The sequence below is a fragment of the Macaca nemestrina genome, chromosome 4, assembly GCF_043159975.1.
Source record: "Macaca nemestrina isolate mMacNem1 chromosome 4, mMacNem.hap1, whole genome shotgun sequence".
Lineage (NCBI taxonomy): Eukaryota > Metazoa > Chordata > Mammalia > Primates > Cercopithecidae > Macaca > Macaca nemestrina.
In genome coordinates, this window is record NC_092128.1 from 91,925,080 (window position 1) to 91,997,168 (window position 72,089).

The following is a 72,089-nucleotide window of genomic DNA, read 5'->3' on the forward strand; positions in this document are numbered from 1 at the left end:
GAAGCTAAGCTGCCTGAGCAAGTTGTTTAACTTGCTGAGCCTCAGTTTCTGCACTTGTAAAATTAGAATAATAGGCCAGGCATGATGGCTCAGGCCTGTAATCCCAGCACTTTGGGAGGCCAAGGGAGGCGGATCACCTGAAGTCAGGAGTTCAAGACCAGCCTGCCCAACATGGTGAAACCCCATCTCTACTAAAAGTACAAAAAATTAGCCAGGCGTGGTGCCATGGGCTTATAGTCCAAGCTACTCGGGAGGCTGAGGGAGAAAAATCACTTGAACCCGGGAGGCGGAGGTTGCAGTGAGCCGAGATCGCGCCACTGCACTCCAGCCTGGGTGACGAGTGAAACTGCATCTCAAAAAAAAAAAAAAAAAGAGAATATGAATATACAGGGTTGTGGCAGGGATTGAAATAATACATGTAAAGCGCTTAAAACAATGCCTGGCCCATAGCTCAAATAATAAGAGCTCAAAATGTTGGCTGTTATTCTACTAGAATGTAAGCTCCATAAGAGTAAAGATTTGGTTTTGTTCACGGCTGTATTTCCAACACCTGGAATTTAGCAGGTGCCAATAAATACTTGCTGAAGGAATTCCTCACCAGGTTAACCAAAGAACTTGTTTCTTAAAGGAACCAGAAAGAAGAATGTTTCCATATCAAGCACAAGGAAGCCACGCGTCTCCATGGGTGTCTGGTTGCTATGAAGCACCCCATCTATGGAGGATTTAGTTGAAAGAACGTTGGAGGTGTTTCACCTCCCAATATTGGTCCTAGATCAACTCACAAGCCCGTCTGAGAAACAACACAGGTGATTCCCAAACTTACAAAAGTCCACTTCTCCTTTCTGCCAGCCTCCACCTCAACACATCTTCTACTTGTTAAATTCTAATTCACTCTCAGGGGTCATTTCTCGTGGCTGCTTGCCTGCTATGAGGCTCACGAAGGCTTTTGGCATAGAAGCCTATAATTAATTAAGATTCCCTTGTTTCCAATGCACTGTAGCCAATCTGAACATAAAACCGTTGTGGGTTTTTTTGTTGTTGTTGTTTTCTGAAAGAAATTTGTGTATCACAGACGTTGGCTTTGAATGCTGGAGTTTGTAAAGACCTTTTTATACCCAGTTGCTCCTTGTTGTATAAATGTAGCAACATATTAATATGGTTCTGTTTCAGAATCAGGTTCAGCTGAAGCCCTGAAGGGACACAGCAGTAGGTAGCAGGGTGTGTGTTGTTTTATTAACCTGTAGTTTCATTCCCTTAGTGGTCTGTCCTTAGCTTCATGGTTACGTTAGACAACTTGATGAGCTAACCAAAAACTTGCCTTCTTGGGTTCTTCTGGGTAGTGTGCCCACCGTATGGAGCCCATGGGGGAACCATAAGTGGCTTTGCTGATGATCAAGTGGGACAGAGTGCTTCAGTGTTGACTTAGCCTACCTCAAAACTTGCTTTAATGTTGACTTAGCCTACCTCAGGGCTTGCTCTGTTACCTGGTGCCTTCAGGAACTCCCTCAGATATATGTTGAGCAGGATCAGACACAATGGGTTATTTGGGCTCAGCATTATAGAAAAGGCCACTCACCACAAAGGCCAGCTCTGAAGAAAGTAGGCATTATTGCAGAGATCAAGGCCTTACTGGAATGTTTAACCACCCTGGGGAATCTAGAAGGTCATGGACTGTTTCAGCCCAGGCCAGGGTATGTACAGGAAAACTTCCTGCTTCTGTAAGTGCTGCAAAGGAAGAAGTTGGGTCACTTCAAGTGTGTTCCTGGTGGTCACTGGGGGAAGGGCATGCTTTTCGAGCACAAGCAAAGGGAGTATCAGTTACCTCTGGCTGATGCTGTCCTCACGTTCTCAGGGACTGTGCTGTCAGGTAGTAACTACGGAATGTGTGTGCTTCTGAGTCCCAACTAAGCTTTTGGGAGATTGAAAAAAAATGCAGGTTTTAAAAAAAATACTCATATGACATATAGTTGAGAATGAATTTAAAAAACTTAAGTACATTCTCCAAATAACAGAGAAGCACATGTTTTAAAAGCAAGATACAAAGATTAAGTATGTGGGATCTTTGTGTCAGGAAATCTAAAGTATAAAGGATTGGAGCTGGGCAGAAGATAGAGGATAGCAAGCTAGAAGATTTGTGTGACTGGAGCGTCCAAGAACACCCTCATGAAGTCAGGAGAAAAGAAAAGTGGAGTTTCCCCAAATGCCATTAGGGATAGTGTCATAAGTGCCAATAGAAAACACTCCCTGGGACAGCCCCATCCCTTTTCAGGGTCCATCAAATGACCTGGCACAATGGACATTTGTTCAAGCTGTAATGATAGAGCTAGAGAAGCAAAGGCAATAAAAATGCAACTTACCTCTCTCTTCTATTACAAGAGAGAGAAATAAGATCAAGCTTCCTGCAAGCCTTATAGTGGTTTCTTTCTCCACCATGTAAGCCTGAAAGGCAAACTTACACTCACTCCACTGAAATAGCTCCATTTTAACTGAGTCAAAATGAAGAAAGTTTAATAAAACTTTGGTGAAATAGTGAAATGTAAATTCCAAATATTAGGATCTATATAGTTATGTAGTAATCTAATGCAGACTAACAAGGGTTGGGGTAGGCATCTGCCATCTCAGATTTGTCCTTAATTAAAAAAAAAAAAAAAAAGGATACCCCTCGCCTAATATGAAGAATAATATAATAGAGTGAACTAACCTTTCCAGGAACAACTCACCAGCCCATAGATACCGTGACATTTTTTAAGTGCAGATAGCGTGTATGAAGCACTACTGATTCTCCTATGGGCAGTAGATCACATGACTTATCATTGCAGTGTCTACAATACAGATGTCAAATTATCCAATTTTACAGCATTCTTTTCTTTCCGTTTATTGAAAGATGTTTGAGAGGTACCATATACATGACAAGCATGCCACATGTGTGGGGACAGATTTCAGAGTGATGAAATCCATTCTAACAACAACTTTCTCTCGTCAAACTTGATCCCATCTATGCAAAGGCCATCTTTCCCTTCTTTCTGACAAGTTGATTGTATTTGTTATGATCACATCAAATGACTTCTCTCACTTAGGTATTATCTGCCTTTCATCTCACTACAAGTACAATGAGTAACAGAATATTATAAAAAGCTTCTTTGCCTTTAGTCTTTCAAAATGAAGTATGTTATTCAGAAAATAATATTACTTTTGTATAGCATTAATTTGTTCTCACTAAGCTACAATTTCAAGAATAGGTATCCAATAAAAATTTCTAGAAGGTCAAATCTTTAAACAAAGAGATAATATTTATGTCATTGGTTTCTATAACATAGGAAAGTAAATATTACCTTCAAGTCCAATGGCTTAGTGTCCTAGAGAAACATAAACATTGGTTATGTGGGTCTATTTGAGGTATAGTGCTGACACTCTGACAGCAGTGTCTTCATCCATCTATGCATTGACCTATCCAACTATTCAATAAATACTGAGTGCCTTCCACTTACTTGCAAGTATTGTACTTGCACTATATAGGATACAGTTTCTATAATTAGCTGGAAAAGTTTTGCTCGTGACAAATTACATCGATTTATGATTGTGTCAGAACAAACGAATAAATTATAATTGTGTTTCATCCATTCAACATATATGTGAAACACCTGTATGTGGTAAAAATTACACAAAGTACTAAGGACACTAAGACTTGATTTAAGTAAATATTCCTTATCTGAGTAAGATAGGCATAAAAGCTTTTTCTGGACTAGATAAAAGAGTTGTGAGGAAAAATGAGGGATGACACTCAGCCTTCTGCTGAGTTTTCTTATATTATGAGCAGCTGAGAAGCTAAAACAAACGAACAAACAAACAAACAAACCCCTTATTTCCCAGAATCCCTTGTGGCTAGATTTCTGAATGCCAGTCAGTTGCATTCACAGGAAGTAAAGTGGAAGCCATCTTCCTGCTGCTTCACCAGTTTTCTGCTGGCAAGAGGTCATCATGAACATACTGGTTTCCTGTAGCAGCTTCTCAGTGGGAACTGAGAGACAGATGTAGTATTGGTGGCAAGCAACAGCTTCCTGACCCCAGGGATCAAAGTTCCAGTGAAATTCAGTGGATTTCACACCTTCCTGATTGTGGCAGAGCAGGCCCGTGATCCCAATGGGCCAATAGAGAGGTATCATTCCTAGAGGCCCAGTTAAAAGCCTGTGTCTCTAACCTTTCCAGTGATTTCATAAATGGCTAGTTCTCTGTATCCCATTCCTTCTCATATTTTTATCTTTTATTTTTGAAATGGGGTCTCACTATGTGGCCCAGGCTGGTCTCTAACTCTGAGCTCAAGTGAGCTCCTGCCTCCGCCTCCCCAGTAGTAGCTGGGATTAAAGGCATGAGCCACTGCATCTGGTCCATTTTATTTTATTTTATTTTTATTATTTTGTTGAGATGGAGTCTTGCTCTGTCACCCAGGCTGGAGTGCAGTGGTGTGATCTTGGCTCACTGCAAGCTCTGCCTCCTGGGTTCACGCCATTCTCCTGCCTCATCTGAGTAGCTGAGACTACAGGCGCCTGCCACCACACCTAGCTAATTTTTAAATTATGTTTTTTTGTTTTTGTTTAATTTTTAGTAGAGACGGGGGGGTCTCACCGTGTTAGCCAGGATAGTCTCGATCTCCTGACCTTGTGGTGCTCCCACCTATCCTTCCCAAAGTGCTGGGATTACAGGCATGAGCCACCGCGCCTGGCCCCATTCTATTTTAAATAGACAGTTTTTGCTCTCTACAACAAAACATTAGCTGACAAATGAAGGCACAAGAAATATAGACATAAACCCTCTGCGATGAAGGTTATGAAGAGACCAGCGAGGCTCATGTGTTAAGCACTTATGAATGTGAGTAGCACGAGAGACTGAAATTAGTGGTGCCTACTTTGCTGGACTGAATAGTTTTCCATGCCCTTCAAGCAATGGAGGAGACTTTGAAAGTTTTTACTGGGGTGACAGAGTGATGAGACCCTAAAAAACAAACTGTATTTATTTTTGTATCCTTGGTATCTAACAGAGTCCTTGGGATATATTAGCCCTCATTAAGGATTAGATGCAAAATTATGAGAGTATTGCTCTAGGAGCATGAATCTGGTTTTGATGGCAGAGTAAGGAGCAAGAGGAGGCAGAGAGCTCTGGGTGTTATCTAGGCATAAAGTGAAAGAAGGCAGGAGGAGTATGTGAAATATTTGAAGCAAGATTCAACACTCATTAATGACCAGGTCAGTCAGGGTTCAAGAGAAGCAGGACCAATGGGAAATGTATATTAAAAGACTGATTGCAAGGAACTGGCTTACACAATTGTGGGGGTTGGCTAGGCAAGTCTGAAATCCACAGTGCGGGTGGTCAGTAAGAACAGGCGGGACCTCTTGGGCACGGGTGGATGCTGCTATCCACAGGTGGAACTTTTTCTTCTTCAGGGAAGGCTCCGCTCTTAAGGCCTTCCAGCTGACTGAGTCCGGCCCACCCAAGTTACCTAGGATCATCATCTCAATTTAAAGTCAACTGATTTTTACTTTTAATCACATCTACAAAAATAATAATACCTTCACCGCAACACTTAGATGAGAGTTTGATTTGAAAACTAGGGGGTGTAGCCTAGCCAAGTTTACACATCACAAAGACCATCTCAGTGACCAAATGAAAAGAATGAAGTGGCTCATGCCTGTAATCCCAGCACTCTGGGAGGCAGGTGGATCGCCTGAGGTCAGGAGTTCGAGACCAGGCTGGCCAACATGGTGAAACCCTGTCTCTAATTAAAAAAAAAAAAAATATTAGCTGGGCATGGTGGCGGGTGCCAGTAATCCTAGCTACTCAGCAGGCTGAGGCAGGAGAATCGCTCGAACCCGGAAGGCAGAGTTGCAGTGAGCCAAGATCATGCCATTGCACTCTAGCCTGGACAACAAGAGCGAAAATCCATCTCAGAAAACAAACAAACAAAAATGAATAGAAAAGGATAAGCAAGGTGTCAGGCATTGCAGGCCCATCCGCCTTTGAAATATTTACAGCTCTCTCAAGTATTTGAGTTGTTCAACTCTGTGAGATTCTCAGAGGTGATTTCCAGCTGAGATTGCTACTCAGCAGACTAACTTCTCCCTTAAGGTTAAGGCAACCCTACAATATATTATCCACACTGGGACAATATTGAGAATAAAAGCATGTTCTTTAATTATGCCAGGACAGTTCGAGACACATCAGAACATGAGATCCCCTGATTCAGCCCGAGATGCTGTTGGACCATCTTTTAACTCATATATCAATTGTTTTTTTTTAAATACATATGGATACACAATGTACCTCCTGACCACTTTTAATGTCTTAAGGTCGGGGGGCTGTGGTGAGGGGAATGTGGTTAAATCCAGAGCTATATTTGTTTGTTAAAATTTACATGGAGCAATTTTATTGATACTGAAGGATTTTTTTTTAAAAACAAGTGATGTTCTTCTTTAACTGAGCCAATTTGTTACATATGGAAGGATGTTTTGTAAAGAAGGATTTAACGTTTTCATAAACATAAAGAGAATAAAAATGGTGAACAATAACCCTCATACCATCCATTAAAGAGACAGCAGGGTATCATAGTTAGGAGTTTGACGTTGGAGTGAGACTGCCTGGGTTCATATGCCAACTCCTTTGTTATTAATTATGTGAATTTGGATAAGTTGCTTAGTCTCTCTAGGCCTCAGTTTTCCAACCTGTAAGATGAGAATAAAAATCAAGCCCAACTATAATAGGAGCGTTTTGAGGATTCAATGAAACAATGCATGATGAAAATGCTTGGCACCATTCCTGGCACATGATACATTTTCAGTAACTATGAGGCATTATGTTGTAATATAGCTATGCAATCTTTGAGCCAAAATTTCAAATAAGATTTTTTCAGGCAACACAATAAAATGCTATCCATGTGTATTTACTTTATGACCATTACTATTTGGTAGTGTTTTACTTCTGTTTAATGGCATGTCCCTTCAAATTATATTATCCTGATGGCAACGCCATACTGTACATGGAAGTATCTTTCCATATAGCAGACTAACCTCTCCCAGAGCAATGTTAAGCATTATCCACATATTCAAAACCTTTTTCATAAATGTGGCTTTTATCCATGAAGTATAATTATTGAATATAGCTACACCATTTGCAAGCATGATTGTAAAGCAATAAAAATAACGGTGTTGGAATAATTATGTTTTTGAGATTTCTGCTGAGAGCAAAACCAGCAAAGTGATAGCCTTGCTCAACCTTACTAGAAATGATGGGGAATAAAATAGCTTTCCCACTATGCTAGGTAGTTTATGAGACCATCTCTAGATGATTCATTAGTTCTAAAGTGACATAAAAATCAATTAATTTTAATGGTGGATAACAGATTATGGTATTTAATAGTTCATCTAATTTCATGAGGCAAAGTGAATTAGACAATGCAATGTAAATCTAATAAGAATTGTGAGGGCTCATTTGACTATTTGTCAAATGCAAAAATGAATGGGCACATCAGGAATTAGATATAAACTAAAGCATTCTATATAAATTGTGTTTAGTTTTTATACAGAATTAAGCTATAAGCCTTAAGGAACATGAAACATATGGACTCTATTCCCGTTTAACTTGCTCTTAAAACTTATTCATTAAGTGCTTACTATCTAAACTGTGGTATGTCTATTAAGGAAGACAATACAAAATGATACAAGCATTGTCCTCTCACTGTTCTTTTCTTTCTAAAAATAAGTAGAATGATTTGGAAATATTTGTGTTAAAAAGTTCTTCATGAAGGATTATTTATGAACAATTGAATACATAGAGAACAAGGTTCTCACATTCCATTCATCTGTGTGATAAGAATAACCTATTTTCCCTAATAAGTAATTTTTATCATTCTTAAGCCCATTTTAACTCAGACAAGAGGCCACTTCATAGGATTTCGCACCCTTGAGACTTTGGGCAAATAGTCTGCTCCCTCCCCCAAATAACACAATTTACAGCCCAATTTCTATTCCCCAGTAGAACAAAATGTACAGCGGCAACTTCACTAGAAAGTTTGTTTTTAAAATGCTGTTAAACGGTTTCTTTGCAATAGTTTCAGCACTGCAGTAAAGGAATCACCGGGTCACAGATGCCTGGTTTCTATTGATTCTCCTAGTTAATAAAGAGTTAAACAGTAAAGTGTGGTCTTTTATTTTTATTTTATTTTATTTTTTAAAAAGGCATTTTGAAGGTGCTGGAGAGGGAAGGCCTGGTCCTAAGTGGTCATGTGGCTCCCGCCATTCATCTTGGTAGTGACTATCTGTCAAAAGTGGCAAGAGTCCCTGTTAACAGCCCTGACCTGAGCGGTAATGAAGGGAGAGTGCACGGCAAAGTGTCCATTATCAGCAGGTCGGGAGCAGTAAATTGGAGCAGTTTGCTTCAATCTTGCTGCAAGTTGAAATGTAAGATAGGTGGGGATCAGCAAGAGGCAATTTTATCCTATGATCATTTTTGTCAGATCGCATCAGAGTGGCAACTTAGTTCGATGCATGATTTCAATTAACCAAGTCTGGCCGTAATGCTTCCACTGCTGGGGGAAGCTCTTTTCTGAGCCTGGGTTCTTCATTATTTATTATTTAAACCCACCGAAGCACATGCAGGTGAGAAAACCTTCGATGTAAGGAAAAGGGAGAACACATGTAAATAGCAACAGATGCAAACAGACCTCACATCTGCACAGCAAGGATCACAGCGTCCGGGGTGGGCCGGCAGGGGGTTGGGGGGGCGGTTAAAGGCCACCTGGCTTATCTGCAAATTTCTACACTCATAAATCTGTTTTTAATGACCTTCAACTTTGAATTTTTAATGGATTGACTTTCTTGCTGTCTACTCTTTGACAAAAATATTAGCCTTTAGGGTGGCAGTTTTAGGGAGGATCAGGTCACAAAATTCTGTCCTTGTGCTTAGTCAGGTGAAGTTACTCACAAGCACAAGAAAAATCAGGGTGAAGCTGACGCCTGAAGCTTTCACTTTTTTTTTTTTAATTTCTTTTTTGTAAGGCAGAGTCTCACTCTCTCACCCAGGCTGGAGTGCAGTGGCACAATCTTGGATCACTGCAACCTCTGTCCCCAGGTTCAAGCGATTCTCATGAGTCAGCCTCCTGTGTAGCTGGGACTGCAGGTGCGCACCACCACACCCGGCTAATTTTTGTATTTTTAGTAGAGATTTGGTTTCACCATGTTGTCCAGGCTGGTCTCAAACTCCTGGGCTGAAGTGGTCCACCTGCCTTGGCCTCCCAAAGTGCTGAGATTACATGCATGAGCCACTGTGCCTGGTCTGAAGCTTTAACTCTTTAATGCTTGAGAAATGTTCACTTGCTGAATACTTGGTTCAATGTGAATTATGAAAACACCATGAATACTTGGTTCAATGATTCTATAAAAGTGAATGCTTGGTTGAATGGTTCTATAAAATGTATGCATGTGTACATATGCAAGGCCATCTCTGCTTCCGAGGAACTTACAATTCAGGAGGAGAAAGAAGACAAACATGATAACTACAATAAAAGTAGGGAATGCCATCAGAAAGAAACAAAGTTCTGTGGACATTTAGAAAAAGACCACTTTTGGTTGGAGACATCAGGGCAAATATGAATGAGATAAACATATAAGTTGGGTCTTGATAGATGGTTAGGATATTTCCAGGTGAAATTAGAAAGTGACCGTATTCATTTTCTTTGCAGCCTAACAAATTAATGCAAAGTTAGCTATTTACAACACCACCAATGTATTTTCTCACAGCGTCTGTGGATCGGAAATTAGGTTTCCATATCCTCTGCTCAGGATCTCACTAGGCTGAAATGAAGGAGTCAGCTGGGGCCGCAGTCTCATCTGAGGCTTGAGCTCCTCATCTAAACTCACAGGCTGGCTGCAGAATTCAGTTCTTACAGTTATAAGACTCCATCCACACTCATTGATGCCAACTGGGAATTGTTCTCAGCTCCTAGAGGGCACTTGCTGTTCCCTGCCATGTAGTTCACTCCACAACATGGCAGCTTGCTCCTTCAAGTCCAGCAGGAGTAATATCTGACTTTAGGAGGGGCCCCGTCCCTTTTTAGCATTTACCTGATTAGGTCATTCTCACTCAGATGGTCTCCCTTTTGCTTAACTCAGTTGACTGTTAGTAATGGAACCATAGGAGTGACATCTCATCATCTTCACAGGTTCTGCTCACACTCAGGAGTCTATACCAGAAGGTGGGAACTCTGGGGCCCATCTGAGAATTCTGCCTACCATGATGGCATTGCACTGTAGAAAGAACAGCTTTGAGAATAAGGGGTTGGAAGAAGTAGAGGTAAAGTTTGGGAACTGGAAATGTGTCAGAGTTTTCTCAACCAAATGAAAAAAAATGGAGGTGGTTGGAAAATATTGGCTTAGAAATGGATTTTAGATCAAGTCCACGGAGCATCTAGAATTTCAGGGAGAAAAGTCATCAGAGGTTTTTAAATGGTGATAAAAATCACTATCATAATTTTTAGGAAAATGATTCTGGTGTATAGGATAGACTGAAAGAGAAGAAATGTGTTTAGTCGTCTCTCCATTCAAAGATGGATTCTTTGAGGACAGCGTCTTTGCTGCTGCCCACTTATGTAGCCCCAAGTGGAACATAGTAAGCACTCATTACATGTTTATTGAGTAAGTGAATAAAGGTGGGCAGAGCAGATAGGAAAATACTGTCATAGTCTGGGTGAGCAATATCAGGGAGGAACTGGAGAGGCAGCTATGCAGATGGAAAGAGGAAACGTATTGAAAAGGTATTACAGAACTGTAAGCAATAGGCTTTACAGATGCGGAATAGGAAGAAAAGAGAAATCAAAGGTAATGTCAAGATTTATAATGTGGGTTCCTGGGAAATTGAAAAACAATAAAAACAATTATTATTTAGCCATGCGCAGACAAAACCACCAATTATAGTGCTAAACTTTATTTTTGAGGCAGATTTTTTGGTGTTTTGTGGACAGACACAAATTATATTCACTAATAGTATGTATTTTGCAACTGGCCTGTAGTCATTTTATTTTAAAATTAAGCAAAATAATGTCTATGATCTTAATGGCAGATTAACCACATGCATATTCAGCTCCTCTTTTCCCCTAAACCCTGCCAATATAAGAGAAAATACATTTTTAAAGATATTAACTCATATATATAAAAGAATAGGAGCAAAGACAACAGCAGACAAGAGTTTTCAATGTACCTTAGAATGAGTGAAGTCAATGAATGTGTAGCAACCCATTCAGCAGTGATTACCTATGATAAGGTAGCCAATTCCCTGCGGGCCCCGAAAGGGTTAGGCTAAGAAACCCGAGGATCCAGAGAAGATGGGAGTTGGGGGCTAGGTGGGAACCGATGGGTTTAACTGAAAGTCTGTGACATCAATTGGTGCCCAGGGCATCTCTTCCACCCTACCCAAGTCCTCCCAACTGCTGCCTCTCAAGCCTCACGCCTGTCGGGAGAAAGGAGCTGCATGCTTTTAGAAGATAATTTCATCTCTCTGCATTATCTTTTAATTTTTTTTTTTTTTTTTTTTTTGAGACGGAGTCTTGCTCTGTCGCCCGGGCTGGAGTGCAGTGGCCAGATCTCAGCTCACTGCAAGCTCCACCTCCCAGGTTTACGCCATTCTCCTGCCTCAGCCTCCCGTGTAGCTGGGACTACAGGCGCCCGCCACCTCACCCGGCTAGTTTTTTGTATTTTTTAGTAGAGACGGGGTTTCATCGTGTTAGCCAGGATGGTCTCGATCTCCTGACCTCGTGATCCGCCCGTCTCGGCCTCCCAAAGTGCTGGGATTACAGGCTTGAGCCACCGCGCCCGGCCCTGCATTATCTTTTTAAAATCCTGGTCACCTCATTCATTCTCTCTCTCTCTCTCTTTCAACACACACAAACACATACACAGAGTCCTCAATTAACATCACTTTATTCAACATTGTTTTGTTATAACGTTGATAGATTCCTAGCCTGGGCCACAGTGTGTGTGGAGTTTGCACCTGCTCCCCATGTGTGTGTGAGATTTTTCTGGTTCCTCTGGTTTTCTCCCACATCCCAAAGATGTGCGTGTTGGGTGAACTGGCATGTCTACATGGTTCCCATGTGAGTGCATGTGGGCGTATGTGTGAGTGCACCCTGCCATGGGATGGCATCCTGTCCAGGGTTGGTTCCTGCCTTGCGCCCTGAGCTGGAATAACTGGATAAATGTTTATCTTGTGTTTACTAATCTTTCTTACATGTATATCTCACATTTATTTTATTGTTTAATATTAGAAGCATTTTGGTCTTTATTGAGAAGTTTGGTGATTTTTTTGTGACAACAAATACGCCATAGGAACTTAACTCCTGTTTCTATAAATTAGCCTATAGTAAAATTTGTTTCATTATACATCATTTCACTTAAAGTTGTGGTTTCTAAGAATCTATTGACATTAAATGAGGACTATTGTACACACATATATATAAATATATATGCACACACAATTACATATTCACATGCTTGTATAGGTGTGTGTGTGTCTGTCTGTGAAGAATCATCAGAGAGTTAAAAGAAGTATTTGTTCCCACAAAGCAAGAAGAGAATACTATGAAAAAGTAAAAAAGAAAAAGAAAATTTATAATTTAAATCTTGATAATTTAAAATATAAAAATTTTAATTTCAACTGGGAGATAACATGAAAACAGAACCTGCCTGAAATTAGACCAAATAGAAAAAGAAATGGAAGTTTTATAGGAAACTAGAGAAACAATCCAGGAAATCCATATTTAAGTAAGTTTCGGTTCAGAAAAATAAAACAGAGAATTGGAGGAGAGGAAGTTATCAAAAAAAATACAAGAAAAGTTCTCAGAACTGGCAGACAGGTATCTCCAGATTAAAAGGGAACCCTGAGTGTCCAAGAAAAAAAAAATTAAGATCTTTATCTTTACAAAATTTCAGAACATCAGAAACAAGGAAAAGGTTCTAAGAGTTTTCTGGAGAGAAAAACAGGTCAAGTTTGAAAGATTTAAGTTCAGAATAATAGCAGACTTCTAAAGAACAACAAAATCCTGGAAAACAATGGAACACCAACTTCAAGCTTCTGAATAAAATAATTTTTAACCTAGCATTTTTACTTAACCATGATATCAACCAAGTGCAAAAATAAAGTCTCTACAGAAAGGGAAGAAACCAGAGTACATACTTCTCAATCTTTCTTTCATAAGAAGCTTCTTGAGGTTGTGCTTTTATGAAATAAGAAGTTAACCAAATGAGAGAGACATTGTATCAGAAAAGGTAGGATAGGATAATGGGGAAAGATGAAGTGAAGTTTCATTGTGAACCCAGACAGCAGGTGCTCCAGATTGAGCAGAGGCCCAAGGGCTCCTACAGGGTCTCAGGCAGAAGGTAGAAGGGAAATTGAATTGCTGGGTTTTAATAATGCAAAACATCAATAAACATGCAACAACAGTTCTGGAACATTTGAAGAAAATACAACAGATATCTGAAAAGCAAGGCAAAAAAAAAAAAAAATCAAACCCAAGGCTATGATTGTTTTTGTGAAAAAAGAATAACCATGCAAGAAATATTCCATAGAGTGGAATGTTAGATAATTCTTACCTAGCTCAACAGTCTGAGATATTCCATGGTCTTGAAAAATAGAAACAAAAAATTGCTTGTTTACTATGTGCCAGGCACTGTTTTAATCATTTTACATGTATTAATTTAGAATCTATGGTTACCCTATAATATAGATATGTAGTTTTTATTATTAAATTTTACCGATTGGAGAACTGATGCACTATGAGTGAAGCATAGTAAATGAGGGAGTCAAGGGTTAGATCCCAGCAGTTTGGCTCCAGAGCCTACCTTTTTTATATTCTGTACATCTTCTGTATTTCCATAATCACGGTATGGAAGGGATGATGGATTAAAAGTTGGTAAGTAAATCTGTATTTATTTCTGATCTTAGCATTCAATTATTGTGTGACATGGGGCAAATCACGTCACCCCCTCTGACCACAATTTCTGTATTCTCAACCTGAAAAGATCTTGAGCCATTTCTTCTGCTTCTCAGGGATTAAAATCTGTGGGACATGCTTATTGCTCTCTTCATTAAGCTGTAGTCTGGGATTTGCAAGTTTCCCTAGCTGAAGACACTTTGCCACTAACATATCATTCTGGAAAAATATTTTGATGTCAGAAAAGACTGTGATTTTGAACCAACTTAGGATGGAACACGGTATTGGGAGTGCTCAATACTTTGTGAAAAGCAGTTAGCAGTTCACTTTTCTTCTCTGGTGGAGAATGCATACACAATGAAAAAGCAAGGCCAGCATAATTGTGTCTTATTTGATTCTGTCGTTCAAAATCAGAGTTTGATTTAGAACATGCTGTTCCTGGGAGTATGTACGATTGTCCCTATTCTGAGCACAAACCCTGCATGATACTTCTTTAAAAAAACTAATAGGGCCGGGCGCGGTAGCTCACGCCTGTAATCTCAGCACTTTGGGAGGCCGAGGTGGGCGGATCACGAGGTCAGGAAATCGAGACCATCCTGGCTAACACGGTGAAATCCCGTCTCTAGTAAAAATACAAAAAATTAGCCGGGCGCGGTGGTCGGCGCCTGTAGTCCCAGCTACTCCAAAGGCTGAGACAGGAGAATGGCGTGAAGCCGGGAGGCGGAGCTTGCAGTGAGCCGGAGCTTGCAGTGAGCCGAAGCTTGCAGTGAGCCGAGATCGCGCCACTGCACTGCAGCCTGGGCGACAGAGCAAGAGAGTCCGTCTCAAACAACAACAACAACAACAACAACAAAACAAAACAAACAAAAGAAAACTAATATTTGTGCTACATTTGAGCTTTCTCAGGCTTCTGCTTAAATATTAGGAGTAATTTAAACATCTGATTTAAAATATGTATTGTTATGTTCAGAGATAAATAGCTAAATGTTATATGTACATGTATATATTAAAAATAGATATTGTGTAAATATTTGGAAAACGTTAATAAATGACAACCAAGATTATTTTTTAGATAGAAGATTGATAGCTCGCACCAGGAAAGATTAATATAATTAAGCCATTTGGTCATAAAACCTTAGAGTGGAAAACACCTTAAAGTGCTATCCCACCCAGCTTTTTTTTTTTTTTTTTTTTTTTTTTACCAGTGAGTACCCTCACAAAAGCCTTGTGGATGATTATTTTGTCCTTGCTTGAATAATTCCAGAGATTGAGAATTCGCTGGATTTTTAGACAGCCTATTTTATTTTCGGACAGCTTTAATTATTGATAAGTCTTTCGTCTTATATCAAAATATCCCTTCTCATGATATATGTCCACTACTCTTTGCCTGGCCTCTGGAGCAATGCCCAAGAAATCTAATCTTCCTCCACCTGACAGCACTTTGGACAGAGGAAAGTTCCATTTTATGTGACAAAAGCATTCCTGAGACCCCACATATTCAAAACTCATGGAAAATGAGACTAATTCTGATAAAATGGTAGTCGGTCTTGTTTACTGGCTAATGTGGTGCTTCCATGTATCAATAAGGTGAGTACAATTCACTGGCCTACTAGATTTTAACCTATATAATTCTTGATTAATTTTTAATTGTGGAGATTTGCCTTTAGAGAATGAGGAGAATCATTTCAAACTCACTTAGAAAGGAAAGCCCTGTATATGAAGAGAAATGTTATATCATCACAGCTTCTCTTCCCAAAAAACAAACCCACTCAGCATATAAGAACAGTTACAGGCATCATATTAGTCTACCAAAAAGTCCATGGCACCTCCATTTCTAGAGATCTGCAAGAACAAGAAAAATAGCTCTTTGGAGAGATTATTTGATTTGCATATCCAGAAGCTAAGAAATAGACCAGGTGACCCACTGAGATTCCTTAGTGTTGAAGGCATTCTGACTCCTGCTCTCCGAGCCCAGGTTTCTTAGATGTGACCACACTTAACTGTTTCCAGTGGTAGATATAAGACACACCTAACAACATACAGATTTAAAATATCTATGGTGGGCCGAACATGGTAGCTCATGCCTGTAATCCCAGCAGTTTGGGAGGCTGAGGCGGGCAGATCACCTGAGGTCAGGAGTTCAAGACCAGCCTGGTCAACATGGCGAAACCCATCTCTGCTAAGAAAACAAAAATTAGTCGGGCATGGTGGCACACACCTGTAATCCCAGCTACTCAGGAGGCTGAGGCAGGAGAATTGCTTGAACCTGGAAGGCAGAGGTTGCAGTGAGCCGAGATCATGCCACTGCACTTCAGCCTGGGAGATAGATCTAGACTCTGTCTCAAAAACAAAACAAAACAAAAAAGTATGGTGTAGTGGGAGTACCATAGCATATTTTGATATATGTATCTGTGTTCATAATATATAATATCAAATATCCCAAAACTGTCCTAACCTTTCAGCTTTGCATTGGAGCCAATCATTACTTCTGTTGAAAATACATATTTTAATCTACATATTGTTGTAACATATATCATCAAAAATGTTCTCTCACTCATTATCATGAGAACAGCATGGAAGAAACCGCTCCCATGATCCAATTACTTCCACCTAATCCTGCCCTGTACACATGAGGATTATTACAATTCAAGGTGAGATTTGGGTGGGGACACAGAGCAAAATCATATCAGTCAACAATTGTTAAACCTGGGTGATGGATACTTTTGTGTTGGTTATGTTATACTATGTTTATATATATATTTGAAATACCTTAACAATAAGTTATTTAAAAGAAAAAAATAAATGTTTTTAACGTAGGAAATATTTCAAATATATTATTAAGACTCCACTCAAGAAGCAAGTTATAAAACATTATGTGTGCATATAATACCATTTTTAAATTTTTAATATTTGCAGTTGCACATAACTAAAGTTTATAACCATAGTTTTCAATGTTAAACATAGATAATCACAGTTATTGTGAATAGTCCAAAGATTGTTTTAACTCTTTTTTTCTTATCAGCATTTCTGATTTTTTTGTACAATGAACTTGTAGTAGAAATAATCTTTTTCTTTCTTTTTTTTTTTTTGAGAGGATTTTTGCTCTTGTTGCCCAGGCTGGAGTACAATGGCGCCATCTCAACTCACTGCAACCTCCTCCCCCAACCCCGAGTTCAAGTGATTCTCCCGCCTCAGCCTCCCGAGCAGCTGGGACTACAGGCATGTGCCACCATGCTTGGTTAATTTTGCATTTTTAGTAGAGATGGGGTTTCTCCATGTTGGTCAGGCTGGTCTTGAACTCCCGACCTCAGGTGATCCACCTGCCTCAGCCTCCCAAAGTGCTGAGATTACAGGCGTGAGCCACTGTGCCCAGCCTGAAATAATCATTTTTTAATTGACAGGTTTTGGCATCAATATTTATTTTATATCAGTAGTAATGTTTATTGATTTTTTAACCCAAAATGAAATTTACATTCCAAAGTTTCCTTAGAAACTTTCAGAAAACCCCCACCTTATCCTTAAAATGGTTACAAAATGAATGGTCGTCTAATAAGGAGAAAACTTTAAGTTTGCGAACTCCTTGTTGCTTCTGCCACTTTGACATATGCTACTCTAGTTTGGCAGAGCCCAAATTAAGTAGTGCCTTATAAATCAAGATTTCTAAGAGTAGTCTTAGGTAGAATAGAAGTTTTCAAACTCAAGAGACCTTTGCCACTGACCCTTTCAGTGATCATGAGGACACTCTGCGTGGGATGAGCCACCATTTTCTCACCTGGAATAAAACCACGAGATTGGCTCCTTATCTTCTTCAGGTTGACGTTTAGAAGATGTGTCAAATGTGTGTGTGTCGTGAAGTTCAAAATTCTTCAAAAATCAATGGTAAATATTTAATAAATCTTATATATAATCATCTAAAATGAAAATATAGTTTTGAGGGTGGTTTGGGATGATGAAAATGTATGAGAAGGAAGATTATAAAATGTATGACACTCTTTTCAAGATGGACTTGGGTTATCTTATTTCTTCATTAATTCATTTTTGTATGCATTCATTTATCCACGTATCCATTCTTTCACCAATGAATTCCTCATCTATTTAGCAGATATTTATCGAGATATTACTATGTACCAGGCTTCAGCATGGGGATCAAGAGGGGGCATTAAGGCCAGGGAAATTGGCAGAGCCTGAATTAAGTAGTGCCTTTTAAACCATGTTAGAGATTTTATTCTTATCCTAAAAGCAATGGGCAGTCATTTAAGAGTTTTAAACAAGGATATTTTATTATCAGAATTAAATTGCTATATAGAGGATTGGAATCAGATAAGAGTGGATGCAGGAAAAACTAGAGGCATTGTAGTAGTCCAATTGAGAAATGATGATTGTTTGGACTAAAATAGTGACTATTGAGATGGAGAGAAGTAGATAGACTTGAATGCTATTTAGAACTCAGACATTTATTAAGCGAGTTGGATAAGTAAGAAGGAATATAGAGGGATGGATCGTTAAGTCCTCAGCAGAGCAACTGGGAAGCTGTATGCTTTTTACTAGGATGAGGAGGGATAAGAGGAGTTTGAAGAGAAAACCCTGAGCTGTGTTTTAGACTCGATGTGCTTGAGATGCTTGTGAGACATCCAGAAAAGAATGTCAGGTACAAAGTTTGCCCTATGGCTCAGAAAAAGACTGGACTAGAGGTAAAACTTAGGACATCACGGACATACAGGTCCCATGTGAAAACACAAAATTAGATAAGCTCACCTAATGTGTGGGAGTGAAGGATAAGAAGCTACGTGATGTAAATCCAGGACAGAGGCCTGAGTAGCTCTAATATTTCTAGTTCAGGGAGTAGAAGAAGAGTTCCAAAGAGAAACCCATCAGGAATCATCAGAGATTTAGTTGAAAGCTAGGAAAGGGTTGGGTTTGGTGGCTCACACCTATAATCCTTGTGCCTTGGGAGGCTGAGGCAGGAGGATCATTTGAGCCCATGAGTTTGAGTCTGCAGTGAGCTATGATTGTGCCACTGACCTCCAGCCTGGGCAACAGAGCGAGACCCCAACTCTCGGTGGCTCACACCTGTAATCCCAGCACTTTGAGAGAACAAGGTGGGTGGATCATGAGGTAGGAGTTCGAGACCAGCCTGACCAACATGGTGAAACCTCCTCTCTACTAAAAATACAAAAATTAGCCACCATGGTGGCACTTCCCTGTAATCCCAGCTACTTGGGAGGCTGAGGCAGGAGAATCGCTTGAACCTAGGAGGTGGATGTTGCAGTGAGCCGGGATCACGCCATTGCACTGCAGCCTGGGCGACAGAATGAGACTCTGTCTCAAAAAAAGAAAAAAGAAAAAAAAAGAGCTTTTTTTTTTCTTTTAAAGAAAGAAAACTAGGGGAATATGGGACTACGAAGGCAGAGAAAGAGAGAATCACTCACTATTTAAAAAGCTGACAAGATGTCACAAGAGAGGAGGATGGAAAATAGTCTGTGAGCTGGGCGTGGTGGCTCACATCTGTAATCCCAGCACTTTGGGAGGCTAAGGCAGATGGATCACTTGAGGTCAGGAGTTCAAGACCAGCCTGGCCAACATGGCGAAACCCCGTCTCTCCTAAAAATACAAAAATTAGCCGGGCATGGTGATTCACGCCTGTAGTCCCAGCTACTAGGGAGGGTGAGGCACCAGAGTCGCTTGAACCCGGGAGGCAGAAGTTTCAGTGAGCCAAGATGGTGCCACTGCACAGCACTCCAGCCTGGGTGAAAGAGCAAGACCCTGTTCCCCAACCCCCCACACCCCCAAACCCCCACCTCCCAAAAAAAGGAGAAAAAGAAAATTACAAGGTGAGACCTGGAGAAAGCTTTTAAGGTCTGGGTGGGCTTTTATAATTCGGATGAGATGCGAGCATGTGCTGAGGGCAGGAGTCCTTTAGAGAGAGAAAGGTTGAAAATTCCTTGCAGGGGGAGGGCAAGTGAGACCAGGAGAGTAACCAACGATGTGACGTCTGTGAGACAAGGGAAGGACGGTGCACTGAAGCACATCTCAACTCACTGACCTTTGAAAGGAGGAGGAAGAAAGGAGGGCTTAGGGTTACACATGGTGGTAAAAGGTAAGGAAGTTCCGTTTTGGCAACTTCTCTTTTTAAAAAGGAAACTTAACAGTGACAGTCTTTTTTCTTTATTTATTTTCTACTTTTTTTTTTTGAAACAGTTTCACTCTGTCACCCAGGCTGGAGTGCAATGGTGCGATCTTGGCGCATTGAATCCTCCGCCTCCCTGGTTCAAGTGATTCTCCGGCCTCAGCCTCCCAAGTAGCTGGGATTACAGGCCCCCAACCCCACCACACCCGGCTAATTTTTTTTTGTATTTTTAGTAGAGATGGAGTTTCACCATATTGGCGAGGCTGGTCTCGAACTCCTGACCTCAGGTGTTCTGCCCTCCTCTGCCTCCTGAAGTGCTGGGATTACAGGCATGAGCCACCGCACCCAGCCTGACAGGCTTTTATATATAGGCAGAGGACATATTGCCTCCTCCAACACGTACAGAATCACACATACTCAAGGTCATAAAAAAGAAGAAGGGGAGAATAATTAGTTTATTTCATGAGGAACCAAAATAACAATAGCAATAGGAATAACTATGACTGCTTTGGTACTAAATTCCATTCCTTAAAGTCCATGCTAGAAACTCAATTAAAATAAAGGGTTTGCCTAAAATTAGTTGCAAACAAGCCTTTAAAAATTAGACAAAGAAATGAAGTTGATTACTTATTTCCTGTCCTGAGATATGGCTAGAAGAGGATGAGCTGTATAGCTAATGTGGAAAGTAAAACTTTTCAATTGTGTTTCCTTTGCATTCTTTGAAATGATGTGTAAATCAGAACCAACTGGATTAAACAGGTGACGCTTAGCATTTGAATACAATGATTAATGGTACCTACACAGCAATTTATGAGAAATTGCTATTGAGCTCAGATATTATCAAGACCAGTTTTACCAAGCACTATAGTTTAATACATGTGTTAAGATATACCTTTTTTAAAAAATAAAAAACAAATTTACATTACTTATTTTTCTCTACATTATCAACGTTAGTAGACAGACTCTTCTGGCCAAACTGGTAGGAGACATTATCTCAGTTGCGCCTATATGATACAGTGTCTTACAGTGTCACAGCGTTTTATAGCATCACAGTGGAAGGGAAAAAGGATTAAAAGTGTTTAAAATTAAGAAATTCACACACTATTTATACAGACTCATGATTATTATCTTTGGTTTGCCCAATTCAAAATTCAAAGACGGTATATATGTGTATTTATTTTGAATTACAAAAAAATAAAATCATAGAAACCTCAATGGAAGTACAGAATTTAAAATAACTAAATATAGCTTTGGCATTGCTGTGTTTCTATACTGATTTTTAAAAATCTGGTACTAGTTTTTCTTTTTGCTTTATGCCCTTTAAAGAACTCAGATTCATAATATACAAAGAAGTATATTTGATATATAGAGCAGAGCCATAAACCGTATTTTATGCATAACAGTGATTAAATGCACAGTTGATATATTTCACTAAGATGGAAACCATGTCGAAAGGCTTACATTTTGATAACTTTCCTTTTGGGGGGTATTTCTAAATTATTTAAGTTGAAGAATAAAATGACTTGTTTGTGAATTTACATGCTCTTTTTAATCATCTTTAGGTAATGCTGATATGGCAAAGACGCTAAATTACAGGAGCAGTGGGAAGCTACTGAGTAAAAAGCGCAGAATCGTTTCATATATGAGCCCATGAGGAATATTCTGTTCAAGGAATGGAGACATAAGAAAATTACCTAACTCATGAACCACACATTAAGAACGTAGTCAGCTGTTGTAAATGCGTGTCCAACAACAAACCATTATGTATCTTTGGTTTAATTATATGTGTTTATTACACACCTGTACCGGAGAGTAAAGGCTGCTATTTGCATTACTTGTGGTTTTCTCTATCAAAACAGCATTAGCATTATGAAGCTTATCAAGGTTATGTATAATTTACCTGGCTTGAGTAAGTCCCTTTATTTTGTGCACAATCGCAACATGATTAGGGAGAAAAATTAGGAAATGTTTCAAACATTTTAGAAATAATTTCTAAATTTAGAAATATAGTGAATTTCACATTTCTAGACAAATATCATCAAATTGCTAAGCCTCTGTAAATCAGCCTATGTTTAGAAAGAGAGTAAAAAGTTAGATGAAATTCAACACTTAATTTTTTTCCCCAGAGTTTCATCTTAAAGAGCATTAGTTATAATGATGCTGATGGTGTTATTAACAGAGTACTTATGAATATGGAAAAATGTCAGACTTCCAAATAATTTGTGATATACTATTTTTACAAGTCACACTAAATAAACAATCTAGATAAAATTGTTTTGTATGTTTGAGAGCATTTACTGATTACATGGAAGCATTAAAACATTATGGGGAAGAGTACATTTTAAAAGCAAAAATATCTATGTATCAAACACAACCTCAGAAGATCGTTAAGTGGCTCAATAGAAAACTTTTATGAAGCAATTCATTTATATACATCATCAAAACTTGTTACTTTTACAGATTAGAGTTCCCTAATGATTTTGATATATACTTATTTTTAAAGCATCCAACAGTCATTAGTTACCATCCTTTAATTTCATGCTTGTCTATGCTTAACAAGTTCTCTCTTTACTCCCATCTTCCTTCCTTTAAAGGGGGAAAAGTGAGGTTATATAATAAGGAAGACAACACATGTCCTGATGAACATACTGCTATTATTATAATGAAAATAATTTCAGAAGAACAAACAACAAATGGTACCCAATGTCCAGAGAAAATTAAAATTCTATTTGGGATTCCCATAGGATCTAATACCAATCCCACAGATGAAGTTTGATAGTTTATCATGAAGACAAAAGCTTAGGAAAATAAGGGGCTTGAATCCATGAAAAATATAATAATAACAAAAGGAAAAGGACTAAATAATATTATTAATTTATAGTAGACATCAGCAAGGAGCAACTGGTGGCATGGAAAAAGGTAGTAATTTCAGTAGATGTCTCATAATATGAAACAAGAATTATATTTTTTACAACCACACAAAAACTACAAGTAAAACTCTAGAAATACAAACAAGTTTTTAGAACTATTAAGTGTCTAGTAATTTTTTTCTTAGAACAAAGCATAGGACCAAATATAAAGATAAAACAAAATTTTTTCAGCTCATGCTTAAAATACCATATTTTAAAGCTTCTATAACACATTCATTCACAAAATCAAAGACATTAAAATAAACTGGTCACCTTTTTATATCACATTATAAGTTCCCAACTAATTTTGCCTCATTTTATTACTATTTAGATAGAGATTATTATTCTATAGTAACATATTTTTAAAATGTTTTCCAACTCATTTTATTTAAAAAGAATTATTTTTGATCAACAATTGCAGCAATTTTTTTTCTAAAGAATTGCCTTTACAATGAAACCATCCAAGATGACTAAAACAATGAGGTAATTTTTTAGAATGTAGATTATCTCCACAATGTCTATTATATATTTTTGCAAGTCAGCAAATTATTTCATCTTCCTCTCCCTAGTATGGAAATTTAATCTAGGTATTTATTTCATTTTCGGTAACCTATTTGAAGAAAGACTAACTACCCTTCAGTATACAGGATTACATTATGCATTCAAAACTGATACTATAAATTATACAATCTAACAAAAAATTATTAATGGTTTATGGGGTGGGGGGAGGACAACCAGGAAACCTCAACTGCCAGCAATAGAATGTAATAGTTCTCCATTTCTCCTTAGTGAAAGGAAAGGAGCCCAGAGCATTTGTGTTTCAACATTGCATCCACTCTTTCACACAGCGCTGTTTAAGACAAGGCGCAGTAAGGCCCCCAGATAGACTTCAGGTCTACACCACAGACCACCCTTAAACATCAGTCAACATATACTCTTAAGCTACAGCTGGGTACTTTTATTCATTTTAATATGCAATTCATGACAGTAGAACACGGAGAAACTTGTTATTCTACTGTATTATAATGGTGGTCGAATCTGCCAGCTATTTTCTTTTGCTACTGTTACTAGTGCTTCCCTCCAATTGGAGTATTTTTTTCTTTCTTTCCTTTTTTTTTTTTTAAATTATTTTCCTTTCCTTTTCTTTTCTTTTCTAAAGAGATGGGGACTCAGTAGGTTGCCCAGGCCGGAGTGCAGTGGTTATTCACAGATGCCACCCCTCTACTTATCAGCATGGGAGCTTTGACCTGCTTCATTTCCAGACTGGACCAGTTCACCCCTCTTTAGGCAACCTGGTGGCCCCCTGCTCTGGGGAGGTCACCATAATGGTGAACTTAGTGCCGACCCCTGATGGGCATAGTGCCCTACAGCCTCTAATTCCTAGGCCCAAGTGATCCTCCCACCTCAGCCTCCCTAGTAGCCAGGACTACAGGTGTGACACTGCTCCCAGTAAATGGAGTATTTTATGATTGTTAAAATCACCGGATGTAGATTCTAAGCCTTTTTTGACCATTTTTAAATCAATTAGAGAAGGGATCTTGTAAGCTGCAGTGAATCCTTCTGAAAGTCTGTGTTGCAGAGAATGAATGCCTCCACAAGATGCAGTACACTGGGGAGGACCCTGGCTAAGGCCACTCACAGCCATCCCAGGTCGACAGGGAAGTTCCAGGTGGACACCAGGAACTTGTTGGGTCATCCACTCATACATGTGATTTTTCCTCCCACTTTTCTACACCAGGAGTCTAGATTCAAACTGCTGATTAGGTGTTTTGTAGAAATAGTACAACAAAGAGAATTAAGTCTACTACAGCAGGCTTACGGTTTAGGCTGGGTATCAGGATTTCAGATGGAGGCACGAGAAGCAAAGCTATTCAGGAGCAGATCCACTCAGAGAACATAGACTCTCCCTCCCTTTACTTACATCATATCCCTTCGTAATGACAGTTATCATAATGCAGCAGTTCATCTCAAAAAATATAAATCTGGGGGCAAATGTAATTAAATGCACAGAATTTTATTTTATAGAAAAATTTAATTTTATAAAAAATTATATGTGGAAAATTAAGTACAGATTAATACAAACTTTTCTGTAATTTATTGGATTTGTGTTCACGATTATACTACATCCCAAAGTCTCAGAAAACCAAACTTTCTCTTAAAGCATCCTAACTAAAGGAAAACTGAAGCTTATCATATCCTACTCTGTAAATAAGCTCCATTCCAATTCTATTAAAATTACAGAATAACTCGTATTTGTTTTGCTCTGTTGTTTTGTGCACAGCAGTATTTCCTATGCTAAAAATGAAAAGCTCATCCACTACAGGATACTCTTATCTGTGTTTTCATCCTTAAATTAATACATTAATACATCCTTAATACATGAAGACAACATTCTTAGGACTCATGAATCTGTTATCTGTCCCTTCTATTGCCTAGATTTAATTTGATGTTGGTCTAGGGTCTTTCCACAGTGTGCTAAAAGAAAGGATTTGTCTTGTTTTGTTTGTTTCATTCTGGATATTATTCAATATTTCCGGTGTGGATTGGGGAATTGAAGCTAGGATCCATGTAATATAAATGAAAATAAAACTGCTTTGCAATTTTGTTTTTCTATGATGATGCTAGTTATGAATGATATAAATTATTATATATGGGATCATAAGATATGCAGTGTAGCAGGTTGAATTGTGTTTCCACAAAAGATACTTTCAAGTCAGAATTCACAGTACCTGTGAATGCGGCCTTATTTATAAACAGGGTCTTTACAGATGTAAACAGGTGAAGACGAGGTCAGAGTGGATTAGGGCAGGCCCTAAACCTGATGACTGGTGTCTTTATAAGAAAAGGGGAAGGAGATTGTGGGCAGAGACATAGAGGACACCACACACAGGAAAGATGGCCACGTGACAATGGAGGCAATGATGGGAGTGAGGTGATGCAGCTACAAACCAGGGAACTATAAACCAAGAGACTGTAAACCAAGGATTGCTACCAACCACCAGAAACTCAGAGAAAGGCATGGGACCAGTTCTCGCCTCTCAGTGTCCAGAAGGAATCCATCCTGAAGACATCTTGCTTTTGGACTTCTGGCCTCCTGAACCGTGAAAGAATGAATTTTCTGTTGAAACCCACCCAGTTTGTGGTCATTTATTATGACAGCCCTAAGAAACTAATACATGCAGTATACATAGATTTGTAAAAATAACCACACCTCAAATTGCTTTCTGCATAAGGGCCAGTGTTAGCCAGGACTTCCCCATTCTCCAGAGACATAGGTGAGAAACTTCCACTTGGGAGAATTCCTTTTGATTACCAAAAGTCTAAGGACATTGACTTACCTTTCCTCATGATATGCTTTTTATTTATCCTCATTGTCATCTAAAATTACAGCTTGAAAGAAAATGATTATGTTGAAAACTAGAAGCAAGAATTGCTCACTGTGGAACTTGGGTTTTGCAGAAAAACACTCATCTCATGATGGAGGCTGTGACTTTTCCATCTCCAGTTGCCTCCAGACTAATTTCCATTGTAAATGAGAGAATTTTTCTATTAAAAATGAGCATGTCAATCATTCAATAACATAAGTCAATTAGAAATCTTAAAGGCACAGGCCGGGCGCGGTGGCTCAAGCCTGTAATCCCAGCACTTTGGGAGGCCGAGACGGGCGGATCACGAGGTCAGGAGATCGAGACCATCCTGGCTGACACGGTGAAACCCCGTCTCTACTAAAAAATACAAAAAAAACCTAGCCGGGCGAGGTGGCGGGCGCCTGTAGTCCCAGCTACTCGGGAGGCTGAGGCAGGAGAATGGTCTAAACCCGGGAGGCGGAGCTTGCAGTGAGCTGAGATCCGGCCACTGCACTCCAGCCTGGGTGGCAGAGCTAGACTCCATCTCAAAAAAAAAAAAAAAAAAAAAAAAAAAAAAAAAAGAAATCTTAAAGGCACACACATGGAGGAAGAAAAAAAAAATACCTGACAGTATATATACCAAAATGTTAATAGAATTAAGAGTTCCCAATTTTCTTTTTGGTCGTACAAATTCCCTAATTTTATTACACTGAGTATAAATTGCTTGTGTAATACTTTAAAAAAAGAAAAACTAGTAGGGAGTTGCCTAGTACATGGCATGAAATTTGCATTTTTCCTAGGCCAGATGTTTCCCTTACCTTATCACGGTACCAGGAAAAATAAGGCAACAGACATCCACGGGCTCCTTGCCTTGGAATTTTTTTCCCTAGGCATGTGCACACACACAAACACACACACACATCCAACAAATAGAGGAATGTTAGCTTTATCAGCAATGAGATGTAAAGGAGACATAAATCATGGATGTATCTGACATTTAACCAATTTAGATTCCTTTCACACAACTTTCAATTTCAAGCGTGTCCTTTGATTCTCCATTTAGAGAAAACAACCCCGTCTGCTGATCAGAGGATGTCTAACCAGGACTGCCCCACCCCACAGCTCCTGAAAACACATTTGGTCACAATGGAGTGTGATGTGAAAATGCAGTGAACAGCGCAAGGACCCACATGTGGCAGTGCTGCATTTAACCCTACTTTCTAGGGTGGTAAGGAGTCTAGAGCATTAAAAAAATAGAAAAAAAAATCTTGTATTATGGCATTACCAGTTTTAAAAGTCATTAGTATTTCTAGGCTTCCCATTAATGTTGGGGCAAATAATACAGTTGAAAGGACCTACAAGGTCCTGTATGCCCAGACCTCCTTTGCCAGCCACATCCCCACCATGCTCACTCACTCTCCACACACCAGGCCTCACTCAGGCCCCCGAATGTGCTGCGATCCTTCCTGCCATCAGGCATTTGCATATATTGTCTCCTTTTCCTGCATTCTCCTCCTCTCCATCTCCTTAACTAAATAATTCCAACTTATACTTTAGATTTCAGCTGAGTCTTTGTTTCCGCAAAGTAACCATCCTTTACACTTCAGGCTATATCAACCACTCACTTCTTATGCTCTCACAGTACTCCTCTCCTCCCTAGCACCAAGCCAGGAGGGAATTTTACATTTATTAGTATGTTTGGGTTTTTTCGTTAATGCCTATTGCTATATCCAGGATATAAGTTTTATGAGGGCAGAGATAAAGCTGATTTATTTGGATTGCTTTTCCCCACCACTGAATCCCCTTTACTTGGAGAGTGCCTGGCACATAGTAGGCTCTAAATAAATATTTATTGGATAAACATATGGATGAACGAATTAGAAATACAAACTTTAAAAATTCTTCAAATTTGTCAGTTCTGGAGAAACGTCTTGAAGTCCAGTAGACATGCAACTGTGCACTCACTTAGACCAAGCTGGAAGAACTTGGAAAGCAATAGAGTTCAGTGACCACACCCAAACCAATGCTTAACCATAGTAACACCAGCTGTTTTTTTAGGTACTACTGGCTGTTATTGCTCATACTCCTAAGGAATTTTTCCACCATTTTTTTCTTTATATGTGCATGGTAACTTACATTTGTATTATTCAATAGAGTTACAAGCGGGGTATATTCATGGTTAGAAGGTGAGGGCCCGATCCCTAAGTTTATATGCAATTTTTTTCTTTTAATTGTCATTTTATAGCTCCCCATCGCAGCTGCCCCCCAACCCTTTCCTTTGATGACTAGGTTTGCCAGCTTCATACATGTTGCTGCAAAGGGGAACAAAGCTGGGGCCTGGCAGCCCCACTACACTGCCTGCAGGGGAGAACAAGTCACAATTACAAATCATCACAACAATTAGCACCTGTACTTGGGGGATCTGCAAATTGAGGAGGCCCCAGCTCCTCACTGTACAGAGGTCTATTTGGCAGTGACCTTGCTCTGGCGATGATGATATTCCTTCAGCCTGAGGGAATTGATGTTGATGAAACCGGTGGCATCAATTGGTTCATAATCACCATGCACGTTCATGCTCACCAGGTCCTCGTTGTAGAGAGACAGTGGAGACTCCCAGCCGAGCATGTACACCTGGCCCTTGAAGAGGGACACCTGTACTTTCCCTTCCACTCGCTCTTGAGGCTTGGCGATGGAGTGGCGGACAAATTCACACTCAGGGTTGCGCCAGAAACCAATATACACCAGCTCAGCATATTTCAAGCCCAGGCCTTGTTTGATTTGGCGCACTTTCCAGTCCATGATGAGGGCCTCGGTGTCTAAATGAGCGTGGTAAAGGATGGTGCCTGCTGGGGTATCGTAGATACCTCGGGACTTCATTCCAAGGATGCGGTTCTCCACGATGTCAATACGGCCCACGCCATGTTTTCACGTGACTTCATTCAGGTACATGAAGAGCGCCAAGGGGGTCTGGTGGGTGGTGCCATCCTTGACGTTGGTAACTTTCAAGAGGACCCCTTTTTTGAACTCGATCTCGAGAATGTCAGGGGTGTTGGGGGGCTTTAGCTTGTCCGAGGTCTTCGTGTAGAGACCTGGAGGCGCTTGGTTCTTGGGGGTCCTCTAGGATTCCAGCTTCGTAGCTGATGTGCATGAGGTTCTCGTCCATGCTCCACGGGTTCTTGGGAGTGACTGGGATGGGAATCCCGTGGTGCTTTGTGTATTCCATCAGGTCACTGCAGCCCTTGAACTGGTTGTAGAATTCGGGCATCCTCCAGGGAGCAATGACCTTTATGTGGGACGCCAGCGAGTAACAGGTGAGCTCACACCAGACCTGATCGTTCCCCTTTCCTGGGGCGCCGTGAGACACATACTTGGCCCCCTCCCGCTGGGCGATTTCCACTTGTTTGCGGGCAATGCAGGGCCTGGTGAGAGAGATGCCCAGGAGGTAGCGGTCCTCATACAGTGCGCTGGACTGGATGGCCGGCCAGATGAACTCCTCCACAAACTCCCTGCTGACATCCTCAATGAACACCTTTTTGGTCCCAAGCTTCGGTGCTGCCTTCCTGGCTTCCTCAAAGTCTTCCTTGGCCAGGTAGGCAACGACGTCATAGCCTTGTTCCTTCAGCCGCGCGAGGATGCACGAGGTGTCCAGGCCGCCACTGTAGGCCAGAACCACTGAGCCTTTGCTGGACATAGCGTCTGGGATTGGAGGCGCCAGTTCCCGGCATCTGGAATCTGTCTTCACGGTGCAGTGAACCACTGGGGCCCAGGCAGCGGTGGCAGGCGACAGAGCAGGGCTATATGCAATATTTTTTGCCTGCCAACTATTCTCTGATACCGTGGCCAAGCCTCCCAAGATGGTGGCTTTCCAGGCTCACCTAGTAAATAGGGTTTCTAGGCTCAATTAGCCATGCCACTTAGTAAAACTTTACAGAAAATATTTCCTTCTGACGGATACAATGAGGCAAAGAAGCTGAAAACAGTTCGAGAATTTTATTCTCTCTTCATCCCTTATCAGTTGCAAAGCCAGTGTTCCTGAAACCTTTCCCTATCCTCTGCCAGGAAGTGGGATTTTTCAGCTGTATGGGAGAGTCACAGGCATCAAAGCTCATGTAGGACACTGGACCATGTTGCTGAGTCCCAAAGGATTTTGCTCAAGACCTATAGTGAAGTCCCTGCTGTCACCACTAGATAATCTAGGAAACAATTTTCTCATCTCTCTTTTTGTTCACCTCAAGGTAGAAATAAAGGCCATGGTGACAGCCGTATACAATGTTCTTATGCCTCACGTGAAACATGGTTGAGTAAGTGTCTGTCTATTCTTTTATATAAATATAAAAGGCAAAATTGTGTGATTTCAGGAAGAAGGGGGGCTTTTATTAGGGTGTTTAATGATGTTACACATTCTCTCATATTGCAACCAGATAAATCCTTTCATAGAGGAACCCTTGGGATACTCTCCTTGAGATACTCACAATCTGTTTATTGTATACACTTCCTCCAGGAAGGAAAATTATTATATCGTAGTGTCAGGGAGTGAGGTTGCATGTGGGATGTTTCTTCAAAGTTCTCCCATAACATAGAGCCAACCAACTTTACCTTCAGTTGCATTTCTCTTTTTCAATTTAATGCTCATTGTAATTGCAGCCACTCAGTGGCCTTCCACTTTCATTCTCTGAAGATTGCTCACTGTTAATACCACTGCAGGCCAGCTCTATGCAGAATTGTGATAAGGAAGACTTTTTTTTTGCTTCACTTACTTTATTTTATTTTAGATTCAGGGAGTACATGTGCAGGTTTGTTATATGGAAATACTGTGTAATGATGAGGTTTAGGCTTGTCGTGAACCCATCACCCAAATAGTGAACACTGTATTCAGTAGATAGTTTTCACCCATTATCCCCTTCCCACCTTTCTCTCTTTTGGAGTCGTTACTGTCTATTATCTCCATCTTCATGTTCATGTGTACCCATTATTTTGCTCCCACTTTTAAGTGAGAACATGTGGTATTTGATTTTCTGTTTCTGAGCCATTTTATTTAGGATAATTACTTCCAGCTCCATCCATGTTTCTGCAAAGGACAAGATTTCATTATTTTTATGGCTGCATAGTATTCCATATGTATATGTGCCACATTTTCTTTATCCAATCAACTGTTGATGGACACTTAGGTTTTGAATCTATGTCTTTGTGAATAGTACTGCAATAAACATATGAGTGTAGGTGTCTTTTAAGCATCCCCTTCTCTCTGTGTCTTCATCAACATCTGTTATTTTCTGACTTTTTAATAGTAACCATTTGAGATGGTATGTGACTGTGGTTTTGATTTGCATCTCTCTGATGATCAGTTGTGTGGAACATGTTTTTCAAATCTGTCTTTTGGCCACTTCTATGCCTGAGGAAGATATTCGTGTGCACTTTTCCCTCCCCAGCCACTCTTCACCTTGGAGACTGGACTTCCTCCCTTCCAAACTTGTGACTTCCAAGAAAATGACTCTAAATGTAGATTCTGTGGTGGCATTTTAGGTATCAAGTAGTGTTTATGGGATCTAGGGAATAAGAGGCCCTTCTAATGCCTCTGAAATCTCCCTGAAAAGGAAGTGTCTGACCTTGCCTGCCAATAAAGCTTGGCCCTTTTCACACCTCTTCCTGGTGTCAAGCTTGACAAGAAAATTATGAAAATAGAGAACCTCCCACATACATTTTAGAAGTGAATTGGGAAATCCTTAAATCACTGGTCCTCTAAGATACAGGGATTTCTCTCTCCCTGTTTTACGGTGATAGTCTGTGTTTGGAAGTCTGATCGGGTTGCAATCTGCAAAATCGCAGCCCTTCACATAGCTCCCTCTTCAATATGCATCCAAAGAGACATGAGTATATTATTTCTTCCAAAGTCAGCTACAATTGAAGCTCACTAAATTGACTCCACATCTTGCTATCTCAGGCAGTGACAGAGGAATAGCAAGTTTTGTTGTTGTTGTTGTTTTTTTCTAAAATGCTCATTTTTAACCAACATCTCCTTTGAAGATTTCTCTATCACTGATGCCGAGGACATGGTCTTTTCTTTACAGAGGATGGTAGAACACCTGCAAATCAATGTTTGAGTCCAAGGGCTGCCGTCATTGCCTCAAACACTTATGTAGTAACTGTGTCCTTTTGCCAGCCATGTCATACAGGATTGAAGGCAGAATTTATTACAAATGAAAGGACACTAATATCAGAAGGATGTTTTGCATGTGTGCATGTGCAAGTGTGTGGACATGCACACAAATACATATGTGTGTGTGCCTAGGGATTAGGTACAAGCACACCCATGCCTGTGTGAAAAGATGCCCAGAAGATTAACTTCACCCCTTGATGGTTCATGTTTATTATGGCCAAGAAAATCATGATAGTATCTCACATCATATAAAAATATATTTCAATGGTCTGCTTCTACCAATCCCCCTACTAATCATTCTACAGTGTGGGTTTCCTTTTATTTGTTCACTCTGCTAATCTTCATGGGGAGCCCATCTCAGTGTTTGCCTTTTCTCTAGCAGAATTATCCTGCACTACGTTGTGTTGAGAATTATGCAATGATATGGATAGAAATGAATGGATAGAAAATTAAAGGAAAAGCAAGCAAAAGGAAATGTGGAAATTGGGTAATCAGGCCTGTAATCAAGTTGGTTTTATTCAGTTCACATGGACATAGCATCTCCTCAGCAGGCCCTGTTTCCCAAAGATTATTTGTGTCACATCCTAAAAGAGTGGTTATTTATTGAGTGAGCACTATGTGGCAGGCACTGTGCTAGGACCTATGCAGTCATCAGTCCAATTAATCCTCACACCACTCCTCTGAGACATACCTGTTATTATCCCCTTTTTACTGCTGCAAAAACTGAGCTTCAGAGAGGTTAAGTAACTTTGTCCAAGGTCTAAATCATTAATAGATGATGGGCGGATACAGGATATGAACCTGATAGCATGAACATGAGTCTGTGCACTTAATTAGTACTTCTCTGAGCCTTTTATTTTTAGCCTTGAAATCCCAAACCATTTAGTGGGGTTTACTAACTTATCACAAAGAGGTAATATAGAGTCAACAATGTGAGATCTATATATAAAGGAAGCTCTGAAGACACATGAATTTTCTACAATTATATAGGCAAAACTTGGTGCTCTGACATGTGAACCCTTGTTCTCACCCCTTATGTAAACTGCAACCATGGAATCACAAAATCGGGCTTCCAGAGCTTGGTGTTAATCCCTTGTCCCTCCAAGCACCCAAGATCTAATCATTCTATACATATGAATATTGTCCTGCTGCAAATGATCTTCAGAGGTGGGGGATGTCTAGGAACTAAGGTAGTATCTTTTAAATTAAATAAAAACTCCTGACCAGACACAGTGGCTCACGCCTGTAATCCCAACACTCTGGGAGGCCAAGGCTGGTGGATCCACTGAGGCAAGAGTTTGAGACCAGCCTGACCAACATGGTGAAACCCCGTCGCTACCAAAATTACAAAGATTAGCAGGATGTGGTAGTGTGCACGTGTCATCACAGCCACTCAGGAGGCTAAGGCAGGAGACTCGCTTGAACCTGGGAGGGGGAGGTTGCAGTGAGCTGAGATCGTGCCACTGCACTCTGGCCTGGGTAACAAAGAGAGACTCCTTCTCAGGAAACAAAACAAAACAAAACAAAAACAACTCCTTAATCATGCCCACGTTTTATCAGATTACAATTTCACCACGCTGTCCCCCAGAATTTATTCTGTAAACATTCCATTTTATCCCCTGTTCTTGTAAGAACAGGGAACATCAAAGAATCGCTCACTTAGCTGATGTTGCCACCACATGGTTCATTAAATTCCTCTGACACTTGTTGAACTTAAACAACCCAGAGAAGGAGAAAATAGCCATTCAGGATGATACCTGATTGAGCAGGGTGTGAAAAACTATTCAATCAGGCCTGCATGACTGACTGACAGCAGATCTGCTGTGTGAGTCTGAATCCACAAGTGGAGCCGGTTTACAGAATGATTATAGATCATATAGACATAAGCTTTTTATCTAGTTGCAACCCAAAGAAACAATTAAAAAATCTGTTTGTAAGTGATACCCAGGCAGGGCTGGAGCTGAAAACACGATGTTTGGAGGCCTATGTTTGTTAGAGAATTCCTTCACTTTTTCATATTTTGAGAGATTCTGCTTCGACTGTTGGAAACCATTTTCACCTATTCACCTATTTCAATATGGATGTTAAAAAGGGCAATGAGAAAAGCCTCCTTTAGGAATTCAGATTTAGAATATTTCGTCAAAGTTCATCTTGTGTTTCCCAGGCTGGCTTCTTGCTAAATCCTTATTTTATCTCGCCCTCCTTCTTTGTTAAAATTCTGTTCTTTGAACCCATCTCTCTAGGTTGAAACCATCTTGGTAAAGTAATATCAGCCGGTGTCTTCGGCTAGATGGACCTTTCAAGCCCTCCTAAGGTGAGAAAATGTTATTTTTCCCTTTTATGTGTTGTGGTTCATTGGATAGTATTTGTCATCTTGTCACATAATAGGAATGACGTTCACAATGTTGAAATACGCCTTTAAGGAGTGATGACAACAGATACGGGAGCAGTCCCCGGGCTGTAGCCTTCATCGCCCCTTCAAACACTCGCAGGCTTGCTTATATGTTCCCAGCCAAGAACATTCCCTTTAAAGTGCGCCATTTCATTCTGATTTGTCACAAGGGTCAGGTTCACACCAGAAAAATCTTTCCTTTGGAAAGGTAAAGGGAGAATTGGAATGCATTTGGATGCCTTTTACCATATTTTGCACTGACACTTGAAAAGGCATGAAAAATTTGCTGAGTATAGTATTCTTTAACACAAACACAAACACACAAACACCATTTTGGTTGGCGAGGGCGGTGGGACAAATGGTTTTCTTGTTTATTATGAGGACAGCTGTAGTGAGATTGTTGTGATAATATACAGCCAAGGATTTCCTGAAGGGACAAACTGAGGGCACTGTTGAGGGAAATAGCTTAGGCTCTTCTCTGAGGGAACCACCTCTCTACCGTTAGCTCTGTGGCGACTCAGGGAAGGTGCCAGTAGGAGAATCTTGTATTCATTCCATCTTCCCAAGCAGAATCCCATTGCCACTTCCCCCTGGGGCTGCATAGTGTCTTTTAGGATTTGTACCTTCAAGCTTCACAATGACACTCACTTTATCCTTTCTCCATAATTATCTATCTATCTATCTATCTATCTATCTATCTATCTATCTATCTACCTACCTACCTACTTACCCACCTACCTATCACCTATCTATCAATTTTTTGGCTGTGGGGGAAAGAACACAGGATGATTTTCCTGCTGACTTGTTCCAAGTGGGATTATCCTGACCTCAAATCCCTGGGAGAGACAGTTCTGTCTGTTGAAAAACAGACATTTCCAGGTAGTTTTGGAAAAAGCTTCTTTACAAATGATTTTGGAATCTTTCTGGTGAAAATGTACCCAAGAACACAAAACCGGAAGGTTTATAAACACTTAGAGGCTAATGATCCAACTAGAGGTATTTTATTTTTTTAATTTTTCTAATTTTTTAGTTACTGTCATTACAGTATCCCTATCCCATAGGAGGACCCGAAGTTAAAAGAAAGGGAAAATAAATCAGAGCACTTACAAAAGTTGAAGTGAGGCCATTTTGGCTGTCGTCTAATATGCTTTGGAAAGAATCCCCAACAGACAAAAAATAAGAATTTTCAGATATACAAAAGATAGGATCTGGATCTCATTGTCATGATCAAAGTGTATCTGTAATGAACACCTGGCTCTCCCATCTGATCATTTCTCCAGAGGGCTCTCAATTAATTTAAAGCCAAAAAAACTTCTATAATATTCCCCAAGTTTTAACTTACATGTATTTAATAATCAACTCATTTATTTGTTTCATATTTAGTTAGCAACAGTTTTTTTGGTGTACATACCATGAAGCAGCATTACTCAAAACAATGCATTCTGCATACTCTACTGAGATGGTATTTTGACTACTGTGGAGTATTTGCGTACACCTGCCTTCATGATTTTCCTGCTAAAACTGTTGTTTTAGGTCTAGAAGTAGAACTTTGAACTTTGAACTTTTCCATTTGTCTGTGCATTAAAGCAGATGTAAGCCTGGGCAACATGGCAAAATCCGTTCTCTTCAAAAACTGCAAAAATTCTCTGGACATGGTGGTGCACTCCTGTAGTCTCAGCTACTCAGGAGGCTGAGTTGAGAGAATGGCTTGAGCCCATGATGCAGAAGTTGCAATGAGCTGAGATCATGCCACTGCACCCTAGCCTGGGCAACAGAGTGAGACCCTGCTTCAAAAAAATAAAATTAAATTAAAAAGTAGATGTAAATTGTTTTCTAAGAAGCTTCATTCTGCTCATGAGTAATGCCTTGCCTCCTAGGTAATTCTCTGCATAAAGGTAGAATCAATGTATGTGCCTTTTTCTCAGTCATGTAGGCTTGCCTAGGCTTCAGTAATTTCACAACAGAGCGTCAACTTTGCCTCTGGCTTGACTTTCTACTAATGTGTAGTTCCAAATTTAATTGGGAATAGAGAACAATCACACTCCAGATAATTGCCAAAGAGAACAATTTCAAAATAACAGCTGCCTAATATTCAGCAAAAGTTGAGGAAAGTAAAGTTTTTGGGGGAATCACTCAAAGAAGTAAATGAAATCCATGTAACCCTCCATACATTCTAAGTATTTCCAGACTTGAACTGCCTTTGAGGTAAGGCCATTAACCCATCATTAGCCACATGACCTTGTACCTCTCCCAGATATTGTTAAGGACACTAATCATTATGGTGCAGAGAATTCTTCCATTTATCATGGGCTTCAGGGGCAATTTCTTTCTCAGCTTAGCACATCTTAGCACACATCTTGGATGCTCACTAATATGTGTCCACTAACATGAAAGCGTGAGTCTTCAGGGTAGGCATTTTCGATTTTTCTCTTTGTTTTTCCTCTTTCTGTCTCTAGTTGAATATTTATTTATTTATTTATTCATTTATTTATTTATTTAGCTGCATTTCAAGTAATCTGGAAAACCACTTTGGTGGAAAAGAAGGCTAATAAATAAATCTGCCACTTAAGGCAAAGTTGAGACATTTCCCCAAAGCCTCAGAGGAAAAGCATGACTTACCCTATAATAAACTGGTAAAAATAAGAGAGTATTTATGCATGGCTCCCCAAAATGATTAAAAAAGAAAGCTTCTTTGAAAAAAGGAGCAGGCAATTATAGAAAAAATTTAGCTGTGATAAATACAGATGCAAATATAGCTAATGTAAGAAAATAATTCAAAAGAAAATGTGATGAAAAATGTACGTTTGTTAGTATAAACTATTGAAATAATTTGTAAATTCCTATGTGTACTGTGGAGGATGCATGTCAGATACTCTCCCAGAAGCAGAGTTAAAAATGCAGAGGTAAAAGAGATGAGGGAAAATTATGAAAGACAGATTTGAGAGCAGACATAAATAATAATTTTCCAAAAGCAGAAACCAGAGTAATAATGAGTGAAGCAATAGTCAAGGATATAATAGAAGAAGGAGTTTCTGGAAGAAAAATCATGACTTGAAACGACTCATCTGGATTCAGGCAAAATTAATTAAAAGGACCTACATTTAAATAAACAGTCATATTTTTCAAAACTTAAATTCAAGAACAAAGGGGGAAAATGTAATTACAAATCAGAAAGAAACAATAATCAGAGTGCTCTAATTTCACTTTTTCAACACTAATTTTAAAAAACCAAAAGTGAAAGCTATACAAATCACAATTGCAAAAATGTGAAACCAACCCAAATGCTCATCAATCAACAAGTGGATAAAGAAAATGTGGTATAGATATACAACAGAATACTACTCAACCATAAAAAGGAATGAATTAACGGTATTTGCAGCAACATAGATGAGATTGGAGACTATTATCCTAAGTGAAGTTACTCAGGAGTGGAAAACCAAACATCATACGTTCTCACTCATAAGGGAGAGCTAAGCTATGAGGATGCAAAGGCATACAAATGACACAATGGACTTTGCGGACTCAGGGGGAAAGGGTGGGAATGAGGTGAGGAAAAAAAGACGACAAATTGGGTGCAGCATATACTGCTCAGGTGATGGGTGCACCAAAATCTCACAAATCACCACTAAAGAACTTACTCATGTAACCAAACACCACCTGTTCTCCAATAACCTATGGAAATACTTTTTTAAGTGTGAAAGCTATAGAATGTTTTTAAAAGCTTGAGAAACAAAAATTCCACATAAAATCTGGATGGTATGCCTGTCCCAAGACTTTCAGTCAGGCAAGGATTTAAAGCATATATCACTGTGTGTCCTTTCTAAGAAGAGTGGATCTTGGTCATTGTTGTTTGTTTTTTTGAGACCCAGCTCGCTCTGTCTCCCAGGATGGAGTACAGTGGCGCAATCTCTTTTCACTGCAACCTCCACCTCCCAGTGTTTGTGACTGCTTCAAGAATTAAAGAATTTTTTTATTAATTCAATAAATATTTATTGAGTTAAAAACAAGTTAAGAAATATAGGTCTCAGGATCAAATAAATTTAATATACCCATACTACTATATAGTTTATTCAAGATTTTTCCACTCCCAATAATTATAAAAGCCACTAAGAGAGGAATAATTGTATAAATATCAGAAAACAGAAAACAAAGACAGCACTTTTTATCAAGAAGCTTAAACAAGTTACCACCTTTCCATATCCCACCACCCTCAGTCTCATGGAAAGACAATTTGGTTAAAGAAACCAAAAACAGCATGTGGTCCTTACAGACAACCATAATATAGAAAGGAATTTTTTGTTTATTTTATTTTATTTTGGTTTTAGGTACATACATTCAAATTTTTAAATATAAATACTGTGGTAGATTGAAGATGGCCACAAATTCTTTGCCATTCCTCTGCCACCAACAAGTGGAGTCTATTTCCCCAGTCCTTCTCCAATTAGACTCAAGTTGTGACTTGCTTTTTTTTTTTTTTGAGATAGGGTCTCACTTTGTCCCCCAGGCTTGAGTGCAGTGGTGTTATCTTGACTCACTGCAACCTTGACCTCCTGGGTTCGAGCAATCCACATGCCTCAGCCCTCCAAGTAGCTGGGACTACAGGCATACGCCACTATACCTGGCTAAATTTTTTGTATTTTTTGTAGAGACAGGGTTTCATCATGTTGTCCAGGCTGGTCTCAAACTCCTGGCCTCAAGTGATCCACCTGCTTCAGCCTCCCAAAATGCTGGAATTACAGGCATGAGCCACCATACCTGGCCAATTTATGACTTGCTTTGACCAAAAAAAGACAGCAGATGTTGGCTAAAGGATACAAAATTTCAGTTAAATAGCAGGAATAAGTTCAAGAGCTCTATTGTACAATATTGTGACTATGGTTAATAACAATATATCCTATTCTTGAACATTGCTAAGAGTAGATATTAGATGTTCTCACCACACACAAAAAAAGAAACTTTTGTAAGGTAATGCATATCTTAATTAGCTTGATTTAGCTATTCCACAATGTACAGATGGCCCTCTGTATCCACTGGTTCCACATCTGCAGATTCAACCAAGCACTGATCAAAAATATTTCGAAATAATAATAATAAATAACAATACAATAATACAAATAAAAAACAATACAGTAAGTATAACTATTTACATAACATTTACATTGTATCAGGTATTATAAGTAATTTAGAAATGATTTAAAGTATATGGGAGGATGTGCATAAGTTACAAGCAGACGCTTTGCCTTTTTTTTTGTTTTTACTTTTGAGACAAGAGTCTCCCTCTGTTGCCCAAGCTGGAGTTCAGTGGCACCATCATAGCTCACTGCAACCTCAACCTCCTAGGGTCAAGCAGTCCTCCTACTTCAGCCTCCCAAGTAGCTGGGACTAGAGGCACTCACCAACACACCCAGTTAATATTTGTATTTTTTGTAGAGATGGAGTTTTGCCATGTTGCCCAGGCTGGTCTTGAACCCCTGGGCTCAAGCAATCCACCACCTTAGCCTCCCAAAGTGCTGGGATTACAGTCCTGAGCCACCGCCACTGTGCCTGGCCTACTATGTCATTTTATATTATGGACTTAAGCATCCATGGATTTTGATATCCAAGGGAGGGAGATTCTAGAAGCAATCCCCCTTGAATACCCAGGAATAACTGTATACGTATTTCAAAACAACATGTCATACATATATATTACAATTGATACTTATCAATTAAAAAGTAAATTTAAAAGCAGCAGTAGCAGGTCTGTTCTGGGTCTTGGACTGAAGAAGCACCATGCTCTAAGGAAGGCCAGGTAAGGCTGCTGGAGACAGAGGTCACATGTAGAGGCCTCGGAAGAGGACATACCACACGGGGAGAGAGGCCATAAGGAAGAGAATTGAGGTGCTCTAGCCAACAGCACATAAGAGAAAAGCTGCCTTGGAACTTACAGAGCAGCCCAGCTGCCAGCTGTGTGCACCTCTAGGAGTGACCCCAGACAACACATGTGAATCAAAGAACTGCCCAGCTGAGTTCAGCCAACCCACAGAACCATGAGAAAGAATAAGTCATGTTGTTTTAAATCACTAAGTTTTGGAGTGCTATATTTTAAAGCAATAGATAATGAAGACACATACCTTTATTTTTTAATTTTTTTCAAGAGCAAGTCTTGCTCTGTCACCCAGGCTGGAGTGCAGTGGTGTGATCTCGCCTCATTGCAACCTCAGCCTCTCGGGTTCAAGCAATTTTCCTGCCTCAGCCTCCTGAGTAGCTGGGACTACAGGTGTGTGCCACCACGCCCAGTATTTTTAGTAGAGATGGGGTTTCACCATGTTGACCAGGCTGGTCTCAAACTCCTGACCTCAGGTGATCCGCCTGCCTCAGCCTCCCAAAGTGCTGGGATTACAGGCGTGAGCCACCATGCTGGCCTCTTTCTTTTACATTAAATGTCATGCTGTGTTTGAAAATCTCGATTTTCAAGTTTCGCAGTAGAGACAATGTTAAAAGTTTTCCATCAACTTGCCCAGAGTCATGCATAGTAGACGGGAGACAGAGGGGATGCTCCAATCCAGGTCTGACAGATGCCTCCCACTCTGAACTCTCAGGTAAATAGCCCCTTCCTACTCAATGCGTAACAATATGAGGAATAGAAAAAATAGTTAGATTTATTACTGTATAGCCATATGATAAAATATTATTGTAGTTATTTTTTAAAAGTTCTAAAACAATAATAAATAACAGAAAAATTTGATAAATTTTATTGCAAAGAACACGATAAGATACAGATTTTTGGATACATGTTATAGGTGCATAAGGAAATGCAACAAAACTGACAGTCATTATTCCTGGTGGTAGCATTTTATGGTTGATTTTTAAATAATTTTATTTAGAACATCCACATTTTAAATAATTTGCATGCATTATTTTTCAATCACAAAAAAATTAAAAAGGCGTTACTTCACTGGTTGCAGAGGCTAAAAGTGAATTAAGTTAACAGTAATAATTATTTTAGAGTCCATTTCTGTTTTACTGAATGTGATTGATAATACAAGCAGATAAGCAACTCTTGCATTCTAAAAAATCTAACCAGAAAGATTGAAACTATAAGCAATCAATGGACTAAAACATCCCATTCCCCTAGTATTTGAACATATTTTGTTCTTCAGAACAACAATGTAACATAAATGTACTATAACATTATTATTTAGTTGGAGGCTGGAAAGATTTCCATTTACTCTTTAAGGATTCTCAATATATTTTAAAGCAACAGCTTTGAAGTTATTCATATACGTAGTATCAATTATAATAAACACTTCCACAGAGATCTGTAAAGTAAGAACGGACATATTAATATTTCCAAATGGTTGCCAATTTATTCCTGTTGGAGAAAAAGATACAGTAGGAAGCAATGAGCTGCCTCACCATCTGAAGTCGAATCTGGGAGCTCAAGAAGCCAGCAAGAAAGGGCCTTCCCACATTAACAGTTTCACTAGCTTTATCAGCCACATAAAGAGATAACTTGTGTGCATTAGTAGCTAGGAGTGTGAAGTTCATCAACTGCTTCCATACTTCTCTGTGGGCCAAGCCCAAAAAATAATCAAGCCTGTAGGTCACATCTCCTGAAGCCAAACCTATTTATGAATACATTTCTAGACTCTCAGTGGAGCAGATAAATGAAGTTTAGCAAAGTTACACTCAAGCTAATGAGACCACATATTAGGAAGTGCCTGGAAGAGCCATATTCATAGATGGAAAATAGAATGGTAGTTACCAGAGCGGGGAGAGGGAGTAATGGAGAGTTCTTGTTTAATGGATACAGAGTTTCCATTTGGGAAGAGGAGAGAGCTCTGGAAATAAATGGTTGTGATGGTTGCACTACAATGTGAATGTACTTAATGCCACTGCACTGTCCACTCAAAAGTAGTTAAAATGGTAAGTTTTATGCTATGTATCATGTATTTTGCCACAATAAAAAAATATATATTGACAGAACTTCACATTGCTTTATCCTATCCTACCGCAACTACTTTTACTTTTCCACAGTTAGCTTTTTAGTATTCATGATAAATTTCTATTCTAATAACTTACTCAGTATTTTTAATTTTTTAAAATCCAGATTTTTAGGAGTGTTTCCAAATAAAAAGCACCACCTAGCAGCAACACCCTCAAACTTTACACATAAGCTCCCAGAGGCCTCGTGACGTTTCTATGAACTGTGCTTGTCAGATGCAACCTGTGGCATGACAGTCAATGCCATACCAACAATATTTTCTACAGTGCAAATAATCTTTTTAACATTTCTAGATAATCAGAAAACAACCTAATTATTACCATGGTCTCAATTTATGATAATGGCTGTCCCTCTCTAAATTAAATTACATAGTTAGCATCTAAAGTTGTAGTTACATTTCTGAAGTAAGCACATTTCAAGGGTGACTGAAAATTATGATTCTTTTTGCATTTTTCTCATAGTCCATTCTTATTCAAATAGTTTGCTAGGAATCTCCTCTGTGGATCCTGCTTCTCCCATAGGTTTCAGCAACACCGTGGCTTAAAGCTGACCTCCTCCTCCACCCCTCACCTTGATATTTCTCACCTCCTTATCTTTTTATTGTTGTGAACTCTGCCTGGAGTTTTGCCTATGCCTCTCCCCGACCCTGCAACCACCAGTCAACACAGTGAACTTGAACTTCCACATAGCACTGAAACTCCCTTCAAACATCACACCATCTTGGAAATCTTTCTTGATCCTCCCCACTCCACCTCCCCAAGACACATAAATAGACATGCACTTCGAGCTGAATGAGAGGACTTCCCTCTGGACTCCTAAGAGTTTTCTCTCTTACTTGTTACATGGCATTACATTTATCTGTGTCTTGTGTTCATCTCCCCCCTAACCTCCCTCTCACTAACCTGTAAGCTCTTGAAGAACAGAAACTGCCTCATTTACTTTTGTGTCCTCTACAATAAAATCAGGGGTTGGGGACTGATTGACCAAATAAGAAAAATGAGTGAGTGAGTGAGTGAGTGACTAGCATGAACCCCATGATATTAGTCTGTGCAGATAGTAGTGCAAAAAATGACATGGTCCTTCCCTTAGTACATTAATAACCCACTTGTCAATCAACTAATACAGATCCTTTACATTCTTGTTGTTCCTTCCACCAATAGCTAAAAGTCTTGGACTGTTCAGCCACAGTTATATAATTTGTATTTATTGCTATGACATTGGTTTAATTTCAGAATCTACTTTGTTAACTCTAAACTGAGTTAGTTTTAATACACAATTTCCAGCTAAATGTTGTTCCAATACACAATTTCCAGCCAAATGTTGTTCTAATAACAAAGTTCATCAGAGACATCCTTCAAAGGTACAAAGAGTTAACTATGTAATTTTCTTAATAAGACTGAAAAGGCAGTGCATCATTTTTTTCTAACTATGGCATGCTCTGTGACACCATGTAATTTTGAGGTATCTATACTTTGCTTGGAAAAGAAAAAACAATACCTAGTTTCTTTTTAAAACTATTTTTGCTGCCAGGAAAAAAAAAAATCATTTGCTCTGTCACAATTATGGTAATAAATCTTACAGTGAAGACATTTAATGATGGCTACAAAGCTTCCTTTATTTTACCTTACAGAGACAAGCTTTAAACTTCCTAAGCAAGTAAAGAATGGGTGCATTTTAGTTTTACAAATGCCTGCTTAAGAAATATGTCATTAAAAAGAAATACTTCTCTAGCCCTGAGTTTGCGTGGCTTAGGATAAGACTTTTCTACATAAGTTCGGTTACATTCAGAATTAAATAATTTAGACTTTCAGTTCTTGGGCTACTGAAGTCATTGAAATAAGTTAAATTAACCCGGTTTGTTTCAAGTTTATTTGTGACTTGAGATTCCACACTTTTAAAATTTAATTTATTTTGAATAAGAAAGAATTCAAATAGATGCTCAGAGTAGAAAAATCAAAAGGTTTCAAGGAGAATGTGGTGAAAATTTCCCTTCCACCTTGGGCTCCTGCCCTGCATAACAACTTCCCTGATGTGGCTACCTTTACTAGTCTCTTTTACATTTCAGGGGAATTATATGTAAAACAAATACAGGCCGGGCGCGGTGGCTCAAGCCTGTAATCCCAGCACTTTGGGAGGCCGAGACGGGCGGATCACGAGGTTAGAAGATCGAGACCATCCTGGCTAACCCAAACCCCGTCTCTACTAAAAAAAATACAAAAAACTAGCCGGGCGAGGTGGCGGGCGCCTGTAGTCCCAGCTACTCGGGAGGCTGAGGTAGGAGAATGACGTAAACCCGGGAGGCGGAGCTTGCAGTGAGCTGAGATCCGGCCACTGCGCTCCAGCCTGGGCCACAGAGCGAGACTCCGCCTCAAAAACAAAAAACAAACAAAAAACAAAAAACAAAAACAAATACAGACATGATATTTTCTTAATATCTCTTTGAGATCATTCCATACCAATATATACTGAATTTGTTTTAAAATAGCTGCATAGTATACCATCAGATGGATAAAACTAAATTTATAATCATTTGTATATTGATAAACAAATGTTATTACAGATGACATTTCAATGAGTATTATTGGAACATATGTGTTTCCACATATAAGAAATTATATATGTAGCTTAAATCCATAGAACAGGAATCGCTAGGTCAAAGGGTATGTGCTTTTTTATCTTAGATATTACAAACCACTCTCTACAGAGGTTGTACCAATTTATACGACCACCAACGTAAGTGTGCTTGAAACTTCATATTCTCACCACAGAGTATATTATCAAAATTGATCTTTGCCAAAATGAAAGGTTTAGAAATGTTCTCAGGTATTACAAAGCATGGAGGAGTTCTTTTTTTTTTTTAAGACAGCCGTTTGAAAAGTTTTATTAAATGTGAAAATGTTCTTATTTAGAACATTTGAGCTAAATTTGATGAGTAAGATCACTGAAATGGTTTACTACTCATCAAAAAAAGAATTTTCAAATTTTATATATAGAGAGTTCATCTATAAGGAATCTGAAGTATAAGCCAGAGAAGAGGAGAGGACAATTTGAAGCCTTTCTCCCTTGCCTTTCTTTTTCAACCAAATCTGCTTTCCCCTGGGTTGTCTTTACTTATTGCACTCTCATCTTTTCCCAGTTTAATAAGAGACTATTCTGTTTAAGTTTTCTTTTTTTTTTAGGATCATTCTCCAAAGTGTAGTAAATGGATAAAACCTAAAGTCTTTGGAATTTACAGCAAGTTCAGCTAATAAGAAATAGGACATTTCTGTTTTTCTTTTAACCAGTTTGCCAGATCATCCTCTATATTACTTCTGCTTTGCAGTTGAGTTTTAATTTACATCTTTCTCTTCTTCCTTAGGAAAGAAACCTTTTCCCTGAATCTGAGGAGCTGACTTAAATGCTCACTTTTCTGAAGCACATCACCAATTAATGTCTTTTATTATATGTTAGTCACTGTCATTGTGGTTATGTACAATGTAGCACAGATGCAGTATTTTTTAAAGACACACAAAAACACACAAACACACATGTCAATGGTTTTTCTTTGATGGATATGGCAAGCTGTTCATTTTTTCACAGCTGTAAAGAAGGCAGCCAATTGTGATAAGTAAAATGCAAGTATCCATTTCAGCTTCTCACTTGAAAAGAGAGAGCAAAACTAAGTTAAATCTAAAACTTCACTGAATTCTTATACCTGGCCATATATTTATATTTGAGCAACAATTTAAAAATAATTTATGTTTCACCATTCTGAAAAGTAAAGTCTAATATTGGGCACAGTGAGGGATCCAACTGAGAGGGTATTGCAAAGTGATACTTAAATATTATATTTGGCCATAAACAAACTCTAAATTAAGGTTTACATTTAAACCAAAACAGGAAATTAATTAAAAAGCAAAAAAAAAAAAAAAAAAAAAAGCTTCAGTAGGTTTCTAGCATAAGTACTCCTAATTAAAACAAACACAGTAACAAAATCTTTAGGAAAAATGATAAGGAAGTCAATTAATTCCACATAGCCTGAAGTATCAATCGCAATGCTAGAACTTTAGTTTTAGTTTTGATTTTGGTCAAAAAAACAATGTGTGCTAAGTGCTAAGCATACTCTGATGAAGGTTTCTATTAGGTTAGCTCTATTAGATACATTTATGTTCTGAATACAAGAAAAGAGGCAATGACTTTGGGGGAAACTGTTAGGCCAGAGGTGAGAGCAACAGGAAAATTCCAGTTGTAAAGTAAACAAAACTTATAAGACAGACAAACAGCAGGAAACGGCCATGCAAAGCACACCAAAGCACTATCCAAAAATGCATTGGCCAGGTTTCTGTAAGGAAAAGTTGAAGAAACTGAAGTACTAAAAAGGAAAAAGGGCAAAAGGACACATTGACAATGTGGGTTGAAACATCAAGATCCATAAATAGGGACTGTTCCAAGAAGAAAATAACTTTATTTTTTTTTTAGTAATGCTAACAGTGCATGAAGAAGAGCCTATACTTTGAAACTCTTTTTAATTGGGGAATAACCTTGCGGTGGGGAAACATTGCTCTAAAGCAATGGTTCTTAAAGTATGGTTCCAGTCCAGCATGACTGACATCACTTTAACTTCTCAGAAATGCAAAATACTGATCCCAGCCAGACCTAGAAATCAGACAGGTGGGTGAGGCCCATAAATCTGCATTATGAGCCTGAGAAATTCTGATGCAGGCTCTGGGACCTGCTGTTCCATAAAGGAGAGCTGTCGTCTCAGAGCTTCAGAAACCACCCAGCAGAATGAGAATGCCTCTGATAAGCACTCGTAGCTTCTCGCAAACTCTATCACCATGACCCAGTGGCTTAACACTGGCTTTCCATCTGGAGCAGGAGGAGACAGACAGAGGAACCCTTCTCATTCTATAGCATACCTCAAAATAAATCAGCTCATAAATCAGTTTTGTTTTCTCACTGTCCCAGAAATCTGTTCTGCTCTTTATTGCTTATTCTAATAGGGATGAAAAGGCTTTCTTTCTCAGCATTTGAAAATGATATTAACCATGTCTATTTTCTCCTGATTATAACAATGTGAAGCAAAGACCACAATGAACACAAATTCCACATGGAAATCTTGCAAAATAAGTATCTTCCAGACGGCAAAGCATTTTGTAAGTTTATGTACCCTGCTTATATGCCACAGACACTATCATGGTTTTTCTATTGCTAAGCCAGGTAATTATTGCAATAATAGTTAATATTTATTGAGCATTTGCTGGGCTAAGCATTGTGTTGAGAAAACTCTTATTTAACCATCACAATAGGTCTATGAGGTAGACACTCTTACAATTCTCATTTTGCATAAGGTGAAACTGTAACTTAAGGAGGGTAAGTAACTTGCCTGAATTACCCATTTAATAAGGAAGTGGTAGACAGGGTTCCTAGCTACTTCTGATGGCAGATCTCATGTCATTAACCACCACAGTCAATACCTGTTTGTGCCTTTTATCTTTATCAGACAGTTTTCCGGGGTCCTGTCTTTACTCTTGTTAGCTTTCACCACCCATCCTATTCTGGGGTTTTGTTTCCAACCAACAACAACAAAGAAGTGAAACATAATGTAATAACCTTTTCTCCCCATCCTTTCCTCTTCTTACCCAGAAAAAAAGTATGTAGAGCATATAGTTTTAAGGGTTTCATTGCCATCACAATGGGAGGATTAAATACCCACAACTAACAAATATGGGAAAGGTAGTATCCTTTTTTTTTTTTTTTTTTAAATAAAAGGTCTTATAATTGTGTTTTTTCATCCCTGAATTTATTATCAGATTTCAAAATGAGTCTCAGGGAATTTCTCTGGACTTCGTACATTTTGAGAGAAGATAGAGCGAAGTGAGGAAAACAGGGCTGGAGAAATACATAGGTATTTTCATAACGTGGCTTATTACGGCATCATCCTCACCAGCCTTATCCTTAACATCATCATCAGTGCCTTCCTCCCTCTCACGCCTCTCATCCAATTGCACCCTCTAAATAACTCTGTATTTAGTCACTTCTTCCCATTTCCATGGCTATTGTGTTAAGTATCACCTGATGAGGTTTCTGGATTATAACCTGAAGGCAATAGAGGTATAAGAAAGTGTTTTTGGTAGTGAGATAGCATAATCAGATATGCATTTTATATGCAGAGAACAGACTGGAAGGAAGTAAGACCAGAGACAAGGAGATGAATGAGGTAGAAATACATCAAATAAAAAGCACAAGAGCACCAAATGAGGCAAATGAAGGACACTTACATATTGGGTTCCGTTCCTTAAGGAAAAGGAAAGGTTTATTGCTACCAAACTAGACATTCTTTTAACACTCATTCAATAAATACTTCCTGAGTACTTACCATTTGGGAGGTAAGATACTGGGCTATGGCGATATAACAGTGAAGAAAATAGAACGCAAAAACACTTCTAAGTGGTGAATGCTTTTTTGCTAGCTGCCATGACACCCTTACATGAATGAATGCTCTGAGAGACTGTTTTACCCAAGGAAGGAAGAAAAAAGAGTATTCCTGTGTAGGTCACTGATTTGAGGATGAAGACATAGCACCAAGGAGGTAAAAGTTAATGAAGACAAACTTCCCTTATCTCACAGTCTTAGCTAGGTCTTCCCCCAGATAGAAAGGAAATAATTGGTCATTGGTTACCATTAAATAGAGACATACATTCAAATTTTGTAGGTGTGCTGTCATGCAGCATAGAGTGAGATCAAGAGTGAATAGGATCTAGGTCAGTTCAATCTGAATTTGGGAAAAAAAAAAAAAAGAGTAAAAGACCTGTAGCTCCAATGAACTGCAAGTAGAAGCCCCGGTGACAGCTGGTTACCTCCTGGAGGGTCATACGGTTGTGATGCTTGGGAATGGACAGGCATCAAAAGAATAGCCAAGAATGACAGTGGATGAAGAATTGGAAAGGAAAACAACCACAGCTAAAGGGGCTATGAGTGCAGCAGTGGCTGGCAGGCAACAAACCTAAATTGGAGGCTCTACTCTCCTCTCCACAAGCTGTAGGGTCCTGGACATATGAGGCAACTCCTCTGATCCTCTTTTCTCATCTGTAAGATGGACATAATAATACCTGTCCTACTTACCTCACAGTGAAGATAAAATGAGATAGTAATAAAATGCTAGACAATATAAAACTCTTACTAGTTTTATATTCATGTCATACTGTAAAATAAGATATACTTCAAATTCAGTTTTGAAGGGGAAAAATACAGATGTATGGATAGAAAGTAAATGAAGAGATAGAAACAAAGAAATTATTATGATCTAGTACCATGTGATCTCCTAAAAACAAGGACTACATTTCAATCGGTTTTGTATCCCAAGAATCTGGCATATCATGTATTATTAAATGTTGGTTGAATTGACATACCAAAAAATGAAATGTTACTAATTTTCCTAGGGATGACCATGGAAAAAGTGTCAGTGGCCTTCCATACCTTTCTATGGATGTAAATATGGAGTCATAGCGTCATTGACCTATTACATATTAGTTTAAACCTGATCTAGAGGAATGAAATACTACCTGTTTGACCGATGGGTACACTAAAAGCCCAGACTTCACTGCTATGCAATATATCCATGTAACACAATTGCACTGCACTTGTGCCCCTAAATCCCTAAAAATAAAAAATTTTAAAAAAATCCAGCCCAACATGGTGACACATCCCTACAGTCCCAGCTACTTGGGAGGCTGAAGTAGGATTGCATGAGGCCAGGAGTTCAAGGCCAGCTTGTACCATATAGCTTGTACCAGCTTGTACCCCCATCTCTCTCTTTATTATTTTTTTTAATTAAAAAGTAAACTTCAATGTCGAAAATCCAAACTTGGGGAAGACAGAAAGATCACACACAAGGCTGTCACTTCACATTTGGAAGGTTGCACGGCAGCCAGGCAGAGGCGCTCCTCACTTCCCAGACAGTGGGGGGAGGGCGGTGGGGGGGGGCGTGTTTTGTTTTGTTTTTGTTCTTGTTTTTTTGAGGCAGAGTCTCACTCTGCCACCCAGGCTGGAGCGAAGTGGTGTGATCTCAGCTTACTGCATCCTCTGCCTCCTGGGATCAAGAGATTCTCGTGCCTTAGCCTCCCAGGTAGCTGGGACTGCAGGTGTGCACCACCATCCCCGACTAATTTTGTATTTTTAGTAGAGATGGGATTTTGCCATGTTGGCCAGGCCGGTCAGCAAGAACCCATCTCTAAAAAGAGATTGAAAAAAAATGTAAAAATTGGCCCAGACTATGCTGCAGTCTTAGTGGATTGCCTTATTTCTTGCTACTCAAAGTGTACTTTCTGCAACAATATCAGTCTATAACCATGACTGGCCTGTGACAATATAAGTACAGAATTTGAGAATAAGCTTTTAGATATTTTTATAGTAATTTGACAGTATAATTTTGCATCTATTACATTTTTTTTAAATGGCTTGATTTTTCTGTCTTCTTAATTGCACTATTAATTAATGTTATTGTATTTTTCAAAAGAATTGATGTATGACAGATTGGGTTGGAGGGCTGAATAGTCCTTCATCACAGGCCATTTGAGAAGCACCAGCCTGGTTTATTACCCTAGTGCTGTCATTAGTTTCTTCTCTCAAAAATTACCAGTGTGATACTTGAGATGTCATATCCGTGGAAGCCCTTAGACTTTTTATGAGTCCTGCAAGTTAAAATTGATTTAAGAGCAGATAAGCAGATCCTGGGTTAGGTTAATTACCAGAGTGCTTAATCCAGTGAGAATAAGTACCTGGTGTCTCATGATATCATGGAACAAGGTCCAAAATAGCCGAGATTTTACCCCAACTCCTCTACCTACTAAGGCATAACCTTGGGTGAGCAACTCTTTGAGATAATTTTTGTGTTACTAAAATGAGGATAATTACTTCTATATTAAAGGAATTTAAAGTATTCTATATTACAGGAATAAATGGCTCTGCAGAGGTTGCTCAGCATAGAACCTGGCACTTCGAGGGAATTCACTAATTCTGGGTATTACTACAGTTGTTTGTTTTGGCAGATCCTCTGGGGCAGGAGCAAGCCTCAGGAGAAATTTGAGAAAGGGCTAGGATCAAGGGACTCTGACGGCAGTAAGTGGCACAAATCCTGGTAGACTATTTAGTCTCAGATGGTTCTGATCATATCCTGCATCAGTGCTTCCTGGCCTTAACTGCATGCACATCACTTGGGCATCTTATTAAACTGCAAACTTTAGTAGATCCTGGGACCTGGGCTTCTACATTCTAATAATCTTCCAAGTGAGGTGGATACTGCAGGTACACAGACCGTTCTTTCAGCAACAAGGCTATAGAGAAAGGTTCTGACTTTAGCAGGTAAGAACCATCTAGAGGGAATGCTATGTAGATTGCTGAACCCCATCCCCAGAGTTTTCAGTTTAATAGATCTTGGGTGTGGTCTGAAAATTTGGATTTCCAAAAAGTTCTGTCAGGATCAGGTGATGCTGTTTGTACCAGCATGGGAACCACAATCGAAGAACCATTCCCTTAGACTATGAAACAGAAATCTTGGCTTTTTCATTGATCTTGAGCAAATAACACAACTTGCCTCAGTTTCCTTATCTATAAAATGAGGACAAACTGAATGATCTGTAAGATCCTCTGTAGTTCTAAAATCTATCAATTCCCATTGGCAGTTATTTCAAAATAAACTAGTACGCATTGGTAATTATGAAATCCATGTAAATACATTTTTAAACAAATAGTGTTCCCTTTATTCAAAAACGACGAATAATGACACAGCTATATCTAGGAAAGAATACTCTTCTGCAACCTTCTTTGCCCTACTGGGGTGTGGTAAGTTTAGGTTGACAGACCTATTTCTCTTTTAATAGAACTATTGTTTTTAGAGCCTGGAAATCTTCAGACTTCTGTCTGTTTCCTTTATGAGAAGCCCGAGAGAGAGAGAGCTTTCCATTTTTGACTTGTTATATTCCAGGCTGGTCTTAATGCTGTCATTTAGGGACCAGATACTATACTGTGCACTTGATGTTGATTATCTTAGCTCTCACAACAAATTCATGAAGTCATTGTTAATCTCATTTTTCTACTTAGAAAAGTAATGCTTGAAGATGTTAAGCAAGTTACCCAAGTTTCCACAGGTGGTAGTGATGGAGCTAAAATTAGCGCCCAGCCCAAGGACGACAGAGCCAACACTCTTAACCACTGTGCTGCAATCTTGTAGAGTAGAAAAAGAAAATGGGCAGAAGGAGAGGCTGTTTGATACTTTCAGGGTCAACATTTAAACTGCAGATAATCCTGCTTTCCCAGCTCTCTCAATCCCTAATAATGGAAGATAGTGACGGTAAAAAATTATGTTGAGTCCGAAAGGTGCCAAACACAAAAGAGAACATACTCTCTGATTACCTATCAATGTGAAGTTCAAGAATATTAAAAACTGATCTAATGTGACAGAAGTTAGAAGAGTGACTCGCTCTGGAGGAGTGAACAGGGGCAGGAGAGACCTTTCCCAGGCAATGAAAATATTGATGTGGGTAGTAGTCAAAAGGGTGTATCCATATGTAAAAACTCATCAAGCTGTACATGTAAAATTTGGTCATTTACTCTATATTAATTCTACTGTAATAAAGGCATCTGGGAGCAAATATACATATATACATACATATGCCTATCTTCTCCAATATATATTCAACCATGTATTCCTAATTCCTCACTTAGTTTCTAAAGGTTAGTCAGAATTTACCACCCCATTTCACAGAGAGATTAAGTAAGGCAGAGAGAGAAATCTACAGCGTGTTACTGGTTTTCTAGTTCTCAGTGTTCTTCCGTACTATATATTAATCACAGAAACAATAAAAGCTTTTATGCCTTAGGTCAGACACATTTGTAAAAAGGCAAAACTCTGTATAAAATGTGTCTCCCCAAACCATAAATTATATTTTTTTCAATGGCATGTGATTTTATATACCACATTCAGGACAACTCTAAAGGATCATCGTTTTTTCAGTGAAACTGCTTTATTTGCTAATATTCAGCTCACCCATACTTTCCTCATCTTGCTCTGTAATAATGTGTCCCTTCATTTCTTTGTAAGATAATGGAAGATAATTCCCTAAGAATCCCATTTGCTATCTCTGTCCATTGGTAAGGTCACTTAATTTAGTGTCTTCATTAAGTACCACTCAAAGTTTAATAATTGTGCTGGCACCAGTGTCCCCTCACTCCTCTCCCAATGTATTTTGTGTCATCTATTCTTGTTACAACTCATCCCCCTTCATCTGCCCATAAACTGCAGTCATGATATTTCATGATATTATGAACACCATATAATTTACAAACGGCCTCGCATACCTAAAGGAGTATTTAGATAGAAAGAATAAATTGTTGCAGATAAAGCTAGTGAAACAAGTGGAATCGGGAAGTTTCATTAGAGACAGCTCAAAGAAAGAGATTTTTATAGTGGTAGTTTCTTATTCTTAGACAAGGAGCAGACGCTTGCAGGGGGGAAATAAAGCAGGCAGCTATTTTGTGTTCCTAATTAAATTGTTTGCCACCAGTGGCAAAACAGAATCTGCCGCTATTAAACAGACCACATCAAGGTAATCAACACTGGCTTGCTAAATCTATTTCAGTGCAAGAGAGAACTGCAAACCTAAACAAACAAACAAGCAAAAAATACATTGCATACCTTTGAAGTACTTTTTGAATATGAGAGGTCTGCTTTGAATGTTGAAAAAAGCAAAAGCCTCGAATTCACAGGAAGCAACGTTTTTAACCTGCCCCATTGTATCCAGGTGTCAGGGAGATTCTGAATAGTCCGTAATTCTCAAAGCTACAGAACAGGAATCTGCTTTTTCTCCCACACCTTGATGCACAGTTCCTATTAAATGTAGCAGGAGTTACAAACCATAAGAGAAAAAAAAATGCATCTGTCTCCTCTACAACATTAGAATTGTGAACTGAATATTCTCACTGCCCGGGGTTTCATAGAAAACATCCGAATTATCTTTGAATGTACTGGAAAAATAAACATTAACTGCACACTTGTCCTTTTCATTTTCTGCTTTGGGATCATGCAGTGCTAGTGTTAGTTTAAAATATTTTTAAAATTATAATTCTCAAAATGTTAGGACTCTTGCAATTGTACCACAGCGTTGAAAGTTTCCCTGGTAAAGACGTTGTTCTTTAACCTGTGGTTTTCTGTTCACATCACAAATGAGAAATAATAAAGAGATAATGCGAGGTTCAACTGGTAATTAAACATTTCTACTTTAAGACACATTTACATGTTTTAAGAGTTAAACAGTTCCCCACCCCACCCCACATGTGCCCCCTACCCCTGCCCCGCCTCCCAGCACCCCCATGAAAATTGCAGAATCAAGTAGTAGGGGGGAACTGTAGTTCCCTACAAGGGTTTACTTTCTAATGCTGCTGCCTGATTTCAGTTCCCAGACAAGTGACAAGCCAAAACAAAAAAATAAATAAAAATCAAACAAATATACAACAACAAAAACAACCCCTCACATTAACATAGGGGCCTCCTGGTGCTTGAAGCTGAAACTCCTCACAGGATCTTCCATACGCAAAAATCTGGTCTTATTTTTCTTTAACGTAAGGAGAGAGTAAGATAGGGCTGAGAAATGTGATCTCTGCTGGCAGAAAAGAGAATAGAATCAGCTACTTTTATGAACACATTTAAAGCCTGTGTCATAACTTCAGAAACCTTGATGTGATTGAAGCTTAGTACATTACAGGAGTTCTGCTTTTAAACTGGTTTTGTCCTATTCTTTGAGAAGCCACTTTGTTTTGCCAGCTCAGGATGCTAATAGGGGCTGGTATTTTTTCCTGGCTGTGTCAATGACATCACATAAGTTGCACTCCACGATGACAAATATAGAGGAACAAAGTCCACAGAGGCATGGGCACCAGCGGTCAGGGAAAATGCCATCATGAAAAGCTCTCTCTGGTTAGATAGCTTACATTTTCTGAGTGTTGGTTGCTTACTTGTTCTTAAAGAAAGATGTATATCTTTCTTTGAGAATCTGGAAATTAACATAGAGTCTTTTCTTCATTGTATGAGAAACATCATTGCAAATATCACTTCTCTCTGCATTCATGAAATGCTGATTATTATATAATGCACAAAAATCTAGACACTGATCTTTGTTAGCTGTTTCATAGATAATATGTTCATAAAGATGTACACAGATAATTGGCCCAGTTTATGTGCCGCTGAAAGATATAGTGCTTAGGAAATACAGTGTATTTCTGTTTTTCTAAGAAAATTAGGGAGTATATTTAATTAATGCTAAAATGCAATAGAATTCCTATGGAAGTACTTATGACATCCCCATGAATACCAAATGAGTTCATTATGATCTATGTTATTACAATGAATACCACATGAATTAATAATGCTGGAACACTCAAAATGAAGTGTTACCAAGTGTTGTGGTATAACAAATATGGTTGAATATTATGTGATTAAAGTTATTATAAGCTGAGTTTCAATCAAAAGAAAGCAAAATTCCATCTCTATTTCAGGGAGTTAAGAGTGGAATCAAACTGTTGTTTCTACACGTTGTGATTCTTAACTTTGAACAGTCCCTTAAAGCCTTTCTCCAAATACTATAATCATTTAAATTATCTTGGTTCGAAGTGGCAGAGGAGGTGGATAGGAGTAGATGGAGTGATGAGGGGAGGTTGGGAGGCAGGGAAGTTGTAGAAGGAGCAACTAATATACCTCAGGAATTCAGCCAACTTGGAAGTATATATATGATTTTTCCATAGCTTGTGTTTTAAGACGTGGAATTTTTAGTTCAATTATTCTTGTCTACTGACAAGTTTATTAAAATGATTATTTAGTATGTATTTCAGGATTGTGAAGCCATAATGAACAAGAAAGGACTTCAGCTTTCGAGTTGAAGTCCTACTTTTATGTGTTAGAGATTCCATAACAATTTCTAAAATCAATTATTTTTGATAATATACCCCAACTGTATTTGTGTAAATTATTGCTGCACATTCTGCTGTAGGAAAGCTGGACTCTACATCTGCATTGTATTATTTATGCACTTAGATGTAATACATTGTAACAATTCATATCTATTATAGATTTAGTAAGACATGAAGGCATAAGTGGATTTAATCAGACATGTAATTATTTTTATGCCTTCAACTCAAAAATATGCGTAAATGAATTTATGGTTATTTGGCAATCAGTGGAAATGGTCTTTATAAATGTTGAAACAGCTGCTGGCAAATATATTTGCAAAAGAAGGAAAACGGCACTTATCTTCTAGTCGGGTAAATGATAAAGGAATTACTGTTAGCTGTAATGCAGTATCCTAGCTGTTAAATATTTGCTTCATCATCCTTAACATTACACAAACATACATTCAACATAAGAAAAACTTGCATTTCTTTCCTTCTGTGATAATGGAGCACATTTTCTCATAAGAGGATTTTCAGAACACATCTGTATCTGAAAATGCTCTTTTCTTCTGAGTCTGAGCAGTTGCTGTCATGCTGTTTCACTTGTACATTCCCATTTATTCTATTATTTGTGGTATCATTCCAGTTCTTGAGATAGAACACTCTCATTTAAAATAATGGGCCATGATCATGCACACACTTTTGTCAAATATGTTGATTCTGATGTCTATTAGGATTTCTCACTGTTGCTTTTACAACGGCTTTAAGACATTCGGAAAACTTTCCTTCCACAAAGCGTAAATGGCAGTCCTCATACTACCTGGTTATGATTACTTCGTTGTGTTGAAGCATCTAATAAATTACATATCTGTAAATGTAGATCTTGGACAAATACCCCAAGAAAATCTAATTTTCTTGAAGTGCATCTTTTTTCATTCTTTCAAGTTTTCAGTTTAAATTTAGTGTCTTTGACTGGTGAAAAATTAATAGCACTGATACCTGAAACCTTCTCTATAACTTGTGGTGGAGAAAAGCTTCCTAGAACCTTTCTAACATGTCAATTATGACCCAGATAGATTACTATATGAGGAATTATTTCATTTTTCTTAGATCAAATATAAAACAGCTATAATATATTTAAGTTGTACTGAAGCAAGCACGGTAAAGACACTCCTGCACTCAGGGCTAGGACAGGCCACATAAATAAAGCTGTCACTCTCTCTGCAAGGTGAGCTTGTATTTGAGCATGCATTTGGATTGTATGCATATGATGATTTCCAACACTAACCGTTTGGGTGATACTCAAATTATAACACACCACTGACTTAAAAGTCACTTGCATCCGACTTTTGTAAATCATGGGGTTCTCTTTCATTCAGGTATGTTGTCTCAGTGATCAGTAGCATTTCCAATAAATTATACACTGACCAGTTGGAAGAGCTTCTGCCTGTTATTGGAGCAAAGCCTGCAAACCTGGTCTGTCAGATGCTGCACTCCCAGCCCTCAGCCCCCTTACGTAGCAGAGTTCCTTGGCAAACAACAGAGTGCCCTCTGTTGATGGAAAAAGTAATGCGCAGCGGAGGATACAGAGAGAAGCTTTCCTACCAGAAGTCGCAAAGCTGCTCATTAGCCGGTACACATTTGTGATGTAAAAATCACATTTTAAGGTATAAAAATATTGATTTAATGAACATTGAGAGAGTACAGATGATTGCAAATTCAGACACAATTGTTGGAATATATATATTTAGATAGATACACACATAAACATGCTAGTTATTCAGTTTCTACATACCTGGAAATGCTAGGTAAGACGACTCCGTTTTTACTCTGTGCAGATATAGATTCAACCTACACACGCATATATTTCGTTTCAAATGTTTCTGCAACCGAAGAGAGCACTTAGCATGAACAATGACGCTACATGCTCAGGCTGTATACACCTAACTAATGCTAAAAATGAAAAACGGTAAGAATTTAACTGAACAGGGAGATTTCTAATGCCTTCAGGTTTAAGGAGGGAAATCAACAGAAAGCAAAACCGCTGAGAAAAGCCTTTCGCTTCAGCGTTGTCTCTGCAGGGTGAGGAAAAATTGATAGACTGGTTTGCTGTTACCGCTTTCAAACTAAGTTCCAGTGAGCCTTCATAAAACAGTAAATTGTATGACAATTTTAAAGCAGTAATTCACTAAGCACTCACTTCTTCACTTCCATATTTCTATTTACTTTCTTTTGAAATGGAAAAAAATCAAATTTCACAGAAGTGGTATCTTTACATTTTAAGGCTATTTCATATTTTAATTAGTTTAAAAGCAACATGAAAAAATGTTAACTTGCACAAATACTTGCAGTTAACATTTTTTAAAGCGTGACTTTCTTGACTATTTTGGAGAAATAAATTCTGGTTGCTGTTGCATGTTGAAAATGTTTCTGACTGAGAGGTTGCATTTTGGGATCTGAACGGATTTAAATACTCCTCTACCTGCTTCTTTACTTAAATTTGAGTATTTGCAGCCACAGAATTAACCTATTGTAATGACTTGATTGCAATCTTCAATTTTATTGTTATGAAGGAAGAGTTTTTTCTTTCTTTTTAAGGTTTATCTGCAAGTGTTAAATGGAATTAAGATTAAAAAATTAATCTTTATGCCATTGCCAAGAAACTGCTACCTAGAAGAAAAGGAGGGAGGATGTTAAATAGAGTTTTCAGATTTGTTGCTGGTATTGATGAAATTAACCAGATAAATTGTTTGGTACTCATTCTCATTTTCCTTACGGAGGCTCTAAGTTTTTTTTTAATAGTTTGGCAATTCTTGACTTCTTCATACCGAATCTTTATTTATATGAAATCACTTTTTTAAGTATGAATTCAAATACTATTCACAAGGTTTGTTAGCGTAAGAATGAGATATGTGCTAAGGAAATGATATAAAACGTGAGCTGGAATTTTCGATTAGTGGTAACAGTCTGACAAAATGGAGCCAGTGATGCCTCAAGTTTGTTAATATACACAGTCCAACTAGCAACATGAAAACTAAGAACTTCAGTTCGTTGGCATGCTTGAGATTTCAGCTCACTGGAACCTCTGTGTTAGAGAGGAACTGCAAACAGAAGAGAATGAGATCCTGTTGTATGGCAGGATTGATGGTATACTGGGGTTTTTTAGGATTTCAGAGTATTTTACCAATACTCCCTAAAGATGCTTTTCTACTTATACTCAACTTACCCCTTGTACTTTGATATTTTTCAAGCTTTTTCTTTTCTTAATATAATGTTTTGTTTTTCTTTCTGGTCAGGAATATAATGATCTCACTTCTATTGCTTTTTTCAAACAGTAAGATTACATCTAAACAGTGACAGGGAACTTAAGTATGATAAACACTTTACTTTTCCCATTGCCATCAACAACTGAAAAATAACAAAATTATCAAAATATTCACATTTCAAAATTTTTCATTTTGTTTTGTTTCAAAAATGAAATGAAGTTTCAAACATTTTCTTGTTTTCCACCATTTTAATTGAAATTGGACATTAAAATCTGTTTAAAGGGAAAACTAATTTTTAGTTAGAAATTAAACTCAAAGTATAATTTGCTTATACATTAATAAAGTGTATATAACATAAAGTATATTTAACCTTTTAAAATTTCCCCTTCCCCAGATAATTTTGTTATTTACATGAATTGAATTGTAAAATAATCTCATGGCACTGTATAATATTTTACGAGACAATCCAGTTAAAGAGGTGCTAAATATTTTAGAAACAGCCCACCAGAGGGCAGTCAGCTTTTAGTCTAACATGTTGGAAATAGATAAATTTATTATGATGGCTAAATTTTAAATAAAATATCTATTTAAATCACATAACTTTTTGCATCTAGGAGGTGAACAAAGTAAAGTTATGACTTGAGATTGAGAAGCCTGAGGCGTCAAACCATTTTGATTAAAAATCACCAAAGGACTAACAATTCTAATGTTACCCTTCTGTACTCCCTCACACTCAATCTTTTCATTGTGATATTTATGTTTGGTTATAAAGTAAGATTTATTTTGATTTGAGATGTTTTGGTGCATTTTTTTTTTTTCTAATCAGTGGAGACTTTGGGATAAGCCCCTGCTAAGAGAGAAGGAGAGAAGAGAGATTTTGTTTTCTTGCTCACCTGTCTGTATATTCCTACTAATTCCAAAATGAGTCTAGTGTGGGTTTTAATGGAGCTTAATAATATTATTATACAAATGACACAGAAGAAATTCTAGAATACATGAATGGTGATTGGAGAATACATGGTTTGTTTCCTCGTGTAAACTCTGTGGGTGTTGGTCACTAAGTGGCCTCCAGTCACCTTAATAGTCAGAGATAATAACATCCACTTAGAAGAGGATTAAAAGAACACTGAAATCCTTGCATGTGTTATTTTATTTAAAATAAAGAAGAGTCATTGAGATTTGGACAATGTTTTGTCATTGTTGTTATTAGTATTATTATTGGCAAAATTCTGGTTGTCATATTTCTGAGCACTGAAAACAAAAATCCTTCTTCTAAAGTCTGCAAGAGGCCATGAGTGAACAGAAATCCTTATGAGAGCTGAGGTGCTTTCAGATACTCACTTGCTAGATTTCTTATAATATTCTTGTGAGGTATAGGACCCATGTTAAATGACTTGGTCAAGGTAACAGAAATGAGACTTACACCTTGTCATTTTCCTCTTCACTAACTTGCCTTGGAATTAAGAAACCAAGAAAGAAGCTAAAGACTTTTTTTCCTTGTGTCATTTATATTTGTTTTATTGGTTTTGGAACCCAATTTTCCCTAATTATAAAAATTATTTATGCTTATAAGAAAATAATGATCTTAGCAAAGACATAGAATAAACCTAGATGCCCACCAAGGACAGACTGGATAAAGAAAATGTGGTACATACACACCATGAAATACTATGCAGCCTTAAAAAAGAACAAGATCATGTCTTTTGTGGGAACATGGATGGAGCTGGAGGCTACTATTCTTAGCAAACTAATGCAGGAACAGAAAATCAAATACCAGATGTTCTCATATATAAGTGGGAGCTAAATGATGAGAACTCATGAACACAAAGAAGGAAACAACAGACACTGTTGTTGAGTCTATTCAAGACTGTTGTTGGGTCTTTTTGAGAGTGGAAAGGAGGAGGAAGGAGAGGAGCAGAAAAGATAACTATTGGGTATTGCACTTAATACCTGGGTGATGAAATAACTGTATAGCAAATCCCCATGACACGAGTTTACCTATGTAAAAAACCTTCACATGTATCCCCAAACCTAAAGTAAAAGTTAAAAAAGAGAAGAATGATCTTATAAACACAGAGATTAACACTGCTAACATTAAGATATGTATGCTCCCAGATATTTCCTATACACACATACATATTTAGAAAAGTGGAATCACACTCTTTCTGCTGTTTCACAGCCTCCTCTATTCACATGATATAAAAGACATGGATATCTTTTCATGTCATTATGTGTAGATAATAACAACTCACGTCTACTGAGTGCTTACCATGTGCTAGGCACCTTTCTATGCATTTTGCATGAGTTGTTCCATTAATTTCCACAACATCCCTATGAAGTAGGTACTATTATTTCCCCCATTTTTTAGAAGGGAAAAGAGATTAACTAGTGGCCAACACACAGACCCCACATGTTAACCTCTTGGTTTTTTAAGGGCTATGTTAGATTCTGCTGTACGGATCTACCATCCTTCTTCACTGGTGGGTAGTTAGTTCCATGTTTCTGGAAAGAGCAATTTCCAGAAAGGACAATTCCAGTATCCAAACTAGTTGCTTGAGTCCTCTCATATGTAAATATACCTCAAATTATTCTCAACTTTTCTGATCCCATTATCTTTTTAGAACTCCCTTCTCCCTCTCCATGCTTTCCTAAAAAATTGCTTAGATCCGGCCAGGCGCGGTGGCTCACGCCTGTAATCCCAGCACTAAGGCCAAGGCAGGCAGATCACGAGGTCAGGAGATCAGGACCATCCTGGCAAACACTGTCAAAGCCCGTCTTTACTAAAAATGCAAAAAAATTAGCCAGGCGTGGTGGTGGGCACTTGTAGTCCCAGCTACTTGGGAGGCTGAGGCAGGAGAATGGCATGAACCCGGGAGGCAGAGCTTACAGTGAGCGGAGATTGCGCCACTGCACTCCAGCCTGGGCAACAGAACAAGACTCCGTTTCAAAAAAAAAAAAAAAAATTACCCAGATCCACTTTTCAGGACTCCTGAACCTATCATCACTGCCACTGAGACATAGCAACTAACCCAGGAGTGACATGCCCAGAATCCAAACCTAAACTGTGCTATGTATCAACCAAGTGACCTTAAGTATTACTTAGTCCATCCAAACCACATTTTTCTTATCAGTAAAATGAGGATAAAGTATCTACTTCAAAGAGCTGTTTGGGAGTCTCAAATAGCATAGATATGCAAGTACCTGGCAAATAGAAAATTCTCAATAAATGTCAGAGAGAAATGCCCCCTTGCTTGACTGAGGACCTCAAGGTCAAAGGGAGAGAAAATAGCAGATCCTACATTGCTATGAAGGACAAACTCCTTTGGGAGGCCAAGGTGGGTGGATCACTTGAGGTCAGGAGTTTAAGACAGCCTAGCCAACATGGTGAAACCCTGTCTCTACCAAAAATACAACAGTTAGCTGGGTGTGGTGGTGGGAGCCTGTAATCCTAGCTACTCGGGAGGCTGAGGCAGAAGTATCGCTTGAACCAGGGAAGCAGAGGTTGCAGTGAGCCGAGATTGTGCCACTGCACTCCAGCCAGGGCAACAGAATAAGAATCTGTCTCACACACAAAAAAAAAAAAAAAAAAAAAAAGAGAAACTCAAATTTTAATGCTAGACTTCTGCATCTAAGAACTTTGAGGATTCTAGGTTGTATTATCTTTATCTTGATACACACATATGAAGAAAACCCTAAAGAATCTTTTTCTTGGCTATATTTGAATGGAAATTTTTGGAAAGCAAATTTAAAAGATCAAACAAATATTTACTGGGACAGATTTTTTGCAACCCAATAAAATAAAGCCCTGAGATAAGGAAGTCTAACAGAGGGCAAAGCAAACTATAATCCCTTGCTGGTCAGTCTTCTTTTTCCTAGAAAATCTCTATGAATACCTATAAACACTAAATTATGAAGATTTGAAAAACATACTCCAGACTCACGCTCCATCACTTGTGGTCAGGGACTGTTTAATTGGAGCCTGTACCAAGATGCTAATTCCAAATTTACTCCTCAAGGTGATTTCTGCTCCAAATTTAAGCACCCCTCTTAGTTAGCCTAACTTAGTATATGTCAGAATTTGAGATAAGAGTTGACTGATGAGACTCCAAGCATGGAATGGTCAGGTAGAGCCAGAGGATTTGGCTAAAACATTAGCACCATGCTTCCAGGCATTCACACTGTGGAAATGCTTCTGTGGTGGGCAGGGCTCCTCATTATCTGCAGGTTCCCAAACCAGGAAGACTGTGAGCCATTCCCCCTCAAAGACCAAAGGTATGGATGCAAATTTGCCCTTATTGCCCAGAGTGGAAAGAGTCCCTAGAGCACCTGGGCTGAGGCATGGCCACAACATATCGATGTGTAAGCCACTTATGTGATGGACAGTTTCCTTTTATTTTATTTTATTTTGATACAAGGTCTTACTCTGTCCCCTAGGCTGGAGTGCAGTAGCAAGATCATGGCTCACTGCAGCCTCAACCTCCCTGGGCTCAGGTGATGCTCCTAGCTCAGCCTCCCAGATAGCTGAGACTACAGGTATATGCCACCATGCCTACCTTATTTTTTTTATTTTTTCATTTTTTTGAAATAGAGATGAGGTTTCTTTATGTTGCCTAAGCTGGTCTCAAACTCCTAGGCTCAAGCGATCCTCCCACCTTGGCCTCCCAAAATGCTGAGATTACAGGCATCAGCCATTATGTCTGCCTGCCATTTATTTTTGAGAGAGATCCCTGCACCAACACCAAAAATGAAAATGACCCCTGTTTGATACTCACCCTTTGGGATTTTTTAGTCATGATTTAGCCAAGAGGTCTATCTGGATGCATCTACATCTGCTATCATTCCTGGTCAGCTACATGATCCATGGACCCCACCTTAGGAGTGAAGTTAACTCTTTTGAGCCTAGGTAGCTCTGAGTTTTCACATCATCTCATGCACTTTTCGTAAGAACACTTTTTGCCTGGTATTTAACAGACGAGACAGCTGAGGTGTACATAAAGAGATTTCCCCAAGCTCTCAAAGTTGCTCATACAGTAGCGTAACACACAAAATGAAATGGCTGATCCTCAGACCCAGATCTTCTGATTTTAAGCCCAAGAGTTTTTCAGTGATCTGGGAGCTGCTTTCCTCATAGATTTTCCAAGTGTTACCAATTACTGCCAGTCCTAGTAGGTCCCTGTGTAATGCAAGGAGCTTCCGTATTAACAGCCTGCTTGTTTCCGCCACTGGGAATGTTTGAAGGCACTAAAACACACATCAAAACTGACATTTATAACTCCTAGTTTTATGGCCTGTACTTCAGAGAGTGATATGTATCAATCTAGCTACTGACATTTAGGGCTAAAAAAAAAAAACCCTGAAGTAATGTGATTGGCCACATTCTGTCTTTTTTTTTTTTTTTTTTTTCCCGATATTACAGCCACTGGACTTGAAAATGTTCAAAAGACCCCAAATGTCACAGTCAAGAATTGTATCTAATTCTAACCAATTAGGTAAGATTGTTGGTCTAACTGGCTCTGAAGGAAAGAAAAAGGAGAGCCTCAGGACATAAGCCTACAAGGCATTCCAACTTGGTACAGGGGTTGCAAAGCAGAAGTACTTCCTTTTCTAATCTTTTAGCATTTAAATTGTATTCCATCTTTAGAGAGAGAATTCATTTTTCTGTGCTTAATTTACTAGTTTCTAGAACTCAGTGACTATCTCTGAATAAGGCATAAGGAAGAAGTTTGCCACACAGAGTATCAACTGGGAAAAGCTAACTTATCATTCGGTATCAGGCTCTCCCCAGATCTCAGTGACTTTACATTACAAAGGTTAACTGCTCGCTCACATAACATCCATCTCCATTTGGCAGGAAACTATGCTTCATGAGGTTCTCACGCTGAGAACCTGGCTGACAGCAATATCTGGAATATTCTGGTCACTGTGGCTAAGGGGAAGTAAGCTCTGGAGGGGCTCACACCAGCAATACTTTGACCTGGAAGTGACACGTGCTATTACCTCCTACATCTCTCTTGTAAGAACAAGTAACATGCCCTTATCCTACCCCACCACAAGAGGGCCAGGCAGTGAGGTCCCAGCAAAGCAGAAAGCAGGAAATAATATGCCTCCCTCATGGCTGGTGGTATTGGAATAAAAATTGCATCTCAGAAAGAAAAAAACAAATCTCTTTTCAAGATATTCTGCTATTCTGATGCTTGCCTTTGCACATTCTCGTTCACATGAAAACCAAACATTATAAAATGTGTATGTTAAAGGGAATTTGGAAAATAGAAACACAAATTTTGAGCTATTAATGTTTTGTGAATGTCCATAGCGTAACAGTCAAACATCCATGCATTCATTCATTCATGGATCTCTTCCCCATGCAAATGTTAACTGAGCAGTAGACAGATGATAAGGACATGCACAAAGCAGTCCCTTCACTCCTAGAACTGACAGTACCTGGGGGACATGACCTGCCATGCACCACTACCACAGTGTGACAGAGGAAGAAGGGGCCAAAAGCACATAGGAGGGGCGCGCAATCCAGTTAGAGTGTCAACAGAGACTGCCAGGAGGATAGTACCCCTAGGCTGAGACATGAGGGAGAGGAAACACATTTTGATACATTTCCTTTCAGTCTGTTTCCCTCTAAGCCTCGTTTGTTATTTTTACATAATTGTAAGAAAACTGTTTAGCCAAATTTGTATACTGCTCTGCAGAAAACTAGGTCTTTAGAGTGTCACTTTTTAACTCAGAGAAATTCATGTGACAACAATTTGTTACTTCCAATAAAACTTCAGCATATGAACAAAATTTGCAAATGTGGAATTTTATGATGCTGATACAGAAAACATATGTTAACTAAGAATGAGCTTGTATTTTTACTTCTCAGTATTTTATTGCCTTAGCCAGGCTGTCAACCAACTATATAAATTTCAAACATTAAGAGGTACAAATCAACTCACTAAAATATCTGTCAGAGCTTTCTGCATTAATCAACTGTGATGTATTATAATATACAGGGAAAAAATTGTGACAGAAATTCAAAAATAATTGAATAAGCATAATATTAAAAAGCGTGAATTTGAGTTATTATTTAAGCTTAAATGAAAGACTAGGAGTTAAAACTTCGTGTTGTACTTGCACATTGCAGTTTATTATAAATTTTCTACATGTTATAGAAAATTAAACTGTATACTACTTATAAAAGAGTTTTAATCTAATTGGACACATTCAAGTTATATTAAAATATATTTCAAAGCTATTTTGGTTGCTTTAAAGAACGACTTAAAATTCTATACTCAACATTGACTAATATTTTAAAATTCTTTAAAATTTTGGCCAAAAAGGGATCATTTCTTAATTTAATAAATATATCTCTCTTTAGCCAAGAGTCAACATCATGTTTGATGGTGAAACACCAAAGGCATTTCCATTAAAATTCAAAAAGATAAAAGATTGTCCCATCATAAATATTAAATAAAATTTTTCAGAATATTCTGGCTGGTTCTTAAAATAAGAAATAGAAATAAGAGGAATAAATATTGGAAGGAGGGGAATTGTCATTATATTTTATTAACAAAATTATATACTTAGAAAGCCCACAAAAATCTCTCATAATCATTAAAAATTTCACTAAAAGTGATAGATAAATCTGCAAAATAAACCACTATTTTAAATAAATATAAAAATGTTAAAAATATAAAAGCTAAGATTAATTATGCTCATAATCTATAGCAATGTGTAAAAACACACCTGAAATAAATGCTAAAGAAAATGTGCAGAAATCATAAGAAATAGATTACAAATATTTATCTGAAGATTTAAAAATATTTGTCTACATAAAAGCCCAAATAATATGAAGATAATTCATCCTAAATTGATTGATGAGTTTAAAGTTAATCCAGTTGAAGTATTTTCCATCTCTAACTGGATTAATTGAATTATCTGACATTTTTCCCATTCTGGTGGCTAAGAAGTTAAGAAAGTTATATTTATTAATCTGCTACTCTGGTATTTTTCCTTAGATTTTAAACAAAACAATGTAAATGTGTTTCTCTATCAATATCAAGACTTACGTCATAACCTACTCTCCCACCCCACTCTACAATTACCAGTAATTCCTATATTTAGCTGAGATCATCTGGAATTTTAGGTGGTTTGTTTGTTTGTTTGTTTGTTTTTTCTGAGACAGAGTCTCATTCTGTTACCCAAGCTGGAGTACAGTGGCACAGTCTTGGCAAATTGCAGCCTCAACCTCCTGGGCACAAGCTATCCTCCCTCCTCAGCCTCCCAAACAGCCGGGACTACAGGCACACACCACCATGCCTGGCTAATTTCTGTATTTTGTAGAGACGGAGTTTCACCATGTGTTTCCCAAGCTGATCTCAAACTCCTGGCCTCAAGTGATCTGCCCGCCTCAGCCTCCCAAAGTGTTGGGATGACAAGTATGAGCCACCACACCTGGCCTTAGTTCTATATTATTATTTTTTCAGAAAGTTTTAAAACCAATTTGCCATAACCATCTCAGTCACTTTGTTTAAACTGAAGCATATTTGTACTGGTGTCTTTATTTATTTATGTGACTATTCATAGACTTCCTCATAGCTCATGGTTCCTCCCCCCACTTCCCCACACACACTTCTGAAAGTATTATTCTATGTTTCCAACCGTGTTTCTGATGCCAATTGATACTCAGTTTCAGGGAAATGGGCAAGTTGAAAAGTATAGGGGTGTACTTGCCTGCTTGCTAATTTATATTGGAAAAGGCAGGGAGTTACTCTAGAAAGAAGAGGGAAAATAAATAAATTCAAACAGTTATGGGCATGGGCATAGGGTGAAAAAATTTTTGGAGATCTCAGAATAAAAAAGAGAGATGTCAGCACAGGTGGCAAATATGGGAGATATTAAGAGACAAAAACAGGCTAGAGGATTTGAAAAAGTTTTATAGTGCACACTAATATAATTCCCCTTTGACATTTTCTCCATAAATTTCATAAAATATTTTAGTTGCTTTTAGTTTTATCTATTTATTTGTTTGCTTGTTTGTTTGCTTTACCATTATATCTTTGAATGTGACTCCTTATTTAAATTGCACTATACGGTGCTTCAGCTTTGTATGGATTTTATTTACATATCATTCTATAATATACAAATCATACCATTCTATTAATTAAGAAATTCAGACCCAGACAGAAAAATCCAGTTCCTTTGGCACCTGAGTAGGTGTCAAATACTTCAATGAATAAATCAGTTACTTTTTGTTTTATAACAAGTCATCTCAAAACTTAGTGACTTAAAACTACAAACAGGGCCAGGTACAATGGCTCGTGCCTGTAATCCTAGTGCTTTGGGAGGCCGAGGCAGGAGGATCACTTGAGCCCAGGAGTTCAAGGCTGCAGTGAACCATGATTATATCACTGCACTTCAGCCTGGGTGATAGAGCGAGACTCTGTCTCAAACAAACAAAAACTTCAAACAGTTGTTATTTGTCATGATTCTGTGGGTTGGCGTGGCTGACCATAATTCACATAATAGCAGACAGATGCCCAAAAGCCTCTTCTTGAGTTCCCTTTGCTATTGTCCCATTGGCCAAAGCAAATTCTCTGGCAAAGCGCAGAATTAGTATGGGAAGTAGAATCAATTTCTTGATAGAAAGTGCTGCAAATCACATTTCAAGAGGGTGTGGATAGAGAGAGGAGAATGATTTGTGGCCACTGGGGCAATCTGCTATTCTCAGGGAGAGAACACGTTAGTAGCGTAGTTTATCTAGTTCACAGGCCTCAATACCTAAAGTGAACTGCTATAAACTAAAAAGCAGTTAACTGAGGAGCTAGAACTACCAGCACTGGGTCTGCATAGAAAAACTTGAGTGGCTTATCTACAAATAGTGGGGTATCCTGGGGCATGGCATTTTTTGTGCACTAAAACTGGGACAGTCTCAGGAAAACCAGTATGGTTGATCATCCTACAATGAGCAGCAATAATTGAAAATAGCAACAGTGGAAATTACTTTGGGTCATCTTTGAATGCTTAGGAAATCCCTCTATTTTTATTTGGTTTTTTATTTGTTTTTGTTTTTTGTTTCCAAAGATCCAGCTTAATAAAAATGGGTACCCACCCTTACATGTACACAGATGTGTTATCAAATATAAACTTGCTCTAAAGGTATCAGTTGTAGAATATACCGAGAAAATAGTAGTTAGAAAGAAGATGCCAGCATTCCAACCTCCTTCAGATTTTTAGGCAGGTTATTTGGAAGAACTTGTCCATGTATGTAGCTAATTCCAGACCCTTATTGCCTCCCTCCCTCCGAAACCTGGACCTTAAATTTCCAAGTGCCCTTCCCCTAGTGCACAGCATGTATCAGAATCATGAAGAGAGCCTCAACATCAATTCCTGAAACCTTAAACCAGATCTACTGAATCAGATTTCTAGGAAAGAGCTCCAGAAATATGTATGTCTTAGTCCATTTTCTGCTGCTATAAGAGAATTCCATAGACCAGGTAATTTATAAAGAAAATAAATTTATTTGGGTCACAATTCTGGAAACTGGATGTCCAAGATCGAGAAGATGCATCTCGTGATGGTATTCTTGTGTCAAAACAGAAGGCATTACTTGGTGAGGAAGCATAGAAAAAGAGAAAGAGGAAAAGAGGAAAAATGGGTTATAACTTACCCACTCTCCATATAACAGCCTTAATCCATTCATGAGGGTGGTGCTCCTATAACCTAATCACCCCTTAAAGTTCTCACCTAGAAGCATTGTTGCACTGAGGATTATTAAGTTTCTTAGAAATGAATTTGGGAGGACACATTCAAACTATAGCAATGTTTTTTGTTTGTTTGTTTGTTTTTGAGATGGAGTCTTGCTCTGTCACCCAGGCCAGAATACAGTGGCAGGATCTCAGCTCACCGCAACCTCCACCTCCCACATTCAAGCAATTCTCCTGCCTCAGTCTCCCAGGTAACTGGGACGACAGGCATGCGCCACCACGCCTGGCTAATTTTTTTTTATTTTTAGTAGAGACGGGTTTCACCATACAGGTCAGGCTGGTCTTGAACTCCTGACCTCATGATCCACCCTCCTTGGCCTCCCAAAGTGTTGGGATTACAGGCATGAGCCACCACACTCGGCCACAATATATTTTTTAACACCTAGAAATTAATAACAATAAACAATGCCATATGAAAAAGATCATAAGATATGAATAAAGATTTAATAGAAGAGGAAATCCTTATGGTCAACTGACATAGGAAAAGATCATCTCTTGAGTAGTCAGGAACATTCAAATTAGCTAAGATTAATTAACTGGAACAAAAAACATTTTATATCCATGAGACTGAGCAAAGATTTTAAAAAGTAAAGCAGCCATATATGGCCAGGACTCTGGAAAGCTGTGCTTTCAGAGATTTTCAGGGGAACTGTTCATCACTACTGTCATTGCTATAGAAAGAAATATGGTGGCATCTGCTAAAACACACACTTTCCTCTGGACCCAGAAATCCAATTTTTTTTTCACATGGCTCCTATAGAAATTAATCACCAGTGGTTCATTTACAGATACTAGGATGTTGACAAAAGCACTGTTTGCAGTAATGAAAAGCTGGAAACAACCTGAAATCCGTTAATAGTGAAATGGTTGGAGAAAACTGCAAAATATACATTCTATTGAGTATTAAGCAGCTACTAAAAGGAATAAATTTGGTCTATATAAATTGGTCTGGAATGCCTATGACATATTACATAAGAAAAAAAATGTGTAGCCATTAGACTATTTTGTAAAAAAACACAACAAAAGGATTCTGCAAAACCCTTCTATAAGTCTTTGCATATCGGTATGTATATAGCCATTCAGACATAAGAAAATGATGTGAAAAGATAAACACCAGGCTGTTAATATTGTTTTTTCTTGGAGATGGAGTTTGGGGAGTTACCAAATGGAGAAGGTGAGGAATTTTTTTTTTTTTTTTTAATGTGAGGGATTTTTAAAAACATGTATCTTTGCTTTATCTCATTGTAGCAATAAACAC

The 72,089-nt window shown here is 38.5% G+C and overlaps 1 long non-coding RNA gene and 1 pseudogene across 2 annotated transcripts; one reads left to right on the forward strand and one right to left on the reverse strand.

Annotated features, from left to right (window-relative positions):
* The first annotated feature begins 4,737 nt into the window (after nt 1–4,737).
* Nucleotides 4,738–22,307, forward strand: LOC105475669 (uncharacterized). 2 transcript variants are annotated; one of them, XR_983565.2, is made up of 3 exons: nt 4,738–4,866; nt 17,697–17,848; nt 21,659–22,307. It is a non-coding gene; the product is annotated as an uncharacterized lncRNA (long non-coding RNA). The 2 variants fall into 2 exon arrangements; XR_011621670.1 differs by lacking the exon at nt 4,738–4,866 and adding an exon at nt 16,481–16,620.
* A 6,415-nt stretch (nt 22,308–28,722) lies between these two features.
* LOC105475670 (argininosuccinate synthase pseudogene) lies at nt 28,723–30,043 on the reverse strand (annotated as a pseudogene).
* Between the last annotated feature and the right edge of the window lie 42,046 nt (nt 30,044–72,089).